Source organism: Oncorhynchus gorbuscha, linkage group LG13 (genome assembly GCF_021184085.1).
Source record: "Oncorhynchus gorbuscha isolate QuinsamMale2020 ecotype Even-year linkage group LG13, OgorEven_v1.0, whole genome shotgun sequence".
NCBI classification, from domain to species: Eukaryota; Metazoa; Chordata; class Actinopteri; order Salmoniformes; family Salmonidae; genus Oncorhynchus; species Oncorhynchus gorbuscha.
The window spans coordinates 76,533,829-76,594,776 of record NC_060185.1 but is presented as its reverse complement, the minus strand read 5'-3'; the positions used below and the strand labels follow the sequence as shown (position 1 = coordinate 76,594,776).

Below are 60,948 nucleotides of genomic sequence, written 5' to 3'. Positions count from 1 at the left end.
AAGTTTACATACACTTAGGTTGGAGTCATTAAAACTCGTTTTTCAACCATTACACAAATTTCTTGTTAACAAACTATAGTTTGGCAAGTCGGTTAGGACATCTACTTTGTGTGTGACACAAGTAATTTTTCCAACAATTGTTTACACACAGATTATTTCACTTATAATTCACGGTATCACAATTCAAATGTGTCAGATTTTTACATACACTAAATTTACTGTGCCTTCAAACAGCTTGGAAACTTCCATAAAAATGTCATGGTTTTAGAGGCTTCTGATGCTTCTGAGGCTAAATGACATCATTTGAGTCAATTGGAGGTGTACCTGTGGATGTATTTCAAGGACAACCTTCAAACTCACTGCTTCTTTGCTTGACATCATGGGAAAATCCAAAGAAATCAGCCAAGACCTCAGAAGAAAAATAATATACCTCCACAAGTCTGGTACGTCCTTGGGAGCAATTTCCAAATCCCTGAAGGTACCACGTTCATATGTACAAGCAACAGTATGCAAGTATAAAAACCATGGGACCACACATCCGTCATACCGCTCAGGAAGGAGACGCGTTCTGTCTCCTAGAGATGAATGTACTTTTGTGCGAAAAGTGCAAATCAATCGCAGAACAACAGCAACGGACCTTATTAAGATGCTGGAGGAAACAGGTACAAAAGTATCTATATCCACAGTAAAACGAGTCCTATATCGACATAACCTGAAAGGCCGCTCAGCAAGGAAGAAGCCACCGCTCCAAAACCGCCATAAAAAAGCTAGACTACGGTTTGCATCTGCACATGGGGACAAACATTGTACTTTTTGGAGAATTGTCCTCTGGTCTGATGAAACAAAAATAGAACTCTTTGGCCATAATGACCATTGTTATATTTGGAGGAAAAAGGGGGATGCTTGTGTAACTGTATAGACTTTACATCCGTCCCCTCGCCCCGACCTGGGTGCGAACCAGGGACGTTCTGCACACGTCAACAGTCACCCTCGAAGCATCGTTACCCATCGCTCCACAAAAGCCGCGGCTCTTGCAGAGCAAGGGGAACCACTACTTCAAGGTTTCAAAGCGAGTGACGTCACCGATTGAAACACTATTAGAGCACACCACCACTTACTAGCTAGCCATTTCACATCGGTTAGCCGAAGAACACCATCCCAACCGTGAAGCACGGGAATGGCAGCACCATGTTGTGTGGGTGCTTTGCTGCAGGAGGGACTGGTGCACGTCACAAAATAGATGACATCATGAGACAGGAAAAGTATGTGGATATATTGAAGCAACATCTCAAGACATCAGTGAGGAAGTTAAAGCTTGGTCGTAAATGGACAATGACCCCAAGCATACTTACAAAGTTGTGGCAAAATGGCTTAAGGACGACAAAGTCAAGGTATTGGAGTGGCCATCACAAAGCCCTGACCTCAATCCTATAGAAAATTTGTGAGCAGAACTGAAAAAAGTGTGCGCAAGCAAGGAGGCCTACAACTTGACTCAGTTACATCAGCTCTGTCAGGAGGAATAGGCCAAAATTCACCCAATTTATTGTGGGAAGCTTGCGGGAGGCGACCCAAAACATTTGACCCAAGTTAAACAATTTAAAGGCAATGCTACCAAATACTAATTGAGTGTCTGTAAACTTTTGACCCACTGGGAATGTGATGAAAGAAATAAAAGCTGAAATAAGTAATTCTCTCTATTATTATTCTGACATTTCACATTCTTAAAATAAAGTGGTGATCCTAACTGACCTATGACAGTGAATTTTTTATCAGATTAAATGTCAGGAATTGTGAAAAACTGAGTTTAAATGTAGTTGGCTAAGGTGTATGTAAACTTCCGACTTCAACTGTTGGTCCAATCTTTTGGATATAGACTCAATGCCTTGACGGAAGGTGTGTGTTTTTTTGTTTATGTCTCTGGAAGGTTATTTGTGCAAATACTGTATGGGGTACATGTGAACAGTAGAGGTCTACTGCAGACAACTCATTAAAGGAGACACATTGGGCCTAGGAAATGCCAACTTTATGAAGCTCAATGTGTTGGCCTAATGTCAGCATGCATGGAATGTAAGGACAGTTGAACTGAAACATGGTTCTCATGGACTAGGCCTCAGGGAAAGATATTTCTTGGATGCTCACATAAGAATCTTGAGATCTTTGTGGGCTATACTCGGCCTTGTCTCAGGATGGTAAGTTGGTGGTTGAAGATTTCCCTCTAGTGGTGTGGGGGCTGTGCTTTGGCAAAGTGGGTGGGGTTATATCCTTCCTGTTTGGCCCTGTCCGGGGGTGTCCTCGGATGGGGCCACAGTGTCTCCTGACCCCTCCTGTCTCAGCCTCCAGTATTTATGCTGCAGTAGTTTATGTGTCGGGGGGCTAGGGTCAGTTTGTTTATCTGGAGTACTTCTCCTGTCCTATTCGGTGTCCTGTGTAAATCTAAGTGTGCGTTCTCTAATTCTCTCCTTCTCTCTTTCTTTCTCTCTCTCGGAGGACCTGAGCCCTAGAACCATGCCCCAGGACTACCTGACATGATGACTCCTTGCTGTCCCCAGTCCACCTGGCCATGCTGCTGCTCCAGTTTCAACTGGCCTGGGCCCTAGGACCATGTCCCAGGACTACCTGACATGAGGACTCCTTGCTGTCCCCAGTCCACCTGGCCATGCTCCTGCTCCAGTTTCAACTGTTCTGCCTTACTATTATTCAACCATGCTGGTCATTTATGAACATTTGAACATCTTGGCCACGTTCTGTTATAATCTCCACCTGGCACAGCCAGAAGAGGACTGGCCACCCCACATATGCTCTCTCTAATTCTCTCTTTCTTTCTCTCTCTCGGAGGACCTGAGCCCTAGGACCGTGCCCCAGGACTACCTGACATGATGGCTCCTTGCTGTCCCCAGTCCATCTGACTGTGCTGCTGCTCCAGTTTCAACTGTTCTGCCTTATTATTATTTGACCATGCTGGTCATTTATGAACATTTGAACATCTTGGTCATGTTCTGTTATAATCTCTACCCGGCACAGCCAGAAGAGGACTGGCCACCCCACATAGCCCGGTTCCTCTCTAGGTTTCTTCCTAGGTTTTGGCCTTTCTAGGGAGTTTTTCCTAGCCACCGTGCTTTTACACCTGCATTGTTTGCTGTTTGGGGTTTTAGGCTGGGTTTCTGTACAGCACTTTGAGATATCAGCTGATGTACGAAGGGCTATATAAATAAATTTGATTTGATTTGATATGACTTCAAGATACAGTACGGAAGAGCAGTGCAGGATGACTCTGGCTGGCTACAAAAGCCTTTAATCCAGACTTTAATTAGAATTGACCAAAACCTAGAAACTAGTCTGACCATTGCAATTTCAACTATTTTGAAAATAAGCATAGCCCTGTATAGTATTAGGACATTGGGACTTATTTGGACTTGAAAGCAACCCTTGAGACTGCACGAAATTAGTTTTGCTTTTGTATCAGGTTATCATTATTGATTTAGGCTATAGCATATTGGGATCATTCAATTCAAGGCAACAACGTAACTAACTTGTAAGTCAGTATGACTTTGCAGAAAGTGACAGATGTGGGCGTGTAGTTGGGAGTTTAGAAAGGGACAACCCCCCATTCCATTTTCAAACGTGTTCATTTCACTGGTCACTGTCAGAGCCACTGCACCACTTGCATCACAAAAGTAAGTACCTAGCTTTAGACCACAATTGCAAAATATAGTTCCGTTATAATAAATAAAGCGATGTGCAATAGATGGCTAGGACTTTAGGATTTATACTGCGCACAGTCAGATGTTTGTCCTATAGTCGGTCGTGCACGCGGGCGAGCTTTTGCCTTTGAATTAGGTTAACTTTAACTAGCCTACCTTGCCATTAAATTAAATTAATTTTGCAACTAAAACTGATCCTCGACGGTATACGAAAAATAAGACCAATAGCTAGCTAGTTGGAAGTTATGTTCTTGTCTAAACCTGGGTTATGTAGCTAGTTCGCTAACTGAACAACAGATTGTCCTCCCACCCAGTTATGCATGGGGATTCAAGTTTTAAGTTCGAGCATATCTATGCTTGAGTTGGTTGAAGTGCTGTCAGACTGACTATGTGAATTTGAGCTTCCTGGCTAGCTAAACTAGGGGTGTATTCATTAGTATGATTCCGTTGCAAACGTAACGTTTTGCAACGAAAATGAGTTGATATTGGCCAAACTCTGGTATATCCCTCCCCGTTTAGTGACATTTACTCTGGTTGCTTCCGTTTGTTTCCCAGAGTAAACGTTTTGCAACGGAATCTGACGAATGAATACACCCCTGACATAACCCGGATGCTTGATATGCAAAAATGTCACATACGCCAGATTGACCACACTGCAAGATTGTTTTTGTTAGCAAACAAATCGTTTATTCAAATGGGCGCATGGGATTTTCACATGCAAATAGCACTTACAACTTGGCCTCAAGCAATAAGGCATCTCGGGGGTTTGTGGTATATGGCAAATATACCAGGGCTAATGGCTGTTCTTACGCGCGGCTCAACGCAGAGTGCCTGGATACAGCCCTTAGCCGTGATAAATTGGCAATATACCACAAACCCCTGAGGTGCCTTATTGCTATTATAAACTGGTTACCAAGGGAATTAGAGCAGTAAACATGCATGTTTGGTTATACCCGTGGTATACCATCTGATATTAAAAATAAAAAATAAATGCTTTTGAAAATTCCTGTTCTGAGCATCTGAGATTTACTATGCAATCTGACACACGTCAAATCAGTTTCCTTGATCTTCTGATCTTGTGTGAAGATAATGTTCTATACACTGATGTAGATCCTTCAAACACCCCCAAACAGGGAAACTGATCCCAATCATAGGTGTTATCACGTGCTCTACTAAGGAAGTTATTTATCTTTTAACTTGTCCTTGTGGTAAAAAATTATGTGGGTAAAACAAAGCGCAAATTCAAAGTACGAATCTCAGAGCATCGTAGCACCATTAGGTGCAAAAACTTGACTTACCCAGTTGCGGCCCAATTTTTGGAAGCAAACCACTCTGGTCCCTACGTTCTATTGGTATCAAACATGTCACCCTCTCTAGGAGGATAATTTATTGTTAAAATGAGAGGCTGCCTGGATCTTTAATTTTAAAGACCCTTGCTCCCTTCGGTGTCAATTGAGACTTTGATCTGAAGCCATTCTTGTGATTATTGTGATTTTGCTATTGTAAATGTTTGTAGGCTTATGTAGCCAAATTGTATCTTTGATCATATGCTATCCATTTGTTTTTTTTGTAACAATTTTAATTGTTATTTTATATATGATAATTAACCAATGATATCAGGCTGCACCCGGCCATGGTTACAGACACGTGTGTGTCTTTTGACACTATTTAAATTAGTCACCCCGCAGTGTTTGTCATTATTCCCTGATGAAGACAGCTTGTCTTTCAAAACGTTGCACGTTAGGTTATTACATTTTTGCATCTGACCTCCTAGAGTGTGCGGCTCTCCTTTAAATTTTTAAGTGTTCTACTCCGCTAGCCAGCACCTCGCCTAAATAGGTGTCCAGTTCTTTCGCCTGTATACCATCTAATATACCATGGCTGTTAGTCAATCAGCATTCGGGGCTCGAGCCTCCCAAGTTTATATTATAAATCACAGGTATGACAACATTTATTTTTTGCTCTAGTTCCGTCTTGCCTAAGAACAGCCCTTAGCCGTGGTATATTGGCCATATTGGGCTCCCGAGTGGCGCAGCGGTCTAAGGCACTGCATCTCAGTGAAAGAGGCATCACTACAGTTCCTGCTTCGAATCCAGCCTGTATCGCATCCGGTTGTGATTGGGTGTCCCATAGGGCAGTTGTCTATTGGCCCAGCGTTGTCCGGGTTTGGCTGGGGTAGACAGTCATTGTAAATAAGAATTTGTTCTTAACTGACTTGCCTAGTTAAATTAAGGTCAAATAAAAAATATATAAACCTAAATTCCACACGCCCACGGGCCTTATTGTTTAAATATACTATATTTGTAGTATTTAATACTAAAGTCTCTTTTTTGCTTTTAAAAAGTTTAACAGTACTCTCATTAGTATTTTCTTCCAAAGGCAGCTATTTCATTTAGTTGCAATAGCAATGGGGCACAAAACAGATCTGTTTGTCTGAATCCATGGTATAAAAGTCAGAATAATTTTTGTCTGAAATATTGTCATCAAAGTGTATTTTCTTGTAATGAATTGACACATGTTTTGTATCTCCTCTCTCCAGTGGGTCCCTACACAATCACCTACTTTGGAGTCCGAGGTATGTGGAGCCAGTTAATCCTATTCAACATCACATGACAGAGCCTGGTTATTGTTTTGAAGTAATAATCGTCTACCATTGGAGAGTGCATGGTTGTTTATGCATTTCCTGTTATAATACGCTTTTTATATTGATATAGCTAACTATAACCAAAATTATTCCTGCAATTGTACTGTCTCTTTAAAAAATGGTGTAAGACAAAAGCCTTGCACCTATTACTGCTCACATTCATGAAATGTGAACTTATTTAGTGTCATTAATTACCCAGTAGCCTGCTGCAGCAGCTTGACTCAATACTCAATATTGTGCTTCTATTGGTTTAATAACATAAACTGGAGGTGAAGTCATTCCAGGTCATCTTAACACTGTGTGATCTTTCACACAGATTTTATGACCTCGATTTCACCCACAATGACTGTTCACTTTGCAGCCTCACCCATCCCTTTTGATTGTTATCACAGAAAATACTTGGACTACTCGGTTGGCTCAGCTGGTCCCCATGGTCACAGTTCATACACTTAACAGTCTGTGTTCCTTCTGTGTCTGCTGCTTACATTATTCATGGTGCTTTATCACTGAGAAGGGCTGGCTTTCAGTCAGGAGGAGCATGTGACCCAGGTTAATGTGGGGTGAACAATCATGTCATGGGACTAGGGTTGCACATTTTGGGGAATATTCAGAGGTGGGAATTAACAGGAATCTATGGGAATTAACAGAAATATATGCAAATTAATATTAATACCATTTACATTTTTTGAATTTGATATATTTACCATATCATATGGAGACAGAAACATAAACATTTTATCTTATCATAAGTAGACATAATTGCAAATTATTAAATCCTTCCAATAGAAATAAAATAAAATAAAAACTATCGAGTTTAAAATTGAACTTCAATTTAATGAGTTGACTCTTCACATGGGATAATTTCACTGAGGAACAAAAGGGAATATTGAATGATCCCCAATGATACGTCGCATCACCCAAAAAACATTTTCAACGTGCATCTATAAAATGATAGTCTAGAAACTAAAGCTTTGGTTGTCTTCTTCCTGGACCACCTCAATGTCCACCTCTTGAACATCTGACTGAGGCCTCATCTTCACTGTCACTTTCCAACCTTGTTGAGGATGGCTCGTTATCAGGCTCAAAAAGCCTCATATTTGCCCGGAAGGCCACCAATTTTTCAACCGTTGTATTGGTCAGCCTGTTGGGTGCTTTGGTGTGTGTGTTCCCAAACAAGGACCAGTTGCGCACTGAGGTGGCTGATGTTGGTTGGAGTTGGAGGATGATGTAGGCAACAGGGGAAAGAGCCTCAGATCCACAAAGTCCCTTCCACCAGGTGGCTGATGAGATGTGTTGGCATGACTGCCATATTGCTTCTCCATCCCAAAGCCCTTGCTTGGTAGTGTACTTCGCTAGACTGCCATGACCCTTGCCCTCATCCATGCCAAGGTGGCAAGACACGGTAGTGATGACACTATAGGCCTTGTTGATCTCTGCACCAGACAGGATGCTCTTGCCAACATACTTGGGGTCTTACCTGTACGCTGCGGCGTATAGTATGGGCTTCAGGCAGAAGTCTTCATGCTTTTTGATGTATTTCAGAAATGTAGTTTCCTCTGCTTGGAGTAACAGTGAATAGCTTTCAGGATGCTTACCACTCTCTCCTAAAATACATAATCCAGGAAGATCCTCTTGATGGGCCTGTCCATATTGACAGACTGTGATATGGCCATTTCTAGGAGAGACTCCTCCCCTCCAGGAGACTATCAGACATGATGACAACACCACCCCAACGGGTGTTGCTGGGCAGCTTCAGTGTGGTGCTCTTGTTCTTCTCATTTTGCCCGGTGAGGTAGATTGCTGCTATAACTTGATGACCCTTCACATACCTAACCATTTCCTTGGTTCTCTTGTAGAATGTATCCATTGTTTTCAGTGTCATGATGTCCTTGAGGAGCAGATTCAATGCATGAGCAGCACAGCCAATGGGTGTGATGTGAGGGTAGGATCCCTCTACATTTTAGACCATGCAGCCTTCATGTGCACAGCATTCTGTCACCAGTGCAAATACCTTCTGTGATCCAAGGTCATTCATGACTGCCTGCAGCTCATCTGCAATGTAGAGACCGGTGTGTCTGTTGTCCCTTGTGCCTGTGCTCTTGTAGAATACTGGTTGAGGGGTGGAGACTATGTAGTTAATTAATTATTCCCTGCCCACGAACGTTTGACCACCCATCAGAGATGATTTCAATACAGTCTGCTTTCTCTATGATTGCTTGACCTTCACTTGAACTCTGAACTCTGCATCCAGCAAATGAGTAGATAAAGCATGTCTAGTTGGAGGGGTGTATGCTGGGCGAAGAACATTTATCTATCTCTTCCAATACACATTGCCTGTGAGCATCAGAGGTGAACCAGTTGCATACACTTCTTGAGCAAGACATTCATCAGCATGTATCTGACTACGTTCCTCCATTGAGTCCAAAAAAACCTTCTGATTCCAGGAGGACCATGAGCTGTTGATATCGATAAGATGTCTGATTCATCATTTTCACCTTGAATAGAAGTAGATGAACTTTTGTCCGAGGTTGCTTGTTATGAGCGCTGAGGGAACTTTATGCACTTGGCCAGATGATTCTGCATCTTTGTTGGAATTCTTCACATATGATTTGGCACAATATTTGCAAATGTACACCGCTTTTCCTTCTACATTAGCTGCAGTAACATGTCTCCTCCACACATCAGATGGGGCCCGTGGCATTTTCCTGTTAAGAAATTACAACAAATACAATTCCATGTACAGATAAATAGTTAATGCAGTTAGATTAAACAACTCCTTTGTAAGATACATGTTTTAAAATTAAACATGTATGGAAACAGTTTCATTAACACTTAGTTAGCAGGCTCAAGCAAGCTAAAACCCACATGGTAGCAAAAACTAACTAACAGAAATTGTTAACAAGTTAGAAATGATGTAAACACACTTTGCCGTAGGCTGCTATTTACAAGTTAAATCATGCATGTCATAAAATATATTCACTCCATCCCGTATTGTAATCAAAACTCACCAGAAAGCATGTGGGTCCTTTGCTCAGACAGCATAGTAGTGTGGGCTCAATGGCATCTCATTAGTGTGCAAGATCTTGAGAATCAGCTGTACATGTGATGGAAGAATGCACTGTGCATGCAGAGGATTGCAATTCCATTGAATTAGGGCTAGTTTAACCAAAATATGCCACAAGACCTAGAATTTCCTTGTGTGTATCCTACAATAAAAGGTTCACTGTTATAAACTAACTTTTTTGATGAATTTAAGCAAAATTCCTGGGCTTAACTCCCCATCTAAAAATTGTATTACATTTATAGGTAAGTTTCCAACCCTTTGTAACCCTACATGGGACTAAAGGTTCATTGACTTGAATCCAATTTTTTTTTTTTTGTACTTGAATAATCAAGAAGGTCATATAAATAATCACAGAGATAAAATAGCCTTTTTATTTCTGGATATAAGCTGCATTTTTATGGACCTACTACTGTACATCAACAAGAAAGCAAACTTTGCACCCCTTCATATTTCACTTCGGCTTACAGTCTTACCTGTTTATTTTTTGTCTGGAATGCATAAAATTACACAACACTAGTGCTATTTATAATGCGTTAGATCTGTGCCAAAGTGTCTAATGATGCCAAAGCGTCTAATGATGCCAGAGTGTCTTATGATTGAGAGCTGCTTTGTTTTTGTTGACCTGTTCTGTCTCGTGTACCACAGGGCGCTGTGGCGCTATGAGGATCATGATGGCCGACCTGGGCCAGGAGTGGAAGGAGGTCCTGATGGACTTTGCTGACTGGACGAAAGGAGATCTGAAAGCCTCCTGTGTGAGTGGGGAATGGATCATTATTTTGTTACCATCTTTCATTTGTCAACCTGTTCAGTTGAGCCAGGGATGATGGTCTGTTAATAACAGCTGGGATTTGTTTATAATGTTTGTTTCAACAATCTCTGTCTGTACATTCCATTATTCATATTGAAGTAAAGAGATTTTACCTCATTAACTCAGTTGATATCAATGTAGAGTTTATTCAGCTACAATATATATGTAAACCCCATGTCCCAATTAGTTGTTACAATCTATAATACATAACACAACTTGTTTTTCTGGTTTTAGGTATTTGGTCAGTTGCCCAAGTTTGAAGATGGAGGATTGGTCCTGTACCAATCCAATGCCATTCTGAGGCACTTGGGCCGCAATCATGGTAATTGATCTCAATTGTAATGTCATATACACAGACATAACAAAACATTAAGAACACCTGCTCTTTCCATGGTATAAGCTTTCACCTGGTCAGCCATGTTTGATATTTACATTGTTTTCCTCACTCCATTTATCCTTTATAATCTCTCAAATGTTAGACTGAAATGTTATTTCTACTTTCACCTAACTCGAACACACACAGATGCCTATGGGAAAGATGGAAAGGAGGCTGCCCGCATTGACATGATGTGTGATGGTGTTGAGGACCTTCGTCTTAAATATGGAAAAATGATTTACCAGGAATACGTAAGTATTCACCAAGGCTGAAATTCTGACGAAGTTCATACAGTTCATACAAAATATTCCTTTACTAATGCAGTGCAGTAAAAAAACATTTGGTTTAAATGTGTGGCACCTGACACCGTGATCGGGAAAATCAAAAACATTTGCTTCAATGTGTGGCACCTGACACCGTGATCGGGAAAATCAAAAAACATTTGGTTCAATGTGTGGCACCTGACACCGTGATCGGGAAAATCAAAAAACATTTGGTTCAATGTGTGGCGCCTGACAACGTGATCGGGAAAATCAAAAAACATTTGGTTCAATGTGTGGCACCTGACACCGTGATCGGGAAAATCAAAAAACATTTGGTTCAATGTGTGGCACCTGACACCGTGATCGGGAAAATCAAAAACATTTGGTTCAATGTGTGGCACCTGACACCGTGATCGGGAAAATCAAAAAAATTTGGTTCAATGTGTGGCGCCTGACAACGTGATCGGGAAAATCAAAAAACCTTTGGTTCAATGTGTGGCGCCTGACAACGTGATCGGGAAAATAAAAAACATTTGGTTCAATGTGTGGCGCCTGACAACGTGATCGGGAAAATAAAAAAACATTTGATTTCTGAAATATACAATACACCTGCAGTGAAGCCGATCAACAACAACATCATACCAGTCATCCAACAGACTCCCATTCAGAGCGACACACAGGGTCAATGCTCTGCTCAAGGGCACATTGACAGCTCTCCCACCAGGCCAAGAAACGTGGACCCGAACCCTCCAAGACCCACAGTTCCCCAATAGCTGTCCCTCAACCATTCGAGACCCTGCCCACTGTCCCACCTCCCCAAGAAGAAAAATAAAAAATACAATTAATTCCACTCCCCACCCCCAAGAACCCCCCAATTCACCAACAACTAAGAGAATGAACTAAAGAGAAAAAGGAAATGACAGAAGAAAACAGCAAACAACAATGCAAAATAAAATAAAAACTAAAACAACTAAACTAAAATCATAACAGCAATGCCAACTGTAATAGTGCCAGACATGCACACAAACATATAGATGTATGTGTGTCTTCTAGTATGTATTCTTTTGAATGAGAGTCTGTATATGCATGTGTACAAACACCTGCACGGCATCAGCCTCAGGCAAACCGACATTAGTTGTAAAAACACTGCCCCTCAGTGTCATTCAAACACACTTTTATTATTATTTTGACGATTTAAAAAAACGTATCTTTGACCATCATGCTATCTACCGCACAGCAATTCCACTTGTCTCCAATTCCACATCCCAACCCTCAGCTTCCCTCAGCCCATCCCTTCTATCTCTGCTGGCCACCCACTTCGGCTTTCTACCCGACACATCTTTCAACTGTGCTGTGATGTTTAACGTACCATCTCAATCTATCTAATCAAATAAAATCCAGAGATTGCAAGTTCAAGATAAATATTTTTACTAAGAGTATTAATATATACGTAATTGACTGACCCGGTCTCTCCAGATCTCCTAACAGTACTATTTCTAGGGTCATGTTTAGCTCAATGCTATGCATTTTCAGCCATTCCTGAACCTAAAATCAGAAACGGGCTACCCGAGGGCAATACCAAAATAAATGGTTTATTGATTCTGTATCTTCACAACAAAATCTGCAGCGTCGATGATTTTATGCCCCAAATATTCAACATTTTGTTGGTTGTCAAGAATTCTATATAATAATTTTAGCTGAAAAGCACAAAGTCTTGAATCTTAAGTTTGAAATATTTAAACTTGGATACTTTCCTATTTATGCTATTTTTTTATTCCTGCGCAAGTGTTGATCCTTTATATTGGACAGAGACCAGTTCCCTACCTCCTCCCGCTGCTACCTGCCTCCTCCATTTTTGGGGTAATGCTGTAATCAATTGGTTGTATTCTTGGATTGAGTAGACCTTCCCGTACAATTCTGATAACTCCATGAATGACAACTCTACCATTCCAATTTACAATATAATTTAAGAACAAAATACAATTTTCAAACATCTTTCCCATAAATACAGATATTTTATCAACCAGCACATTTGAGTTCAGCCATAATATTTGTTGTAACATTTGTAACATTTGTTCTATCTTTTCAGGGGGATGAAATTGAAATTGTAGCCAGCTCTGCAATGCTTGTTTGAAAAGGAGAGAGACTCTAAAAAATAAAATCAAAATTAATTAATCGTAAATGAGACATGGCAATCTGCAAAAAGGCCATTTTTAAACAAAGGATGAGTTTTTCTTTAATCTACTTGAGAACCATTTAACTTTTGAATAAGTTTTGAATAAGCGTTTTATTGCTTTTATATTTAATCATCTCAACCCACCCTATTCATAATATGGATGGGCACGTTTTATTTTGTCTGATTTAGCGTCCCAAATGAAGCTAAATATTTTTGCTCATATGATTTGAAAAATGAATCATCAGGAGTAGGCAGCGCCATAAGTAAGTGAGACAGGGAACATTTTAATTTACCTGCCATTTGAGAAATTTTTCGGACCCATATGCATTGGCTGCATAATCCAGTAGGGCATCCACCCATGGTGCTCAGAATGACAGGAATCACATTTAAATTATGGTAATGCATCTTAACAGAACATGCAACTCATGTAATGAAGCAGCAATGTCATTTTCAAACATTTGCCAAAATGCAATTTGGGGAAAAACACCATTCTAAACAGTGCACCTGGGAAACACCATTCTAAACAGTGCACCTGATAGCGGTTCCATATGTGACAGAGATGAAAATCTGTTATCTAAAGATACAACAACTAGGATGGGTTGCTAATATGAATATGATTGTGCATTTGGCTGCGTTTAGGGTTTAAACTTAAAAAAAAAAAAAAATGTTATCATTTTTTTGGCCCATTCCTCCTGACAGAGCTGGTGTAACTGAGGCAGGTTTGTAGGCCTCCTTGCTCGTACATGCTTTTTCTGTAATGCCCACACATTTTCTATAGGATTGATGTCAGGGCTTTGTGATGGCCTCTCCAATACCTTAACTTTGTTATCCTTAAGCCATTTTGCCACAACATTGGAAGTATGCTTGGGATCATTGTCCATTTGGAATAGTCATTTTCGACCAAGTTTTAACTTCCTGACTGATGTCTTGAGATGTTGCTTCAATATATCCACGTAATTTCCCTCCCTCATGATGCCATCTATTTTGTGCACCAGTGCCTCCTGTAACAAAGCACCCCCACAACATGGTGCTGCCACCCCTGTGCGTCACGGTTGGGCTGATGTTCTTCAGCTTGCAAGCCTCCCCCTTTTCCCTCCAAATATAACAATGGTCATTATGGCCAAACAGTTCCATTTTTGTTTCATCAGACCACAGGATATTTCTCCAAAAAGTACGATCTTTGTCCCCATGTGCAGTTGCAAACCGTAATCTGGCTTTTTTATGGCGGTTTTGGAGCAGTGGCTTCTTCCTTGCTGAGCGGCCTTTCAGGTTATGTCGATATAGGACTCGTTTTACTGTGGATATATATACTTTTGTACCTGCTTCCTCCAGCATCTTCACAAGGTCCTTCGCTGTTGTTCTGGGATTGATTTGCACTTTTCACACCAAAGTACGTTCATCTCTAGGAGACAGAAGGCGTCTCCTTCCTGAGTGGTATGAAGGCTGTGTGGTCTCATGGTGTTTATATTGCGTACTATTATATGTACATATGAACGTGGCACCTTCAGGCGTTTGGAAATTGCTCGCAAGGATGAACCAGACTTGTGGAGGTCTACAATTTATATTCTGAGGTATAGGCTGATTTCTTTTGATTTTCCCATGATGTCAACCAAAGAGGCACTGAGTTTGAAGGTTGGCCTTGAAATGCATCCACAGGTACACCTACAATTGACTCAAATGATGTCAATTAGCCTATCAGAAGCTTCTAAAGCCATGACATAATTTTTATGGAATTTTCCAAGCTGTTTAAAGGCACAGTCAATTTTGTATGTCTGACCTACTGTAATTGTGATACAGTGAAATAATCTGTCTGGAACCAATTGTTGGAAAAATTACTTGTCATGCACAAAGTAGATGTCCTAACTTACTTGCCAAAACTATAGTTTGTTGACAAGAAATTTCAAGCTCTCCCTGTAGATTTTGCGGTGACGTATTGTCCCCATGAGTGACAGAACACTGAGCCAATCCCGGCACAACTAGATAACATTACCAACCCATACGCTCCGTATTTTCTGCTGGCCACCCCACCGCAGAAAGCACTGAGCTAGTCTGAAACACATGCATTTTGAAACTGCCTTACTCAACGAAGCAAAAAAAGAGACTGTGTTTTGTATGCGGTTTTATTACTCAATTATTATTGTTTTTACCTTGTTTGCAAACTGATATGTGACATGTATTAATGCCAAAATAACATGCAAATAAATAGCTAAACAGATGGGTCTGAAAACAGTCTCTGCCCTACCTGGTCTGAGTGATGGGTTACCACTGAATAAGATCCATGATGACTAACAAATACACACAGGCCAATTTTTTTAATTCCCCCAAAGGTATGCAAATGAATCTATAGACCGATAAGCATTGTGTTGAAATGTATTTCCATCGACTGGTATTTCCATCAATAAATAAAAAGCGTTATTTTGCAACGTATTTTTCTCCCAGTCATTTTGGCAGGCAACAGTTGTATTTATTGGCTTTTCATTTGCAAGCTAACGGAAACTCTTGTAGCTTCATGTGTAAACATTTATGAAGTGTCATTATTAAACACTTTCTCTTTTTCGTAGGATACTGGTAAAGACCAATACATCAAAGACCTTCCTAACCACCTCGACAAGTTTGAAGCTGTGATGGCCAAAAACAAGACTGGTTTTCTCGTTGGTGACAAGGTAACCAATCCTGCAATGCACAAACAAAAAGAGGGCTATTTAATTATGGAGTAAGTTAATGAATACATTTTGGTAAATGGTTTGGTTCTCTTGTAATCTCAGTACTGTCTGTTACCTATCACAGAACTAGAATGAGTAGAACATGCATCGCCATTCAAGTTATATGCCATCATGAGAGAGTCTATTTCTCTGTTCCCTATCCTACATAGCCTTCGTTTGCTGACTACAGTCTGTTTGAAGTGCTGCTCAACCACCTGGTGCTCTGCTCCAGTTGCCTGGATACCTCCCCCTCCCTGAAGAGCTTTGTCGAGAAGATGTCAGCCCGTCCCAAAATCAAGGCCTTCCTGGGCTCTGACGCCTACAAGAAACTGCCCATTAATGGCAATGGCAAACAGTGATATTCCTGAACAAAGAAGGCTAGATTCCATCCATTTACCTTCGCTGTAACCTGAACGGTTTTGGATAATAGCAATTTTTTACAAGTCCGTCTTACACATTATCCCACAATAAACGTGTTAACTATATGTACAATTGTTAGCTACTGAGTTTGATTCATTGTAGTTTTCATATGTAAAAATAATAATAATAAAAAAAATATTTGAGAGAAGTATCCAGGTCTTGTTGAAAAAAGCACTTTTGAACATTACTGAAATTATTTGTATACACCACTTTTATTCTCTGCAATTCTGTGAATATTATGATAACCAGCCATGTAGCAAAATGGTACATACAGTATGAGGATTCCTGGTCAGTTGCACAAATGACTGCATTCAACCGAAATGTGTCTTCCGCATTTAACCCAACCCCACAGAATCAGCGAGGTGCCTTAAGCAACGTCATGGCCGAGTAGTTGTTGGGGTAGAACGGCTGATTATACCTAAATCCGCTTCTGATTTGTGTTAGTCTATAAATAAATCTCTTTGCCAAAATTCGGCATCTCTCCAATGTCTTATTCGACTAGTATTTTTGAAAGTGTAAGGGTAATAATTCAGCCATAGTTGTTCTGAAATGTTTGTTTACCAAGAGGAAGGTGTTCTGTCGGGAAATTTTCGGCACAACACCGGCTCTGGTATTTGAAATGGCAACCTTTCAGTTACTGGCCCAACTCTCTGAGCCACTAGGCTACAGTACATGTCGCCCCGTTCCTGTGCCGGGGGAATTATCTCCTCTGGGAAAATCCTGTCTTCGGTTACATTCAGTAGATAAGGAGTACTCCTCTCCTTGGTTACATTCAGTAGGAGGAAATTCATGACTATGGGTGATTTTCCACTATCTAGACTGTTCTCCCAGAAGTAGTAAGAAGAATCAACATAAGGTGAATTAATAGACATGTGCAAGCAGAATAAAGGCTGAGCTCAGGAGAATAAACAGAGCTGGGTCAACATGTAAAAGCAGAATGTAAGCAGAAAATGTATGCCTGTGCTGTTATAGGCCTGAGGGAAGTCATTACCTGGTCCCGTGACTAGCATTGAGACATGCAATTGCATTATGTATGTATGCCTGTGCTGTTGTAGGCCTGAGGGAAGTCATTGCCTGGTCCTGTGACTGCCTTTAGGGCATGTAGTTGTATTGTATGTCTGTGCCATTATAGGCTTGGGGAGACCCATCGTGTGGTCCTATGAGATTCATTGGACAGACACCTGCATTATGTGTGTGTCTTATTTTTTTGTATCATTGCCATGGTTATGCCACCAACCGAATCTGTAAACAAGCAAGAATTGAGACTGAAAGATAATTGTGGCGAGAGGCCAAGGGGTGTTAATCATCTACATAGAGGGGAGTGACCATGTGTGTTATCTGAAAGTGGAAACTTATAAAGCCTGAGGTCTGTGACGAGAAGGCAGTTCTTCCATGAAATTGCTCGGCTTTGTTACTTTTTGTAATAAGGTCTATTTGAATTCACATGCTCCGGTATCTGAGAAATGTTGGATTCAATATTTCCACGACAATGGTCAGTAAGAGGCACTCCTCTTGATGGGCTTTGGGCAGTTATGGATAAATGGATGGGTGGCAGTGATGGGATAATTTCTTGCTAAAAGGTGTCATCATTTTGATGAAAAGTCTAAACAATGTCCAATCTCACTTGTCTTTTCAGATCCAAAACAATGGTTGCATTCCCGTGCTCAGATGTTGCGTGCATCAACCAACGGTTGCGTGCCATGTCATTGACTGACAGATTTCTATAACAAATTGTGGTTATCCAGGCATTGTAAGAAATGGCATGTGTCAGCTTCGCCTGGGCAGAGGAATGCGTCCACTTTGTCCAGTCCACATTAATCCAGTGCAGGGAATCAAATACATTTAGTGCCCAATGTATACTGAACAAAAATATAAACATAACATGCAACAATTAAAGATGTTGCTTAGTTACAGTTCATAAGGAAATCAGTCAATTTAAATTCATTAGGCCCTATTCTATGGATTTCACATGACTGTGCAGGGGCGCAGCCATGGGTGGGCATAGGTCGACCAATTTGGGAGCCAGGCAAAGCCAATCTGAATAGAGTTTTTCCGCACAAAAGGGTTTTATTACAGATATAAATACTCCTCAGTTTCATCAGGTGGCTGGTCTCAGACGATCCCGCAGGTGAAGAAGCAGGATGTGGAGGTTCTGGGCTGGCGTGGTTACATAATGCTATATTCTCTAAAACAATGTTGGAGGCAGCTTATGGTGGATAAATTAACATTCAATTATCTGGCAACAGCTCTGGTGGACAGTCCTGCAGTCAGCATGCCAATTGCACGCTCCCTCAACTTGAGACATTTGTGACATTGTTCACATTTTATTGTCCCGAGCACAAGGTGCATATGTTTAATGATGATGCTGTTTAATCAGCTTATTGATATGCCACGCCAGTCAGGTGAATGAATTCTCTTGGCAGAGGAGAAATACCCACGAACAGGGATGTAGACAAATTGAGCACAAATTTGGAGCACAAAATTTCGGGGATCTTGTATTTCAGCTCATGAAACGTTGGACGAAAACTTTACGTTGCATTTATGTGTTCAGTATAACAAGGGCCATGTTCGAAATGATCAAAATCGTAATGTATCATGGGTCAATTGTGACTGACTGACTGGTCTAAAAATAATGAGTCGTTTATGATGCAATGTTCTTTGTTGATCAGTCAGTCCACAGTCGCCTGCAATGTCGGATCAAGACCTGTCTTTGGTAAACCTGTGTGAGTATGCCACATTCAAAACAACTGGGAACTCCGACTTCAGTGCGTTCGAGACAATAGGGATCTGAAAAAAGCGAGCTCCAGACTGAGAAAAATCTGTTCGAACGGCCATCCAACTCGGAATTCCATGTCGGGAACTCGGGCCTCTTCCTAGAGCTCTGACTTTCTGATCTGAAGATCACTGACGTCCACAGGAGGTTTGTGGCACCCTAATGTGGAATTGTATCAAACACATAGTTTCCAGGTGTTTGATGTTATTTAATTTGCTCCATTACAACCATTATTATCAGCCCTTCTCCGCTCAGCCGCCTCCTTTGCTGACGTCATGATTTGACCTCGTTTTCTTCCGATTTCCCATGCCGCGTTTAAAGCGACTGGGAACTCGTAAATCTCCGACCTTAGTGCGTTCAAATCAACTCGGAATTCCGGCTCCGGCCTTTTTCTAAATCTCCGACTTTCGGACCTGAAGATCACTGACGACATTTTCCCCAGTTTTGAACGCGGTAGCAGTTGTATTGAAAGTACCAATACTTACAAAACAAACCATTTTGAAAACCATTTATTTGATAATGAGCTAACTTATAGCGGACAAACACTCAACGTTTTAAAGCTTTTCTCATTGATATTGCTTCCTCTCATTATTTTTCTTATTAATATTAATCAACTATTGCTATCGACCCCTACGCGGATCATACATGCTCCAGTACACTGTACCTTGTAAAACGGTTATCCGAGTTGCACAAAACAGGAAATTACATAAATGAGTGCAACACAGAGGTCCGACGTTGCAAATAAGGCAGCACTTGTTCAGCCTGCAACCGAAAGACCAGCTTATGACAGAATGTCAGGCATTGAAGAAACTTCACATGTATCCTCAGAATTGCAGGATGAGAGGAGGAGCGAGGAAGGGGTCGAAGAGGAGCCCGAAATTGACTATGAAAACCCGTTCCGGTATATGTTTTACAGGTAAGCTAATTAGCTAGTTAGGCTAAGTAGCTAGCTAACGGTAGCTAGAAAGTGATTGCATGTGGTTAGTGATGCCAAATTTAGCCATGCATTCATCATAAGTTGGAGCTGCATAAAGACTGGTTCACATTGCTATCAGAGTGTAACGTTAATTAGCTAGTCAGAGATTGTTCTATGTGGAGCAATTTGGCTATTTTTCCCAACTCCCTGAGTCGGTTTGAATTTGCTGGCTAGCTACGTTAGCTTGCTCGCCGTGAAAGGGAGATCCGATTGATCTGTAATTGACAGTACTCTTACAATTATAGCTAGGTATTAGTGTTTTTATATTTTGCATTGATTTAAAAGGGATACCTGAGAATTTGTCGTAGCCTCATTGGCGGAGAGAACAGTTGCCCCATTCACTAATGTCCCTCTAGCTTTACCCTCTCTCTCTCCCTCCCGCCTCTGCTCATATAAAAGAGACAGAAAAGAATGGGCTGATTTAGAACCTGTTCCACAAGATGATGGTCCCAATCCTGTTGTGAAGATTGCCTACTCTGACAAGTGTAAGATATTAAACTTGGCATATAATTTAGAACCATACATCCATATTGTTGTATGCATATAATCTCATGCATTTAGCCTACCAAATGACTCTGAAGTCCCTTTGAGTAGTTACGATTCATGTCAAAATGATTTCACTTTGCATCAGAAGCTTTTCATTTCACACGTACCCCATGCAACCAAACATGTCACTTTTGTCTCCAATAGTCACAGACGTGTATGACTATTTCCGAGCGTTATTGAAGAATGACGAAAAAAGCGACAGGGCATTCACGCTGACGGCTGAAGCTATTGAACTGAATGCTGCAAATTACACTGTATGGTAAGCCAATGTTATTATGATTTATGAACACAACAACAGTAGAATATCAATAGTTTTACTTGGTATAACCCTCTCTTCGAAAATGACAAGTGCAAGACCCTAAAGAAAGAGTGTACTTTTTCTCTTTCTGTGTGTCTGTGTGTGTGAAGGCACTACCGGCGAGTGTTACTGCAGGCCCTGGAGAAGGACCTGAGAGAGGAGATGAGGTACATTACGGCCATCATTGAGGACCAGCCCAAAAACTACCAAGTCTGGTGAGCTCTTCATATCTAAATTTGTGTCTCTATCCCAGTATCACGATCTAACAATACTAAATTTTACATGGCAAAAAGCAAACACGAGCAGACTAACACTATAATCCTTTAAGAACCTACTTTATGTCAAATATTGTGTGCTGTACTTTGGAAAATTAACACGTGACTGGATGACATCATCAAGCTGTTTGTCTCCAACATTTGCTTTTGAGCATATATACATTTTCCTTCTCAACAAGTTGAACAATAAACTTGTTCTTCTGTTACACAAAGACTTGTGTAGAACCATGGAATGTGTGTCAACAACCGTCTTCTCCTTATCCTAGGCACCATAGACGTATGGTGGTGGAGTGGCTGAACGACCCCTCGGAAGAACTGGAGTTCATTGCAGAGATCCTAAGTCAGGATGCTAAGAACTACCACGCCTGGCAGCACAGACAGTGGGTCCTCAAGGTAGGAGCCTCAACAACCAGGTTGTGTTTCTAACTCATGGTGAATTGTTAGCTGTGTGCTAGTAGCGGCCACCGAGGGGTGCAAGTGACATCTCTTGCCCTGAGACATAGATTTACTGTTGTTCCGGACCAAGTGACATCTCTTGCCCTGAGACATAGATTTACTGTTGTTCCGGACCAAGTGACATCTCTTGCCCTGAGAAATAGATTTACTGTTGTTCCGGACCAAGTGACATCTCTTGCCCTGAGACATAGATTTACTGTTCCGGACCAAGTGACATCTCTTGCCCTGAGACATAGATTTACTGTTGTTCCGGACCAAGTGACATCTCCTGCCCTGAGACATAGATTTACTGTTGTTCCGGACCAAGTGACATCTCTTGCCCTGAGACATGGATTTACTGTTGTCCCGGACCAAGTGACATCTCTTGCCCTGAGACATGGATTTACTGTTGTCCCGGACCAAGTGACATCTCTTGCCCTGAGACATAGATTTACTGTTGTTCCGGACCAAGTGACATCTCTTGCCCTGAGACATGGATTTACTGTTGTCCCGGACCAAGTGACATCTCTTGCCCTGAGACATAGATTTACTGTTGTCCCGGACCAAGTGACATCTCTTGCCCTGAGACATAGATTTACTGTTGTTCCGGACCAAGTGACATCACTTGCCCTGAGAAATAGAATTACTGTTGTCCTGGACCAAGTGACATCTCCTCACCCTCACCTTGGCTTTTATGGGTCAGTGGTATTGATGGTGCTTATTGAGTAGGAAGTGTTCCTGTGCAGTGTGTCTCTGGATAAGCCCTGTTTGGGACAGGGACTAGAACTACTCTGTTACACATTCACAATCACCACATATCTTCTTATGAAATGGAGGGTATATGGCTGCCTATGGAGAATGCAAATATTCTATTGCTATCAGAAAGGGTCAAATGGCAATATGTTGCTAGTAGAAAGGGTAAAATCTATTGCTATCAGAAAGGGTCAAATGACAATATGTTGCTAGTAGAAAGGGTAAAATCTATTGCTATCAGAAAGGGTCAAATGACAATATGTTGCTAGTAAAAAGGGTCAAATCTATTGCTATCAGAACGGGTCAAATAACAATGTATAGCCATCAGAAATGGTCAAATAACAATCTATTGCTAGTAGAACGGGTGGTGCCAAAGATTTCCTCTCTGTCTCTGATTGGAATGATAAGCTGACACTTCTGCTAGACGAGCAAAGCGATGAACCCAGTTTTGGTTGTCCCTTTCATTCTCTCACTCCACTTATTACAGTAGTGTTGCATGATTTGCGGTCAAACTGCAAAAGTATTGTGAATGTAGCCTACCTAAGACTCAATGGCCCAATTTTGAAAATGTTATCAGCTCCAGATTTGTGTTAATGAAACCAAATGGCCTTGATTTGCATAATTTATTTTCACATGTCTATGCAAATGAAGTGACATTTGCATTCTGCCTCTGAACAGACCTCCTGTGGCTCTCTGAAATGGGCTGCATTGATCATGACTATGCAGTTTTGTTGTCCTTGTTATGTGTGATTGAATCACTGTATAGTCTTGGAAAGTATCTAGTAGCGGATGGATCAGATGTGTCTCTAGGATATCAGCATGAAGGGAGATTTCTGAACCAGAAAATCCTTCATCTGCAGTGCATATTAATCACTAATCAGTGGTCACATGCCATTGGAATACTGTATAGCAATGACAATGGTGTGTTTGTCTCTGTCATTACTAAATATGTGTATGGAGTGTGTCTGGTCTAAATACTGTAAGTGTGTCGACTAAAGTGTATGGCGAGTCAGTACTAAATAGGTGTGTATTGTTCTCCAGGAGTACAAGCTGTGGGACAGTGAGCTGGAGTATGTGGAGCAGTTGTTGGAGGAGGATGTGAGGAACAACTCTGCATGGAACCAGAGGCACTACGTCATCTCCCACACAACAGGCTACTCAGACCCATCCATACTCAACAGAGAAGTACAGTATGTACCTGCTCTCCCTACATACCATATCTCATGTCGGCCCCACACCTTACTGCTCTTGAGTAGAAACTGAAAATGGGAATGAAACAACCTCCTACCCACCAGACACTTCATCCTCCTAGCCCCTACCCACCAGACACTTCATCCTCCTAGCCCCTACCCACCAGACACTTCATCCTCCTAGCCCCTACCCACCAGACACTTCATCCTCCTAGCCCCTACCCACCAGACACTTCATAAACTCAGCAAAAAAAGGAATGTCCTCTCACTGTCAACTGCGTTTATTTTCAGCAACTTAACACGTGTAAATATTTGTATGAGCATAACATGATTCAATAACTGAGACGTAAACTGAACAAGTTCCACAGACATGTGACTAACAGATATGGAATAATGTGTCCCTGAACAAAGGGGGGTCAAAATCAAAAGTAACAGTCAGTATTGGGTGTGGCCACCAGCCACTTTAAGTGCTGCAATGCATCTCCTCCTCATAAACTGAACCAGATTTGCCAGTTCTTGCTGTGAGATGTTACCCCACTCTTCCACCAAGGCACCTGCAAGTTCCCAGACATTTCTGGGGGGGAATGGCCCGAGCCCTCACCCTCCGATCCAAAAGTTCCCAGGCGTGCTCAATGGGATTGAGATCCGGGCTCTTTGCTGGCCATGGCAGACCACTGGCATTCCTGTCGTGCAGAAAATCACGCACAGAACGAGTAGTATGGCAGGTGGCATTGTCATGCTGGAGGGTCATTTCAGGATGAGCCTGCAGGAAAGGTACCAGATGTCTTCCCTGTAACGCACAGCGTTGAGATTGTCTGCAATGACGACAAGCTCAGTCCGGTGATGCTGTGACACACCGCCCCAGACCATGATGAACCCTCCACCTCCAAATCGATCCTGCTCCAGAGTACAGGCCTCGGCATAATACTCATTCCTTCAATGATAAACACGAATCCGACCATCACCCCTGGTGAGACAAATCCGTGACTTGTCAGTGAAGAGCACTTCTTGCCAGTCCTGTCTGGTCCAGTGACTGTGGGTTTGTGCCCATAGGTGACATTATTGCCGGTGATGTAAGGCTGGGCCTCACCAGACAACAGGCCTACAAGTCCTCAGTCCAGTCTCTCTCAGCCTATTGCAGACAGTTTGAGCACTGATGGAGGGATTGTGCATTCGTGGTGCAACTTGGGCAGTTGTTGTTGCCATCCTGTACCTGTCCCGCAGGTGTGATGTACCGATCCTGTGCAGGTGTTACACGTGGTCTGCCACTGCGAGGATGATCCGCTGTCTGTCCTGTCTCCCTGTAGCGCCGTCTTGGGCGTCTCACAGTACGGACATTGCAATTTATTTCCCTGGCCACATCTGCAGTCCTCATGCTTCCTTGCAGCATGCCTAAGGCACGTTCACGCAGATGAGCAGGGACACTGGGCATCTTTCTTCTGGTGTTTTTCAGAGTCAGTAGAAAGGCCTCTTTAGTGTCCTAAGTTTTCATTACTGTGACCTTAATTGTCTACCGTCTGTAAGTTGTTAGTGTCATAAGGACCGTTCCACAGGTGCATGTTCATTAATTGTTTATGGTTCATTGAACAAGCATGGGAAACAGTGTTTAAACCCTTTACTATGAAGATCTGTAAAGTTTTTGGGGATTTTTACAAATTCTTCAAAAGACAGGGTCCTGAAAAAAGGACATTTTCTTTTTTTGCTGAGTTCATATCTGAAAAAGTGATCCGTATGCATAATAGTAGCTCCACCTTGCCCTCTGATAGGCTAGATGGGTCTTCCAGCATTACACCTATCAAATTGTTTTGGATCTCCTTGGGTACGTATCTCTTTTTAAAATAGGGGTAGGGCTCTTTTCTGGACTGAACAGAGATTTCCAGTGTGCTACATCAGACACATCTGATAAATGTGTTTTCCTTTGTCTTTTTTAAGGTACAGTCTCAAACAGATCAAGAAGGCTCCCCACAATGAAAGTGTGTGGAACTATTTGAAAGGGTAGGTGTCATACAGGATTCATTCAGTAGGGAATTAAATAATACGTAAAGGGATACATAGGGATTTAGGACATTTGTATGTCTCTGCATCAAGTATGGAGGTAGTTTTGTGAGCCAATGCTAACTAGTGTTAGCACAATGACGAAGTCTATGGCATCTACTAGCATGCTAGCAGTTACCATGGACTTCCAGTCACTGCGCTAACGCTACTTAGCAACTTCCTTCAAACTGCACACATGGACATAAATGGTACCCAGGAGTTCATCTACACTTTGAAGTACTGTAGATAAAGTGCCTCATTGCCAAAATTCTTAAGTATTCATATTTAAACTCCAATGCAGCTGTTTTTTATCTCAATATCAAATCATTTCTGGGTAACGATTAAGTACCTTACTGTGATTGTTTTTCCATTAAAATGGTCAAGTAGAAACAAATATATTCTTATCAAAGAGTAATTTTTCAAGCAAATATTTTGGTAGGACTGGTCTGAGTGGAGAGGGGAAAACTGAAAACGAGCTGTTATTGGCAGAGCGGTTTGGAACTCTTTCTTATTGGTCTATTAATTCATTTACCGCCTGGTGATGTAACTAGGCAGGACAAAACTTCATCCCACCAAAACAGGCTGACATTTCAGGCAGTCTTTTTAAACCACTCTTACACTAACAAGGACATTATCATAATTTTCACAATTTCACAGTATTATTTCAACCTCATAGTGTGGAAATATGTATAAAACTCTGTTAAATGAATTTTTTTACGGCACTGGGTCTTTAATTTGTGAGTCGACAACATAATGGCTAATAATAATAATGAACTTATCTTGCAGTTTCTATCCTCCACCAGCAGATGTCAGAAATCACAATGTTTAGTGTAGGAGCTCTGAATTGGGATACTGCTTCTGTAGAGTTGCCTGAAGCTTTTCACACCCCTCTCCTCCTCCTTTTCCCCTAGGATTCTGCAGGACCGGGGCCTGTCATCCCACCCGGGTCTCCTGGAGCAGATCCTGGCGCTCAAGGAGACCCACTGCTCGCCCTACCTGCTGGGCTTCCTGGTGGACATCTATGAGGACTCCCTGGAGAACACCTCAGGAGACCAGGTGGAGGTCCTTAGCAAGGCCCTGGAGGTGAGCAGCACTGGGACCTATCGGACTTAAAGGGATAGTTCAGCCCAAATGTATGGGAAATGTATGTATGGGAAAATAGGCATAATCTAATTTCAAATTTGGGATTACTTTATAGTAGTGATATGCATATAAAATAAAATACAATTGTATTCGCCAAATACAACCGTTAAATGCTTATGTACAAGCCCCTAACCACCAATGCAGTTAAGACAAATAAGAGTTAAGAAAAGATAAACTAAATAAACTAAAGTTTAAAAAAAAAATATATATATATATATATATATATATATATATATAATTAAAAATTAATTACACAAAATAATAATGAGGCTATATATACAGGGGGTACCGAGTCAATGTGCGGGGGTACAGGTACAGTTGAAGTCAGAAGTTTACATGCATAGGTTGGAGTCATTAAAACTAGGTTTTTAACCACTCCACAAATTTCTTGTTAACAAACTATAGTTTTGGCAAGTCGGTTAGGACATCTACTTTGTGCATGATAAAAGTAATTTTTCCAACAATTGTTTACGGACAGATTATTTCACTTATAATTCACTGTATCACAATTCCAGTGGGTCAGAAGTTTACATACACTAAATTGACTGCCTTTAAACAGCTTGGAAAATTACAGAAAATGTCATGGCTTTAGAAGATTTTCTGATAGGCTAATTGACATAATTTGAGTCAATTGGAGGTGTACCTGTGGATGTATTTCAAGGCCTACCTTCAAACTCGGTGCTTCTTTGCTTGACATCATGGGAAAATCAAAATAAATCAGCAAAACCACCAGAAAAAAGCCAGACTACGGTTTGCAATTGCACATGGGGACAAAGATCATACTTTTTGGAGAAATGTCCTCTGGTCTGATGAACCAAAATAGAACTGTTTGGCCATAATGACCATTGTTATATTTGGAGGGAAAAGGGGGAGGCTTGCAAGCCGAAGAACACCATCCCAACCGTGAAGTGCGGGGGTGGCAGCATCATGTTGTGGGAGTGCTTTGCTGCAGGATGGACTGGTGCACTTCACAAAGTAGTTGGCATCATGAGGCAGGGAAATTATGTGGATATATTGAAGAAACATCAAGACATCAGGAAGTTAAAGCTTGGTCGCAAATGGGTCTTCCAAATGGACAATGACCCCAAACATACTTCCAAATTTGTGGCAAAATGTCTTAAGGACAACAAAGTCAAGGTATTGGAATGGCCATCACAAAGCCCTGACCTCCAACATATAGAAAATTCGTGGGCAGAACAGAAAAAGCGAGGAGCCCTGCAAACCTGACTCAGTTACACCAGCTCTGTCAGGAGGAATGGGCCAAAATTCACCCAATTTATTATGGAAGGCTATTTGAAACATTTGACCCAAGTTAAACAATTTAAATGCAATGCTACCAAATACTAATTGAATGTTTGTAAACCTCTGACCCACTGGGAATGTGATGAAAGGAATAAAAGCTGAAAAACCATTCTCTCTACTATTATTCTGACATTTCACATTCTTAAAATAAAGTGGTGACTAACTGACCTAAGACAGGGAATTTTTACTAGGATTAAATGTCAGGAATTGTGAAACACCTTATCCAAATACATTTAAACTCAGTTTATGTAAACTTCTGACTTCAACTGTATAAACAACTATAAACTCATTTAGAGACAGATGGTGGCAGAAGTAGGATTTAGTTGTGCCCTCAGATGAAAGGAGTCTTTCGATCACTGTTTCTCAATCCATTTCCTGGAGGACCCGAAAGGAGTGCACATTTTTATTCTAGCCCAGCAGTAGTAGCACACTTGATTCAACTAAACACCAAGCTTTGATTAGTTGAAATGTGCTAGTGCTCTGCCCGAAACGAAATTGTGAAACTGGTGTAGATGCTGAAGAACTTGGCAACAATGTGCAGAGAATGAAAATAGTGTTCTACCATAGCTGGGACGTCTCCTTTCTTAGTACATTTCCAGTATAAAACATTGACTCCGAGTCAATCAGTATATAACAGCCCTCGCACCAACAGTTCAAGGCTGAGGAAAAAGGGTAAATCAGTAGGAATTATTCAACGAGTCCGCGTGTCGGATTTGAAAACTCTTTCGCCTATCGCGGCGGATGTCTTGCGTGCTTTTCCAAGCCTCCAATGTCTACCTGGCAGTTTGAATGACAGCTGGTATGCTGCCTCTGTATTGGGGAACTCTATGCTCGGGTGTGTGTGTCGGAGTTAATTAGGTTTCTTGGGAGTTTTTTTCTTTTTTCTGCTGTTTTCAATAGGCATTGGCTCATTCAGAAAGTCACTGCAGGAGCTCTTATACTTATTTTAGTTCAGTCTACTCGGAAATGCATGCATCAGGATGGGATTGCTTTCAGTTGGTTGTTGAGAATATGATTTGAATTTTTCCTCTATTTACTTTTAAAAAATGTCTGTTTCTCGAAGCTAGTGCCACCTCGACGTCAATGTACAGGTAACTGCTAAAATAATGGAACCGCTTGAGTAAATGAGGGATACAAAGTATATTGAAAGCAGGTGCCTCCACACAGATGTGGTTTCTTAAGCATCCCATCATGACCTTAAGCATGTATTATTATTATTATGTATAAAAATGCTGGGCAGACCATTATTTTTGACATGGAGGATGACAGTGCTCCCATCCACAGGGCACGAGTGGTCACCTGAATGGTTTGATGAGCATGAGAATGAATTGCCATAGCCATCTCAGGCATCAGATCTCAACCCAATTGAAAACTTATGGAAAATGTGTCTGAGACCATTTGTCACCACCACCAACAAAACACCAAATTATGGAATTTCTCGTGGAAGAATGGTGTTGCATCCCTCCAGATTCCCAGACACTTGTAGAATCTATGCCACGGTGCATTGAAGCTGTTCTGGATTGTGGGGGCCCAGCACCCTATTACATTTACATTTACATTTAAGTCATTTAGCAGACGCTCTTATCCAGAGCGACTTACAAATTAAGAGACGTTATGTTGGTGTTTCGTTAGTTTTGGCAGTTACCTGTATGTTGAGTAGCCATTAGCCAACTAATTCACTACCAGTACTCCTGCCGTGGCTGTGTTAGCTGTGGTAATGGATATAATATAAATAATGACCAGATAATTTGATTTGCACATAATCAAACAAGCAAGTTTTTTTTAAATTGTTTTTATAGGGGGTAGATCAGCTTTAATGTTGCAGATACTGTAGATTGATAGAAGCTACAATGTAATTGTCTGCATTTAAATTCCCCCTTTTCTTTTTCTTTTTTGTAGATCCATAGTGCATTCGGAACGTGTTCAGACCCCTTGACTTTTTCCACATTTTGATACGTTACAGCCTTAATCTAAAATGGATTAAATAGTTTTTTTCCTCATCAATCTGCACACAATACCACATAATGACAAAGCAAGAACTGGTTTATTTTATTTGTATTTTTATCAGTTACGTAAGTATTCAGACCCTTTACTTAGTACTTTGTTGAAGCACCTTTGGCAGCAATTACAGCCTTGAGTCTTCTTGGGTATGACGTTACAAGCTTGGCACACCTGTATTTGGGGAGTTTCTCTCATTCTTTTCTGCAGAGCCTCTCAAGCTCTGACAGGTTGGATGGGAGCGTTGCTGCACAGCTATTTTCAGGTCCCTCCAGAGATGTTCAATCTGGTTCAAGTACGGGCTCAGGCTGGGCAACTCAAGGACATTCAGAGACTTTTCCCGAAGCCATGCCTGCATTGTCTTGGCTGTGTGCTTAGGGTCGTTGCCCTGTGGGAACGTGAACCTTCGCCCCAGTGCTCCTGAGTGCTCTGGAGCAGGTTTTCATCAAGGATCTCTGTACTTTGCTCCATTCATCTTTGCCTCGATCCTGCCTCGTCTCCCAGTCCCTGCTGCTGAAAAACATCCCCACAGCACCATGCTGCCACCACCATGCTTCACCGTAGAGATGGTGCTAGGTTTCCTCCAGACTTGACACTTGGCATTCAGGCGAAAGAGTTCCATCTTTGTTGTTTCATCACACCAGAGAATCTTGTTTGTCATGGTCTGAGACTTCTTTAGGTGCCTTTTGGCAATCTCAAAGTGTGCTGTCTTTTACTGAGGAGTGGTTTGTCTGCCCACTCTACAATAAAGGCCTGATTGGTGGAGTGCTGCAGAGATTGTTGTCCTTCTGGAAGGTTCCCCCATCTCCATAGGACTTGCAGACCGCTTAATTTTTAATACATTTGCAAAGATTTAATAAACCTGTTTTTGCTTTGTCATCATGGGGTTTTGTGTTTAGATGGATGAGGGGGGGAAATCTATTCAATACATTTTAGAAGTCTAATGTAACAAAATGTGGAAAGTCAAAGGGTCTGAATAATTCCCAAATGCACTGTATAACATTCAATATTTTTTTTTAATTAAAAAATGCTAGATGTTTTTTGAATCCGGCATTGTTTTGTGTATCAGTTTATAAACCATGGAATCGGTATATCGTAAATCGTTTCACAGCTATTTTGCAATCTACATGGCACAGCTGTCAATTTTTTGGGTCCTTTAAATGAAACTGATATACTTTTTAAAATTTATGACAAATTTCTTTAACCAATTTTGGTCTTTAATGCAGGGCAGACAGACAAGATCCTTACTTTTCCCCTCTTCCACTTGCCTCTTCCATTTTTGCGGTATTGCGGCAATTATTGAAATTTTGGGTAGAGCAGACATTTTCATATGTTTCCATTAGCTGCATAAGTGACAACTCCACCAGTCCTATTTATGACAATTTAAAAGGATTATACTCGTACTAGTTTTTATTCCGAAAATGCTTTTTTAATCAATTAGTATATTTTGTGTTAACTAATATTAGTATTTTTTTGTTTTGTCTTTTCTGGTGGATTAAACTGAAATTGCAACGAACTGTGTGTGTGTGTGTGTGTGTGTGTGTATGTATATTTATTTCTGAGTTGATTTTCATTTTCAAGTGAGTGAGGTTGTAATCAGAATGAATTTCTGCCTTCTGAATTCATATTCATTATATAAATATGCTCCTTTGCATTTTGTCTTGCTTGCCGTTCCAAATAATATGGTTTCTTTGCTAGGTGTAGTTGCTAGGTGTAAATTGATAGGTGTCGGCAAGGCCATAAGCAAATAGGTAAACTGGGACATGACTAGAGTTAATCAAGGGGATTTTTCTACAAATAGACAGGTATTATTTTCCTTTTCATGGTATCAATATTTAATTGTTTTGCTAACTTTTTATTCAAATGTATTTTAGTGAGGATGTGTTTCTTTCAGCATATGAATACAGAGTATGTCCACATCAGTCAGATTATTTTATTGTTACTAGAAAGGAAATATTACATGTTTTTTTTCCCGATGCAATACGTATGTAATGTAGTACATGTATCATAATTTGGTTGTAATCCAGAGGTTAGTAAAAAGTATCTAGATCATCTGAGGCTGTGGAGGGATCCAAATTGTGGATTTAAAAGACCATGAATCAGTGTACAATGACACCTGTTTTTCACAGGGATGCAACATGGTCAGTGACCTTTTGGCAAAATTGGCCGTTTTGAATCCAAAATATGTGACCTACATGAATCGTGTAGATCCGATGGAAAAAAGATTGGGGGGGGGGGGCTTTGGATCACTACAGTCTGTGCGCGTTTGGAGCAATACTGTCTGTGTCCAAGGCTCAGCCATTCGTTCACATAGCAATAGAATGCAGCACGCGATTGAAGAGATTTGTTAGTTACAGATTCAGCGAGGGCTCTGGAAAGAGCAGTAGGGTGCAACTGCAGTTTGTTAGTTACAGATTCAGCGAGGGCTCTGGAAAGGGCAGTAGGGTGCAACGGCAGTTTGTTAGTTACAGATTCAGCGAGGGCTCTGGAAAGAGCAGTAGGGTGCAACGGCACTTTGTTAGTTACAGATTCAGCGAGGGCTCTGGAAAGAGCAGTAGGGTGCAACGGCAGTTTGTTAGTTACAGATTCAGCGAGGGCTCTGGAAAGAGCAGTAGGGTGCAACGGCAGTTTGTTAGTTACAGATTCAGCGAGGGCTCTGGAAAGAGCAGTAGGGTGCAACGGCAGTTTGTTAGTTACAGATTCAGCGAGGGCTCTGGAAAGAGCAGTAGGGTGCAACTGCAGTTTGTTAGTTACAGATTCAGCGAGGGCTCTGGAAAGAGCAGTAGGGTGCAACGGCAGTTTGTTAGTTACAGATTCAGCGAGGGCTCTGGAAAGAGCAGTAGGGTGCAACGGCAGTTTGTTAGTTACAGATTCAGCGAGGGCTCTGGAAAGAGCAGTAGGGTGCAACGGCAGTTTGTTAGTTACAGATTCAGCGAGGGCTCTGGAAAGAGCAGTAGGGTGCAACTGCAGTTTGTTAGTTACAGATTCAGCGAGGGCTCTGGAAAGAGCAGTAGGGTGCAACGGCAGTTTGTTAGTTACAGATTCAGCGAGGGCTCTGGAAAGAGCAGTAGGGTGCAACTGCAGTTTGTTAGTTACAGATTCAGCGAGGGCTCTGGAAAGAGCAGTAGGGTGCAACGGCAGTTTGTTAGTAGTAGCTGGATCTAATTCTCCATTAGCTAGCCAGATAAATGTTGAGCAAAATTAGCCAATTTAGCTGATCAAATTATTGAGTTTGTGTGAAAATGAGCTGGCTAATGAAGTCAGACCGCTAGCTTGCGAACGTTAGAACATCGGATGAGCTAAAGTTTGTAACCTAACCAATTCGCTATAGTATTAACTGGTATACGGTTCTTGCCGTTTCTCAAGTTTTAACGCGTTAGTTGTTTAATGGACCCTAGCAATCTGTGTGAAATGTGAACTAGCTAAGGAATTATATCTGTGAACAAATATTTTCCCTGTACAGTATGTGGTTAATTTTCAGAATGAGAGAATTAGGTGAAAATGAGGCGTTGCTTGTTAAACAAGTGGATTCAGGGATCAAGTGTAGCTGGAGCTGGGCCTGACTTATGCTGTAGGCCAATAGAGGTGAAAGAAACAAAGGCCACACACTTTACCTCTTTCAATAAAGTTCATTAAAAAGGGGTATGACAGGTGTACTCTCTGCCTGAAAGAGATCAATTATGCCAATTGAACCGATGTCCACAGGCAAAAAGTGAACAATGTAGCCCAAAGATATTGTTTTTGTTGTGTTGCATTTGACAGTAACACTTTTGTGTGAGGGGTAATTATTAAATGTTTTACTCGGTGAACGTTATTTTTGCACACATGTAGCCTTGTGCACTAGATCGATGTCTACTATAGTGACCACTATAATAGCAAAAATAGAATACTTGTTTGTTTCGTTCTATTTCTACTTTAAAATGTTTGTTTTTTTCCCCAAGTGCAATATGTAGGTGTGTGTGTGGTCACAAGCATTCTATTATAAAGGCTGTCATGGCTAACTGCAATATTAGTATTGTTTTTTTTCCCCCCCTCAAGACTTGTGTCATTTGCAGTAAAGTCTAGGCAATGAATAACATTGGATTGCTTTCCTTACATTTTACTTTTTTTTTTTAGCTTTGAGTTAGGTTCACATTAACTTTATTTTACACACAGACTGATCATGTAGATCATATTCTTTGTTGTTTTTAATTAGTTAACCAGCGCCCCCCCCCCCCCCTAGCAGGGATTTGTTTCGCATGTTTCGGTGAGAGAAAAAGAATGTCACCAGTTTGCATCACTGTTTTAAGCCCTGGATTTCTAACCTCTTGATATTATTGTTGGATCTGATTTTAATAGCTAACATTTCGATGGCCATAATAAATAGATATGCCGATAGTAGACAGTTTAATACTTTCTGAGAAGCAGCTACTATTTAATATTTTACACCTGGGGTTACTATACATAACTTTAACCCATTGTATTAAAAATATATATATATTCCAGGTATTTATAAATAAATTTCAGTTGTACTTTATCAAAAAGATTTAACAAGCAAATATTAGCAATTCAACGCAAAGTTCAAAACACATGGGTTGCAAGAGTGCAACCCCCCCCAGAGAATTGGCGTTATTGAGCAACAAAGTGAACATTCTGGTTACACTTGACACAGCATTATCTTACCACATCAGTTCTTTCTGCTGTGTTGTGTAAATGGATATCTTGTCCACTCTGTCAGTCTCTCGTGTTTTGCTCCTTCAACCCTTTAATCCTGCTATAACTCTAACCCTCTCCATCTCTCTCCATCCCCCTCCCTCTCCTGTTCTCCCACAAGCTCTGTGAGCTCCTGGCCCAGGAGAAGGACACCATCCGGAGGGAGTACTGGAGCTACGTAGGCCGCTCCCTGCAGACAAAATACTGCTCTGGTGACCCTTCTACCACCAGCAGCGCCCCAGAAACTGACCGAGGATCTGCCTCAGTCTCCATTCACCAGGAGACCACCTGCAATAGCTAAAAGAAGACATAGAACCCAATGGGAGTCGAGGGAGCAACCGCTTTTATTCAATCTGCGTTTGTTTGGCGATAGCGGCAATAGCGCAGCATTACCACATTGGTTAAATAAAATACAAAGAGAAATAACAACAAATACTATAAGCTTACTGTAAAAGTGAACTCACTGCAGATAAGTATTATGACTTAGGATAGAAGATATGAATGCCTGCTGTCATTGTCATGTATTAAGGTTTATAGCCATAGGTGAGCTAGTTTGGATGTTGATGACTTGAGTGTGTGCTAACCAAGAGTCTTATTGCTGTGAATGTTGGCTTTCAGATCATACTGTATCTAGAGTAATTATGCTTGTTTTGGATTTCTTCTGCTGCGCAGTACACAGGGATATTTGTATGTGACACTGTAGCTAAGATGTTGCTTCTTGCCTAAAAGCCCTTAAAACATCTCTGTGTAGATAGATATGTATTGCTGTCGTTGCCAAAACACTATAACCAAACTCTGCATTGCTGTAGGCTACAGAGTCTTTTGTACGCTATAACTAATTATATGGTTATTCTAAACTGGAAGTTCAGCTCTTGTCTGTTTTCTCTCGATTACATTCCTCTCATTCTAACATGTACCCACCTTTCACCCCCCCGAGCCATTTTTGCTGGCACTACTGGGCATAATGGGCCTGTGTGTTTGAGTTCATACAGTAATTGTCTCATCTGGATTCGGTCCCACTAACGAGCGAGCGAAATGAATATAACACACCTGCTCATTGAACAAGCATTTCACCCTATTAGCAGTTAGCTGCTGAGCTAAACTACATTTACCAGGGATTTCTGGCAGGTCATGTGGAAATTATACTTAGAAAGCACGACCCAATCGCAATGGCTTTCCCCTTATGTTGAAACTAGAAAATCTTGACTAATTTATATCTGAGGTTGTGAGGGGAAAAGGCATATCTTAAATCACGGGACTAAAAGAGTAATTACAATGAAAAGGAGCAGCATGAAAGTCCCATACTAGGAATGAAACCATAACGATGTGTGCAACATTAACTTTCCAGTATACCTGCATTGCAAATTAGTATGCATTTTAATGCAGACATTTCTCAAGACTGAATGAAACAAGCTGTTTTTTAGTCAGGATCATGTATGACAAGTCTTCCAGAACAATACATTATATTCATAATAATTCATTACACCAGTTGGCTTCAAAATACAACCCACATCAGTTGTCAATTCTCTGTAATTCCTCCCAGTAACATCAGTATTTAAGGGCATTAATACATTGGGCAGAATGTAATCAGACCTCATAGATGCTGGACTGTCCAGAGAGAGGCCAGCCAGACGGCCTAGAGTCCGTTAGCACACACCACGCTCATTAGCAGCATTATAGGCCTAGCGTCAGTCAGCACACTGCCACGCTCATGAGCAGGATTATAGGCCTAGTGTGTGTTAGCACAAACCGTGCTCATTAGAGGGATTATAGGACTAGCGTCCGTGAGCACACGCCACGCTCATTAGCAGGATTATAGGCTATGTGTGATTACTGCACCAATCGCTCCCACGAGCGCCCTGATTGCATCATCATAATCACAATGTAATGGCTGCCTGCCAGGGGGCATTGGTAGGCTGGGCACGCAGGCGGGGGGGAAGTGGAAATTAAATCTGTGTGTGTGTTTAAGGGCCCGATTCCGACCAAAGTTAAGCGAGCGTATATTGAATATAATTCCCTTTTCTCTCTGCGTATTTTGACATTTAAACATGAGAATAGCATGCTATTTGTTCGGGTGGACTCCTAAGAAATGAAGGTGCGGCAGAGATGTCTACAGATAAGACGTGTCCTTTTTATAACTTTTTTTTTTTTTACCCCTTTTTCTCCCCAATTTTGCGATATCCAATCGGTAGTTACAGTCTTGTCCAATCGCTGCAACTCCCTTACCGCCTCGGGAGAGGCGAAGGTTGAGAGTCATGTGTCCTCTGAAACACGACCCTGCCAAGCCGCACTGCTTCTTGACACACTGCTCGCTTAACCCATAAACCAGCTGCACCAATGTGTTGGAGAAAACACCATACAACTGGCGACCAAAGTTAGCTTGCAGGAGATAAGTGGTGTTCTAACCTTGACTTAATTCCCTTATAATTCCACCACCTTTATGTGTGAGGAAACCTGGAATAAGGTCTAGCGAACCTACCAATTCCAAATGGAAAAAGCAAATACTGCATTTTTTTCATATAAAAATAACACCCTTCTCCATGCACTGTAATTTACAACTTGATACGAGATATTAATAATAGCTAGGTAAATTACTAATCTGTTTGGATAAGGGAATTGTAAATATAAGTGACACCAGTTTTGGATCTATTTTACCTTGTAATCACTGGAGACAAATGTGAAACCATTCATATGGCAGTAATATGAAGCATATCAACATTCCACCAGTAAAATTTATGCTGTGCCATTATGCAGAATTTTTATTGTGTAGTCTTTTAACTAACCGTCTGTAGCTCAGACCGTGAAGCAAGGATATGCATATTCTTGATTCCACTTGAAAGGAAACGTTTGTGGAAATATGAAATTAATGTAGGAGAATATAACACATTCAATCTGGTAAAAGATAATACAAAGAAAAAAACATGCGTCTTTGAAATGCAAGACAAAGGTCCAAATGTATTATTCCAGATTCGGCGCAAGTTCGATTTTGACCCCTAGATGACAGCAGTGTATGTGCAAAGTTTTAGACTGATCCAATGAACCGTTGCATTTATGTTCAAAATGTTGTATCAAGTCTGGCCAAATGTGCCTAATTGGTTTATTGATACATTTTCAAGTTCATAACTGTGCACTCGCCTCAAACAATAGCATGATATTATTTCACTGTAATAGCTACTCTAAATTGGACATTGCAGTTAGATTAACAGGAATTTAAGCTTTCTGCCCATATCAGATATGTCTATGTCTTGTTACTTACAACCTCCTACTAATCACATTAGCCTATGTTAGCTCAGCCGTCCCAGGAGGCTGCTGAGCAAACTCATGTTCAACAGTTTTCCGTGTGTATCACATGGACCAGCATCACTGTGGAACGGTTTTGACACCTTGTAGAGTCCATGCCCGACAAATTGAGTCTGTTCTGAGGGGAAAAGCTGGTGCAACTCAATATTAGGAAGGTGTTCCTAATGTTTAGTTCACTCAGAGTATTTAGATAGCTTTCTTTGATCCCTAATATTCTGAACCCATTCTTTCAATATATTCTAGTGAGTCTGTGGACAGAATTCTAACTAGACTGTACAGCATATTTAAAAGGATGGCTTAAAATAAATGTAGTGAAATCCCTATTGAATGAAAACTCCACCAAACTATCTGTTGGCCAATAAGTGGGACGATTTCCAGCGGTTGAATGCAATGTATTCAGAGCGTGTAAAGAAGCCACACCTGCAGAGTGTATTACACGACTGAATAAAGTAAGACTAAATACTGAGAAGTGCGTAGGAAAGACATGTGAAGGAAAGGGGTGGGGGGGACTCACCAGTGGGGAGTAAACATGTCATCAATCAATGCTTCTATCTATCGGTGGGGCCTGTGCCACATGCCTAATGGCTGAACCGGAGGATTGGAGTCAACATACTTAAAAATCCAATTTGTTTTTGCATTTAGTCGGTCGCATGCGGTGAAAGCTATTTTAGAACTGGTCTCTCTTTGTGAATGGAGATGGTTAGGGTTGTGTTTGTGTTAATGTCGGAGAGGACATTTGAACTGAGACACGTGGAATCATCCAAATACCTAAAGCGAACGTTGCCATTGGCTGCACGGAGTGACATTGACATAAATCCCATGCAGCCTTGTTTACAAGTTTGAACACTAGAATGTGAGATGTAATCTACGCCTTGATAAGGCTGATAGAAATCCAAATGATTTCATTTACAGTGCCTTGCGAAAGTATTCGGCCCCCTTGAACTTTGCGACCTTTTGCCACATTTCAGGCTTCAAACATAAAGATATAAAACTGTATTTTTTTGTGAAGAATCAACAAGTGGGACACAATCATGAAGTGGAACGACATTTATTGGATATTTCAAACTTTTTTAACAAATCAAAAACTGAAAAATTGGGCGTGCAAAATTATTCAGACCCCTTAAGTTAATACTTTGTATCGCCACCTTTTGCTGCGATTACAGCTGTAAGTCGCTTGGGGTATGTCTATCAGTTTTGCACATCGAGAGACTGAAATTTTTCCCATTCCTCCTTGCAAAACAGCTCGAGCTCAGTGAGGTTGTATGGAGAGCATTTGTGAACAGCAGTTTTCAGTTCTTTCCACAGATTCTCGATTGGATTCAGGTCTGGACTTTGACTTGGCTATTCTAACACCTGGATATGTTTATTTTTTAACCATTCCATTGTAGATTTTGCTTTATGTTTTGGATCATTGTCTTGTTGGAAGACAAATCTCCGTCCCAGTCTCAGGTCTTTTGCAGACTCCATCAGGTTTTCTTCCAGAATGGTCCTGTATTTGGCTCCATCCATCTTCCCATCAATTTTAACCATCTTCCCTGTCCCTGCTGAAGAAAAGCAGGCCCAAACCAGGATGCTGCCACCACCATGTTTGACAGTGGGGATGGTGTGTTCAGGGTGATGAGCTGTGTTGCTTTTACGCCAAACATAACGTTTTGCATTGTTGCCAAAAAGTTCAATTTTGGTTTTATCTTACCAGAGCACCTTCTTCCACATGTTTGGTGTGTCTCCCAGGTGGCTTGTGGCAAACTTTAAACGGCACTTTTTATGGATATCTTTAAGAAATGGCTTTCTTCTTGCCACTCTTCCATAAAGGCCAGATTTGTGCAATATACGACTGATTGTTGTCCTATGGACAGAGTCTCCCACCTCAGCTGTAGATCTCTGCAGTTCATCCAGAGTGATCATGGGCCTCTTGGCTGCATCTCTGATCAGTCTTCTTCCTTGTATGAGCTGAAAGTTTAGAGGGACGGCCACGTCTTGGTAGATTTGCAGTGGTCTGATACTCCTTCCATTTCAATATTATCGCTTGCACAGTGCTACTTGGGATGTTTAAAGCTTGGGAAATCTTTTTGTATCCAAATCCGGCTTTAAACTTCTTCACAACAGTATCTCGGACCTGCCTGGTGTGTTCCTTGTTCTTCATGATGCTCTCTGCGCTTTTAACGGACCTCTGAGACTATCACAGTGCAGGTGCATTTATACGGAGACGTGATTACACACAGGTGGATTGTATTTATCATCATTAGTCATTTAGGTCAACATTGGATCATTCAGAGATCCTCACTGAACTTCTGGAGAGAGTTTGCTGCACTGAAAGTAAAGGGACTGAATAATTTTGCACGCCCAATTTTTCAGTTTTTGATTTGTTAAAAAAGTTTGAAATATCCAATAAATGTTGTTCCACTTCATGATTGTGTCCCACTTGTTGTTGATTCTTCACAAAAAAAATACAGTTTTATATCCTTGTTTGAAGCCTGAAATGTGGCAAAAGGTCGCAAAGTTCAAGGGGGCCGAATACTTTCGCAAGGCACTGTATATATTTTCAATTTGAGCATCATTATTTCTATATAGCCTATACCAGGTGTACTGAACTACTATTTGAGAAAGTCCAATGACACAAATTTCCTAGGTGGCAAAGGTCCAGATGGATATCGTCCTTGATAGGCGCTGTGGCACAGTGTAGTAACAAACATAGTCGTCTACGATTTAGGAAATATGTTGTTATATAAAATGTACATTAAATACATTAAATGAGACTAAGAACTTTGTAATGAATTAATGTCTTTCGAATGTAAACATGTGCAACATTGCTGAAGAACAAAAGTGGTTGCATAATTGTCTATGCAAAAAGTGCACTATGAACCAATATAGATTTTTTTTTTAATATAGTGCTTGTTTTCTGGAGAACAAAGGAGAGTTGAACAAAAATAATAATCTGAATGCACAGAAGGGCCATGCAATATTAATGTATAAGTCACTCTGGGTCTTGCTCTGCATTAATGAGAGAAATTACACTTTCTGTCTCCTGCCAATGATTTGAACTTTGGCACAAACAGTGTGAGAGAAACTCTGAGACACTGGTGCAGATGTTCATTGGTGAGCCTGGTGTGGTATTTGTTTTTAATGAAGTTAATTGTGGAGAAGGCTGATTCACAGCTGTATGTGGAGCCAAACATGACAAACATTATCTTTCCCCAGAAAGTGACAGGGTCACAATCACCAGCCTGCTCCTTCAAAGTCACATTTTCTTGCAGCTCAATCAAATCCATTTGCTGTGGTGCAACATCTACCCATCTGAAGATCTGTTTAGCATCTTCTGACAACTTTGTCACATTTGTGACTGAGAATGGGTTCTGAATGGGCAACAGCAGTTGTCTTCCAACACGAAGTCATCAAAGCGTGCCTTGAAGTTATCTATCAACCTCTGGATGAAATCTATACGGTTGGGAACATCTTTGTCTCTCTGCCTTTGCACCAGAAGATTGGGGAAGTGGACAATTTCTCCCAGGAGATCATTCTTGAAAAGCTCCAATTTCTTCTGGAAAGTCCGGTCTGCTGTTATCATATTACACACTGTGTTGTCCTGTCCCTGCAGCTTATCATTCAGTTGATTAAGGTGTTCTCTCCACTGGCTTCCAGTTGAAGCTCGCATCCGCTACAAGACCATGGTGCTTGCCTACGGAGCTGTGAGGGGAACGGCACCTCAGTACCTCCAGGCTCTGATCAGGCCCTACACCCAAACAAGGGCACTGCGTTCATCCACCTCTGGCCTGCTCGCCTCCCTACCACTGAGGAAGTACAGCTCCCGCTCAGTCCAGTCAAAACTGTTCGCTGCTCTGGCCCCCCAATGGTGGAACAAACTCCCTCACGACGCCAGGACAGCGGAGTCAATCACCACCTTCCGGAGACACCTGAAACCCCACCTCTTTAAGGAATACCTAGGATAGGATAAGTAATCCCTCTCACCACCCCCCCCCCCTTTAAGATTTAGATGCACTATTGTAAAGTGACTGTTCCACTGGATGTCATAAGGTGAATGCACCAATTTGTAAGTCGCTCTGGATAAGAGCGTCTGCTAAATGACTTAAATGTAATGTAATGTAAATGATGTAATGTCTGCCAAAAATGCAACTGTTCCCATCTTCTCATTTTCCAAAAACTCTGAAAACTGAGTTGCCTTGTCACTCTTTTTTTGCTTTGATAAGAAAGATTTGATTTCCTCCTGAATGGCCCAAAAGCTTTCCAAAACCCTGCTTTTGCTGAGCCATCTGGCATTGTTGTGCAGTAGTAAGTCATCAAAACTGGCATTGGCCTCTGTCAGAATCCCTCGTAGCAGGCTATGTTGTAGGGACGATGTTGCTCTCAAAAAGTTGATCAGTTTCCTCATTGTTGTCATGACCTCAGAATACTCTTTTCCCAGACTGGTACACAGGACAGATCGATGGATGATGCAGTGATATGATGTCAGGTCAGGGTGGTCCTCTTTCAAAACGTATAACCAGTCCCCTCCCTCGTCCTATCATGGCTGGAGCTCCATCTGTGCTGATGGAGACCATTGACTTTAGATCTATCCCCCTTCTTGTCAGCATCCCTTTGATGGCCTCATGGATATCCTCTGTGTGTGTGTGTGTGTGTGTGTGTGTGTGTGTGTGTGTGTGTGTGTGTGTGTGTGTGTGTGTGTGTGTGTGTGTGTGTGTGTGTGTGTGTGTGTGTGTGTGTGTGTGTGTGTGTGTGTGTGTGTGTGTGTGTGTGTGTGCTTCTAGATGTGTTAAGCCCAACAGCTCCTCAAATAATTCCTTATTTGTTTCGTTTTAAAATCTGACAAACACCAGAAGCTGGGCATTATCAGTGTTAACTGTTGATTCATCCACCGCTAATGAAATGCATGGTGCATTCTGAATGACCTCATCAAGTTGTGAAGTTAAATCTTCAGCTAATATTTCAGTTCTCCTCATTGCTGTGAATCTGACAGTGGGTTCTGTTTGATCTTTTCTCTGAGCTCATCTTTTGTTTACCTTTCAGGAAGGTGTCAGCAACACACATGCATCCTTTTACCATCTCACCATCTGAAAAAGTTTTTTTGTGTGTTTTCCCAAAAACCCAACCTATCCTCAGGGAACACTCCATTGCACGTTGTTGGGCTGTGAGGGAATTGACAAGGACTTTGGTGGACCTCTCATATTGGGATTTGAGTTGGTTAATCTTGTTTGTTCTCACCTCTGTGTTCAAAAGATACATCTGATCGAATTTACTATACCTGGTGTCCAGTGGAAATTTTAGCATGTCAATCTTGGTGGGGCAAATGTCGGATGCATGCAGGCAAAGCCACATCACAACACTAAATACATGAATTGCACTATAACGGTGACAAACGGTCCCAACAGCAGTCCCAACACCTTACCACCTGGCTAGGCATTTAAATGCCTTGCACAAGTATTCCTCCCCCTTGGCATTTTTCCTATTTTGTTGCATTACAACCTGTAATTTAAATTGATTTTCATTTGTATTTCATGTAATGGACATACACAAAATAGTCCAACTTGGCGAAGTGAAATTTAAAAAAAGAACTTGTTTCAAAGAATTCAACAACAACAAAAAAACAACGTAAAAGTGGTGCATGCATATGTATTCACCTGCTTTGCTATGAAGCCCCTAAATAAGATCTGGTGCAACCAATTACCTTCAGAAGTCACATAATTAGTTAAATATAGTCCACTTGTGAGAAATATATGTGTTACATGATCTGTCACATGATCAGAGTATAAATACACCTTTTCTGAAAGGCCCCAGAGTCTGCAACACCACTAAGCAAGAGGCACCACCAAGCAAGCGGCACCACAAAGACCAAGGAGCTCTCCAAACAGGTCAGGGACAAAGTTGTGGAGAAGTTCAGATCAGGGTTGGGTTATAAAAATACCAGAAACGTTGAACATCCCACGGTGCACCATTAAATTCATTATTAAAAAATGGAAAGAATATGGCACCACAACAAACCTGCCAAGAGAGGGCCGCCCACCATAACTCACGGACCAGGCAAGGAGGGCATTAATCAGAGAGGCAAAAAAGAGACTAAAGTTAACCCTGTAGGAGCTGCAAAGCTCCTCAGTGGAGATTGGAGTATTTGTCCATAGGACCACTTTAAGCTGTACACTCCACAGAGCTGGGCTTTACAGAAGAGTGGCCAGAAAAAAGCCTATGCTTAAAGTGTTTGCCAAAAGGCATGTGGGAGACCCCAAATATATGGAAGAAGGTACTCTGGTCAGATGAGACTAAAATTTAGCTTTTTGGCCATCAAGGAATATTCTATGTCTGGCGCAAACTCAACACCTCTTATCACCCTGAGAACACCATCATGCAGTGGGGATGTTTTCCATCAGCTGGGACTGTGAAACTGGTCAGAATTTAAGGAATGATGGATGGTGCGAAATACAGGGAAATTCTTGAGGGAAACCTTTTTGTCTGCCAGAGATTTGAGACTGGGACGGAGGTTCACCTTCCAGCAGGACAATGACCATAAGCATAGTGCTAAAGCAACATTGAGGGGTTTCATGGGTAAACATTTAAATGTCTTGGAATGACCTAGTCAAAGCCCAGAAAGCCCAGACCTCAATGCAATTGATAACCTGTGGTATGACTTAAAGATTGCTGTACACCAGCGGAACCCATCCAACTTGAAAGAGCTGGAGCAGTTTTGTCTTGAAGAATGGGCAAAAATCCCAGTGGCTAGATGTGCCAAGCTTATAGACATACCCCAAGAGACTTGCAGCTGTAATTGCTGCAGAAGGTGGCTCTACAAAGTATTGCCTTTGGGGGAGTGAATAGTTATGCACGCTCAAGTTTTCAGTTTTTTTGTCTTATTTCTTGCTTCTTTCACAAGAAAAAATATTTTGCATCTTCAAAGTGGTAGGCATGTTGTGTAAATGAAATAATACAACCCCCCCAAAAATCTATTTTAATTCCAAGTCGTAAGGCAACAAAATAGGAAAAATGACAAGGGGGTGAATAGTTTCGCGACCCACTGTACACCTGGCTATCAGCGGAGCCTTGTCTGGCAGCGAAAGAGTTCATTCAGCTTCATTTTCTGCCTTTTAAAAAACATATCTGATATGGCTGATTTGCTTAAACAAATGTGGTTTCTACTGTCAATTGAGACGTACAAACTATGGCATAAGGGGATGACAAGCAGATAAGAGGCAATGCGTAATTTTGATTCAAACATTAATGAGCGAGCTAGGACAGACGCAGTCAATATAACTATTTGTTCAACACTTTTGAAATGTACAGTGACAGAATTTAGAACATGGGCCATTCTTACAGTGTTCTCCCTGTACACCAAGTCAGGGTGGCAGGGTAGCCTAGTGGTTGGAGCACTGGACTAGTAACCAGAAGGTTGCAAGTTCAAACCCCTGAGCTGACAAGGTACACATCTGTCGTTCTGCCCCTGAACAGGCAGTTAACCCACTGTTCTTAGGCTGTCATTGAAAATAAGATTTCTTTCTTAACTGACTTGCCTGGTTAAATAAAAGTCAAATAAATACAATTTTAAAAAATGTAGGAGGGATATAAGCAGACAATGAAAGCTCTTAAAATATTTGACGATTAAATTTCTCAAAAACAGGTTTTAGGCTGCATGTGCACCACCAAGTCAGAACAGTATGTGAAATTAAGAGGTGAATATAGTCCAAATTATTAGGGTGAGGCGCATTGGCTGATAACAGCTTACTACACAACATACACTTAGTATTACTTTGTTAGCTACAGTATGCATATCTCCCTGGCATATTACATAATTTATGCAGCAGCATAGAAGACGTTTTTGGACTCACCTTGTTGTGCTGTGGTCACTTGAACAGGAAGGTAGCGCGTCGGTAGTTCGTGGGCAAATTTTCTCATCAAACTTTGTCAACAAAGTTTGGTATTCTCTGGATTTATGGTGCTTTCAAGACAACTGGGAACTCCAAGAGAAAAAAAAGGTAGAATCCGAATGATGTCAGTGATCTGTTGTAGCTCTGGAAAGAGGCCTGAGTACCCGATTTACAATTCCGAGTTGGATGAATGTTCAAAACGTATTTTCCCACTCGTATTTTTCACGAGTTCCCAGTTGTCTTGAACTCACAGTTAGCCACTGATTCCTTCCAAACCACTCATTGTTGAATTTGTGATTTCTAACTTGTTGTGTAATGTTTATGTCCAATGTTTATGTCCAATAATTTATCTTAATTATTTATCTTCATATGACAAGGATTAAAAAGGATTTGCCAGTAGATTGTCAACATGACACGATGATGACTGCTAGCTAAGATTGTGAAAGTATGATGTTGACATGATCAGTCCAATCAAAGCTACTGTAGATATAACATGATTTGACTTCATTTAATCTGTGGCCAATAACCTTGAGCCTTCTTGGATAGGCACTTCTAATGTACCTCTATGGCAGCACCCAAGGGGCCAGATTTTTTAAAGTCTTCCCTTAGACTTGGAGGTGACATAGTTTCCCCATGAGTGACAGAAAACTGAGCCAATCACAACGCAATGCTCCATATTTTCTGCTGGCTTGCCCCACCACCACAAAAAGTGCAGTGCTAGGCTGAAACACCTGCATTTTGGAGAACCCTTACTCAAGAAAACAAAAAAGAGATCATGTTTGTATGTGGCTTTATTATCTCAATTATATACATTTTTTTTTTACATTGTTTGCAAACTGATATATATGACTCGTATTAACGCCAAAATAACATGCAAAACAGGCAAGGCCCCCCAAAATGTATATTATTTTTGCTAAAAATGTGGGGCTGCCCTGAATGACGGTTCACCACTGCTGGTGTCATAATGGCTCTTAACATTGGCACTTTTCAAGAGAGCTACAGACTCGCTGCATATCAGGCACATTGGTTTTGTGTTAGTTGCAGGAAGAATGAATAAATACTGTTCCGTCCACTCGTCTTTGAATATACGGTTTTCATTGTCAACTTTTTAAAAAAATTTAACAAGCCATATTAACAAAGATACTGGTAACTAAGCTCCTTCTATCTATGATATTAACAGTTGAACCGCGGTCCAATCTGCCTGCTTGTCCCAAGGTCCCGCAGAGGATATTTGGATTGATGTGATTGGGTAAATCGCGGCCTCTTGTATTTGCATATAATCACGCAATTGGATTAGACAGGGCACGAGTAGAGTGGGCGTTGCTTCCTGAGAGAGTGAGAAAGAGAGGTTGCTGAATTAGAGTCCGTTGTGCCCGGTAGATTTTTTTTTAAAGCTGTCAAAAAAATAATTTAACTTATATATAACAAAATGTGATGTTGTCTGGACCCAGACCTCAATCCACCAATTGAGTTTAGCTGGCCTACACTTTCTCTTTCTTAACTTCTAATATGCGTGCGATGGGTGTGGCTTCATGACAATGATAAAGAGCAGCTGTTCACCGATTTGACAACTCCAAAGTAGTTACACCTCCAAAACATCTGCTAGGCGGGTATAGGCTATCCCCGGTTAACGCTTGATCTGATTGACTCTTGGCCTCAGTTTTAGATATCGAAAAGCTTTATATAAAAACGAAGGGCTCTATTCAATCTGTAAAGCTAAAGCATTACAGTTTCTGCGATAGAATGTAAAAATTTATGCAGCGGTTTACGCTAAAGCGGGAACATTGCCTTTACATTTCAATCATGCTGTAAAGATCGACTTCCGCCATGCTCCCTAAGGGCTCGTTTCAATCCGTAGTGCTGAAGGCCTGCGATATACTTCAAGCCTTTTCAGTATTTCTGTAGCCATCAATTGAGCAATTGCGGTGGTTAGAACACCAGCGTCAAATTGACATTGAAAATAATGCGGATGATTAATTAAAAAGTATACTGTTATTAAAGTATAGGATTGTTTTTATTAGACAGTGTTGCTGCTTTTGGATACCTGAGTTTTACAACTCATAATTTATCAGCAAGCTCAGTCCTGTGACTCGGTGATCTTCATAAGTTATTGAGGGAAATGCCAGGCACATGAAAAGAAATGGAGTAGAAAGGCATTAGAGGAGGTGTGTGGGAAAATACTGTCAGATATTTCCTTCCCCTACAGCTATCCAGAACTAATCAGAGGCTATGCTGAGCCCCTGTCAGGAACAGAGGTTGGTTTCACACCTACGCACCCACACATATTTGCAAGGTTGTGTGATATGATAAGATGGTTGTATACTGTACAGATAAAGGAAGCAGTGACTCTGGACTCCAACCAACCACACCGTCCACTATGACCCCATCCACCATCACCCAATCAGTTAGCAGCAGCAATGGGCCCAGTTCCATTTCACACAAAAAGGTTACACTATCCTTTGACAATAGCTAGATTTCCATCCAATTGGTGACAGATTTTCATGCAAATATTCAAAAATCCGCATTAAGAAAATATGCACATTTTCCCACCAGAGGTGTGTTTCCACCAAACAGACTTGTTGCGGATAAAAATCAGTGCATGATGACAACTTTCGCATAAGATTTCCTGTACGAATAAACATCTAAAGTTCTATGAGTTTTCATCGCATTTTCAATACTACCGATAGTTTTGTCACAAACACTGTTGCGTTAAATGGCAAATGTGCCTACTCTGGTCTTGGCACGTGCTCTCTAGCGAACAGCTCGCAGACACATGCCACCAGATTAAGAACCTCAATATTTATTGGAAAGGAGCATCAAGATCATTGTGCACTTTCACCACCCTGTAAAGTCCATCATTGTTTATGTCATCTGTAGCCTAATAAACTGCATGGTTTCCCGAGTAGTAGTGGGAGGACTGCACACCTTAACATCGCGTGAATCCAAGTTTACTTCGACATGATGGTTATATCAATATTTATGCATGAAGGCATTTCCAACACCACTTCTCACATATTTAATTTTACCAACGCAAAAAGATCCCACCATGTCGAACAAACAAATTATTTATAACATTTAACCAAAAGTTCCAGTTTCCAAAACAGCTGTCCTGTTTTTTTAATATGGTATGACTTTACTCACATTCACACTGTGGATGAAAATGTGTTGAGAGACACATTGTCTTTCTGTGATTCCTCCCCTCAGACCCTCTTCTCCGATGCGTTTTAGGAAGGAGGAGAGGACATAAGATGCAAGGAATGGAGGAAAGATGAATTAAGAAAGAAACAACATGTCCAATATTGGAAAGCAAAGTTCAAACAAAGGCTTTTAGTATGTGACAGCTACCTGTTAGCAGTGGGCTTGGTTTGTTGTAAAGTTTGTTGGTTTTTGACCTAATTACCACCTACTGCAATTAATTCCTACTGAGATGAATCAAGACGTTCCCATTTACATTTGCATTCCAATTTTCACAGGTACGATATTTGCCTGATTCCTTTGGATAGTCCAACATAATGAATCTTTGGAACATACAATCCCAAAAATATAACATTTAATGTTGTGCCAAGTCCCAACATCCATGACTTTGCTTTATAACCTACTGTACATTTCAATTTTATGTTGCATTTCCATCACATCCACTGAGTTCCATCCCATTTACATTGCATTTTTTCCTCGTTTAGGGAAGAAGTAACATCCATACACAAAACCTATTGTCCTTTGAAACTGCGGTTCCAACTGCAGTCAACATTTGTTGTGCCAATTCCCAGTGGGCAGTGGCCAACGTTCAATGATTGCAGCATACTGCAGATAACTGCACTCTGACAAAAGTATGTTTTAGCAAGGAGTGAGAGCGACCAATAAATGGTTTTAGAGGCATACACAGGCAAAATTGTTTTGAAACTGCGGTTCATTATTGATATTGGAAAGCAAAGTTCAAACAAAGGCTTTAGTATGTGACAGCTACCTGTTAGCAGTGGGCTTGGAATGAGTTTAAAGTTTGTTGGTTTTTGAAAACCCTCCTCCCTCACCTTGTCTACTGAGATGAATAAACCTTACATTTACTGCAATTAATTCCTACTGAGATGAATCAAGACGTTCCCATTTACATTTGCATTCCTTTTCACAGGTACGATATTTGCCTGATTCCTTCTGATGGTCCAACATAAATCTTTGGAACATACAATCCCAAAAATATAACATTTATTGTTGTGCCAAGTCCCAACATCCATGACTTTGCTTATATAACCTACTGTACATTTCCATTGATGTCCACAGTTCCTTGTTCGCATTCACCATCAAGCCATCAAGCTCTACATTGCATTTTTTCCTCGTTTAGGGAAGAACTTGAAGTAGGGAGAGAGAGGCATACACAAAAAATATTGTCCTTTTGAAACTGCGGTTAAAGTGCAGCAACTGCAGTCAACTGTGTTATTTTGGACGCAATGATTGCAGCATACTGCAGATATACTGCACTCTGACAAAAGTATGTTTTAGCAAGGAGTGAGAGCGACCAATAATATGGTTGCTTAGCGACACCAGGTAAAACTTGGTTCACTCACCCTTCATTATTGCTGTATGAGTGAAAAGAGGAATGAGTTTGGAGGTGAGAAACGGAAAACCCCTCCTCCCTCACCTTGTCACAGCGCAGGTAAACCTTCATTTTATGGCCCGGCTGGGGACGAGAATACTGATGAAAGAGGCTGCCTCGCCTAAATGTCTCAAGTAGGCCTGTGTCTGTCTGGATTCGTCTGGCACTTCTTTTTTGAAGCGTGAGAGCATCTAGATGTTCAATATACTGTATGTGTTTACATGGCAATATACTTCATTTTGGCCTTTTCTTTAAATCTGTTGTGATTCCATTGTCTGAGTAGTTTATCAAGAAAGCTGTCAAACTCCATCCAATGTGAGACCTGTAGTGAGTCATTTGGCCTTTGGCTTTGTTCGTGGCAGTGTCTAAGGGACTGGACTTCTAGGGTCGCATACATCGCATCGAATTTGGTTCTCCCATTCCTCTACCGATCGTTCAGCGCGCTGTTGACGCCTAACTGCAGATATTTTCGCGCGATTCTACATGTAAAATCGTTTTGAACTCGCTATTCTTGTGTTCGAGCCCTACACCAGCTGCTTTGCGACATAGCAACCTCAGCAACGACGGGATCGATGTAAAAACATGAAGGCAGAAAACAGCAATCTCATCATCTGTCATCTGTCCTCATTTTGCCTTTTTTTTTACCTGGCAAGCATGAACAAACAAGTTGGCGACACAGTCTTAACAGGACACATGTACAAACGTCTCACACCAACACAGTCTAACTGGACACATGCACAGACGTCTCACACCAACACAGTCTAACTGGACACATGCACAGACGTCTCACACCAACACAGTCTAACTGGACACATGCACAGACGTCTCACACCAACACAGTCTAGCTGGACACATGCACAGACGTCTCACACCAACACAGTCTAACTGGACACATGCACAGACGTCTCACACCAACACAGTCTAACTGGACACATGCACAGACGTCTCACACCAACACAGTCTAACTGGACACATGTACAGACGTCTCACACCAACACAGTCTAACTGGACACATGCACAGACGTCTCACACCAACACAGTCTAACTGGACACATGTACAGACGTCTCACACCAACAGTCACCCACAAGTAAAATAAAAAATTAAAAAATACATAAGCATATGTTGCTCATGCATATGTATGCTGGATGACATGCAGACACACAAGTAAGCATGTGTCTAATATCAAAAATAGCTAAAAGAGAGCAGTGTGTACGGATTAATAACCTTATGGTATGATTAATTGATCCCCTTTGGTAACACATTTTATGCCTCCTGGTTTGTAATGCATAATAAATACATAGGCATTTAAACATATAGTGAGCTTTCATTTAATGCTTAATGGGCAATTCTACCACTGGTCAACCTCCTTTTCATTATCTCCAGTACAATAACAGTGTCTACATATGTGAAAACGATGCATTTCTACGTTTTGTATGATTTTTAAATATTTTTTTTACAAAGTTCTACCTGATGACGTCATCAACAGTTAAATCAAATAGTAAAAACAGTGACCCAGAGATTTGCTGGGAGTGCTAGAAACTCGTTGCAGGTTTTGAAAACCACAGTTTTTCATAGGGTTCTATTCAATATATATAGCGGAAATTCAGGGTTACAGCATGATTGTAATTTAAAGGCAATGTCCCTGCCTTAGTGGAGACTGCATTCACGGTAAACGCTGTATAGGCTATGTCAGCTCAATCGGAAATGACCTTAACATTTCTATCACAGAATCTGTAATGCTTCAGTTTTACAGATTGAATAGAGCCTTTACTTTTAATCCTACCCTGTGATGCCGCAGAGAAGCACATTTAGGGACCTTTCTTCTTATCTTTTTAACCACAGATCATAGAAACCCGATGTTTCCACATATGTAGACACTGGTATGGTGCTGGAGATGATGAATGAGGTTGAAAAGTGGCATAATTTCCCTTTTACATGTTGGCTTATGTCATGTTGTATAATGCATATAGCCATATTTCTAGTCAGTCAATTTTATGAACACTTATGTTTTATATTGCATATGTCCATGAGTGTAATCCTTTAAGAATGCATATTTAGACATTTATAAAGGGTGTTAAAATGCAATAGTTATGAATGCTTATAACAAGTCTTATACTTGCACTATGTGGTAATATTATACACTACAAGTGCAACCGTAATGTATTATAAACAGGTAGCTTTTTAGAAACGGCTATTATTATGCCTTCTTCAAATATCAGTTTATGAAAGATGTTTGGTTTAAAACCGCTGATTTATTATTTTGCTTGTCTAGTTGCAGTTTCACTTTCTCTTGAGTTAGTACCTTCACATGCAGTAATACAATAACGCCATTGATCTATTTGGAGCGCGGAGGCCAAAACGATATGACCTGAGCTGTCCATGGTGATGAAACACACACACACACACACACACACACACACACACACACACACACACACACACACACACACACACACACACACACACACACACACACACACACACACACACACACACACACACACACACACACACACACACGCACACGCACACGCACACACACAGAGTTTGGACCAGTGTTCAGGGGTATTCTCTGTAAGATAGCAATCAGACATCGGGATCAGAAGTTAATTGCAGTGATTACTTGCTTAGCGGGATAATGGAGGATTTCACTGGAGGGGTTCATTAGTGTCTTGGATGTCTATGGATTATGTGAAAGGAAACACTTGGAATTGTCCAAATGAATCTGTGGATTTTGGAAAATACATCGTCTACCTCCACAGGGTTTTAGTTCCAGTGGATAGATAAGTTGTGGGTGCTCTCTAGTGTGAATTCTAGATAGAGTCAGGGTTACAGGTGCATAAAAGGTTCTCTCCTACATCCGTTTTAGTCATCTGCCAGTCAGACTGTTGACAATCGCCTTCGTCTGCAAGGAGATCTATTACACAGAACATAATATCAGTCTCTAAAACCCTATTTTATTAAATAGCTAGGCGATTAATTTCATTATCAAGTTCCACAGCTGGATATTTAAACAGCATATTGAAGGCCTAAAACATAGAATATAAAATGTCGACATGATGCATTGATAAAAAGTGTTCTTATGTTCAAAGAATGGATCCAAGGTTAGCCGTACAATGGCTGGATTTAATTATTCTCCCCACCAAGTTGCAGCTATGTTCAGAGCACCCTAAAGTTGCTCAAAACAATTTATCACCATATGGCCCTGGGTGTTTGCTTACAAATGGGAACTAATATGGCACTAATTCCTGTCACTAACAAAAACTAATTCCGTCATCTCAGTGTCAGTCCAGAAATGTATTATGATTGGATACCTGCGCCTCCCCGAACGAAAGACAGGTAGGCTAATCAAATGATGTGGACAGTAATGCTTTAAATCACATACATGAAAATTACTTTTCCAACTTTACCAACTAGGCCTACATCCTCGTTAAACTCTGTATGTCCTCACTACCAGTCCCCTCTCGGTTGAGGCTGAGGTTAACGCAATTTCTGCACAACGCATAGCGCGTGCAATACTGAACATCGACAACCAGGCGTTTATCTTCCTAAAGCCTTGATGCCCCCGCCAACTCCTTCTCCCCTTCGTTTTGCCGAGGTTTCAGCACAATGGACAGCGCACGTAATACTGGTTAGGGACAACGCTTGTTAAAATGGACACATACTAAAAAGCATGGGGCTATTTGTTTTCTTTTAAAAGCAAAACCACATACCAAATATTCACGATTCAGTTTGTACATGAGTGATGGGCCAAAAGGTGTAACAGGCTAGAGAGTGGCAGCCAGTATGGCCATTTGCTAGGAGCTGCAAGCCGTCTGGATTCTGAACAATTTAATAGCCGCCTTCTCTACTCCCTCCTCCCGGAAAGAGTTGTTCTGCGTTCCCAGCGGCACTCCACTGCCGCATGCCGTTTAGCACTCACCGTATGATCGCAATCACGCGGGTTTGAGCTAATGGTCCTACCTTAACAATTTGCACTCGCGTTTGGAGATGTGGCTGCTTGCATAACAGTGTGGATGGGGGGCGAGCAGGGTCATGAGGGTGATCATTACCTTTGAGTTGGATTTTGGGGGTCGCTACCGTAGAAGGAACGCGCTCTTCCTATCAATAATTCATCCATCCCTGAAGCAGCGGGAAAGGGGGGGAGAGCACACAGCTCCGGAGATACAGGTTTTGAACTGCAGTCACCGGCGTATTATGTCACAATCTGACAGTGCTTCGAGACGGGCTGACGAGGAGGACAAAGGAGGATGAAGGAGGGAGAGGGACCGGGAGAGGCAGAGGAGGAATATAATGAAGTTGAGTGGGAAAGGACTGTGTACCATCGTCTCCAGCGCCCTCCTCTTCGTCTGCGCGGTGAGCGAAGTTGTTGTCGGATTCAAATGCATCTCACTGGGCACCAAAGTAAAAGTGCATTTTCACCTGTCGACCGCGGCCGGGGCTTTCTACTCGGGGATACTGGTCGGACTCGGGCAGGCGCTGCTGGGCTTTGCGCTGCTTTGTTGCAAAGGGACGCCCGGGTGTCGGAATTTCTTTCTCCTGGGTATCCTGGTGTTTTTGTTGGGAGTTCTCACCGCCTTCTCCGGAGCCGTGGTGGACGGGGACACGGTGTCTCTGGTGGAGCGCAAATATTCCCATTATTGCCTAGACATAGACTCAGTGGAATTAACCGCCATCTGCAACCAACTGAAGGAATATCAGAGAAGTCTAGTCATCTCAACCATTCTTAGCACTTTGGAATGCCTTCTCGGGCTTATGAACTTGGTGATCATCAAAAGGTACAAAACAGCGCAGTTTTACAGACGGAGGCAATCACAGCGGCAAAGCGTGGGGACTATTATTTTCAGTGAGGAGCAGGACTTTACCGTGTCCGAATTCCAACCGGTTTCCTACATTAACTTGGGGGTATTTCAAGTGTTCGACGAAGCAGGTGTTGAAGTACAATGCGGGGGCCACCCGTCTATCGATCTCCCGGGTTACTCACCCACGGATCCCGAGCTCAACCATTCCTACCCCTTTTCTTACCCGCTCCCGAACGAGTTACCGCCCGCGTACGAAGACATTTTCCCTGGAGACGAAAGTAACAAATAGCAGCTCACTCTGAACAAACAAAAAAGTTGGAACACGGGCTCTAAATTCTGCAGTGACAATCACTGTCTTTCTCCCTTCGGTCTATTCAGTGCTGGGACAAACAATCACGGAGAGATTCTTACCTAAACAGTTTTTTTCCATTACCTTCATGCTTATTTTTCTCAGCAAAGGTAGCCCCCTGGTCCACTTTATGTGCATCTACCATTAAGTTGCCAATTAACTAGTCTATTGCCATCCATCGATATAGTCGAAATTCCATGGTATTAAATACCAGACCCATAGACCATAAGATGCTACCATACCAGTCCAAATTTCAAAGCAGCAGTTGTTTTGAGTTCAGATTGGATACATATCAAATGCCCATATAGTTTGCTGTTGTTATTGTTTTCTTTAACATATGAATAAAAGTGTATTTACTCTCACCTGATGTTAGAAGTTCTATTCAAAAACCAACCTGCATTTTACCTGCCTAATACTCCAACATCCACAATGGGCTTGTAATGTGTCTTGTACACCCAACAGGTGTAGCCCATTAAATTAGCCTAGGGCTTGATTAACAAGACCACAGAAAGGCCCACATCATTGTGAATCGGAAATGCATTTCCGTAGCCACATAAATGCAATACAGTAGTAATGAAAAAGGTAGATGTATTCCCCTTCCACATTTCTGCACATTTTGCGGAGCCAATTGCTCTTGTTCTCACTGCAGTAGAACCTAATGGGTAGCCTGCATTTGTTTCACATGCTTAACTAAATAGGCAATAAACCATTGAGTATTATGTCTGCATCCCAAATAGCACACTATTCCCATAGTGCTCTGGTCAAAAGTAATGTACTGTAAAGGCAATTGGATACCATGTGGGATGCATCCATATTCACTAGTGAGTCACCAGAGCACCACACCTCCCATTCACCTCCAAAGTGGCAGATAACAACTGTCATTGATGCCTTCTTCGCTGAATTTCACCCACTGTTGAGTGGATGTGATGCTCTCTCTCTCAGCTGATAAGATAACTCAAGTTGGGTGTGAAATCACTTCCTCAGCCGTTGCTAGGAACTTGGATATGACCTGTTTCTTGCGTGCGACTAGAGAGTATGATTGGATATAAATGGGGTTAGATACTCACGTGATATTGGAGTACAGGAGTTCAACATATTTAGAAAGACATGTATCGTACTGTATGGGACAGTGAAACTGTAGGGCTGTATGCCTCTGAACTGTAGTGAATCACCTGATATAAACACTGTATGCTCATTTCAAAGCAAACTGTGACGATTGTTCAGTTCAAACTGCTGTCTTCACATGGTCATAGTGTTGTCATTTGTAAAAGGGATACAATATATTGTGAGTTGAGATAAACAATTAGTTTGTTTGCTTCAGGGGGAGACATACAAAACTGCAGGGCCTGCTAGTTGTTGCAGTTCATTATAGTCTATCTGATATCTCAATGAGAAAGTGATTTCTGGAATTGCTTAGGGACCACGGATATTCTGATGTTGTTAGTTCTCAGTTTTACCTTGGATATTTTACAGAACAGTTTGCATAATAGGATACCTGTATGATTATGCTTGCATATAATTATTCCCTGAGATATACCATAAAACTCTTTATTTTACAGTGGTACTAATGGAATTCTCTCATTACCAAGCACAACATATGTAGAATATGTACTTGCAGTTACAGTATATAGTGCTCAGCGATGATATATCAGTATCCAACCTGGCATGTATTGCTGCAAAGCTGCAAGTCGTTAGGAAAATATTTGACATAATCTGGGTCATATGTTACATTAACACTATGATGTCAGGCATGTTAAGAATGTTACATTGATGGCATCTTTGCATCCTGTCTTTCTGAATGGTCTGTTGTACATCAAAACACTTAAAGCTGACTGAAGTTATCCTTGATTTATAAAATCACTGCAGGTTTCATTTGCTTAATGTAATGTATTGCAAAGCAATCTTCTTTCTTCCTTCCTGCTCGCCTCATCCAATTAATGATCATTCAAATGACCAGGGAAAGAACATACAGGGCTGTTTATTAATTGATTTTCAGAGGGCACATGCCCTAAGGCTGTTAATTAGGCTAATTAATAATATCTCCAAGTTGTACATTCTAACTACATCGCTTATTTGTCAGACAGATAAATGGGGTAAGGGTTATGATTTACATGTATATGGACATGCATTGACTAATGTGACTTTCCTGTGATGTGTGATGTAATCAGGTACAGTAGGGTTCTTTGAAAGCAGTGTAACTTTAATACGGGAGGGCAATTTAGGCTCACGGATTCACAGGCAGTTTAACTAAACTGATTTACATCATTTGGGCTTTTATGTTATTACCTCTAATGCACTTTAGTTTCCTTAATGAAGTTTTCTAAGAGTGCCAGCCAGGAGATAATGGTGGATGGTGCGTATTCTTTCTGACTCTCCAATAGATATTCATATGGAACTGTAGTACTATCACAGTGGGTTATAGTATCCATGTTAAGTCAAGGTACTGCAGTACTATCACAGTGGGTTATAGTATCCATGTTAAGTCAAGATACTGCAGTACTATCACAGTGGGTTATAGTATCCATGTTAAGTCAAGGTACTGCAGTACTATCACAGTGGGTTATAGTATCCATGTTAAGTCAAGGTACTATAGTACTATCACAGTGGGTTATAGTATCCATGTTAAGTCAAGGTACTGTAGTACTATCACAGTGGGTTATAGTATCCATGTTAAGTCAAGGTACTGTAGTACTATCACAGTGGGTTATAGTATCCATGTTAAGTCAAGGTACTGTAGTACTATCACAGTGGGTTATAGTATCCATGTTAAGTCAAGGTACTGTAGTACTATCACAGTGGGTTATAGTATCCATGTTAAGTCAAGGTACTGTAGTACTATCACAGTGGGTTATAGTATCCATGTTAAGTCAAGGTACTGCAGTACTAGTACTATCACAGTGGGTTATAGTATCCATGTTAAGTCAATGGTACTGTAGTACTATCACAGTGGGTTATAGTATCCATGTTAAGTCAAGGTACTGTAGTACTATCACAGTGGGTTATAGTATCCATGTTAAGTCAAGGTACTGTAGTACTATCACAGTGGGTTATAGTATCCATGTTAAGTCAAGGTACTGTAGTACTATCACAGTGGGTTATAGTATCCATGTTAAGTCAAGGTACTGTAGTACTATCACAGTGGGTTATAGTATCCATGTTAAGTCAAGGTACTGTAGTACTATCACAGTGGGTTATAGTATCCATGTTAAGTCAAGGTACTGTAGTACTATCACAGTGGGTTATAGTATCCATGTTAAGTCAAGGTACTGTAGTACTATCACAGTGGGTTATAGTATCCATGTTAAGTCAAGGTACTGTAGTACTATCACAGTGGGTTATAGTATCCATGTTAAGTCAAGGTACTGTAGTACTATCACAGTGGGTTATAGTATCAGTGGGTTATAGTATCATGTTAAGTCAAGGTACTGTAGTACTATCACAGTGGGTTATAGTATCCATGTTAAGTCAAGGTACTGTAGTACTATCACAGTGGGTTATAGTATCCATGTTAAGTCAAGGTACTGTAGTACTATCACAGTGGGTTATAGTATCCATGTTAAGTCAAGGTACTGTAGTACTATCACAGTGGGTTATAGTATCCATGTTAAGTCAAGGTACTGTAGTACTATCACAGTGGGTTATAGTATCCATGTTAAGTCAAGGTACTGTAGTACTATCACAGTGGGTTATAGTATCCATGTTAAGTCAAGGTACTGTAGTACTATCACAGTGGGTTATAGTATCCATGTTAAGTCAAGGTACTGTAGTACTATCACAGTGGGTTATAGTATCCATGTTAAGTCAAGGTACTGTAGTACTATCACAGTGGGTTATAGTATCCATGTTAAGTCAAGGTACTGTAGTACTATCACAGTGGGTTATAGTATCCATGTTAAGTCAAGGTACTGTTATAGTATCCATGTTAAGTCAATGTACTGTAGTACTATCACAGTGGGTTGGGAGAGGATGGTATAGCTATAATTATGTTGTAGGTAGGCAATCTTACTCTGCAATGTTCCAGCCAAGCAGTAACACATCTAATTAAACTAATCAGCTAACCACAAACTTCTATGCATACTTTAGAGTTGTTGAATCATATGTAGCCTAGCCCTTGGCTGGAAGAAAAGCCTGCACCCCCACTGCCCATCCCTTTCTAGAGAATACTGGGCACCTTCTAATGTGGAGAGGAAACCTTGGCATCAGAGCCCCTCCATCTTGGACGGTGTTACTTGTAGCTCTCGGTATTGTAATGCAAAGTAGATGTCTGAGGCCAGTGTTTTTTCTGCAGTGTTTCTGTTTGTTTCTCTGTCAGCACTGGCCTCCAGCCAAGGTCCTGACACCCGCACTGTGGTTACTGCACTCAGTCAATTGACAGGGAGGAGGAGGAATGGTGGAAGGGAGGGAGGGTGGGTGGGATGGCGGGGTGAAAAAGAGGCCTACTTCATCTTTCTGCTTAGCAAAAAAGAGCTGGCAAAGTGAAAATCCCAGCCCTGGTGGGAGCATAACAAGCATCCTGGCTAGTGGCTAACATCATATTTTATCATCTGAAGACTGGATTTTTCTTGCACTATTTTTCTCTCCATTTTGTCTCTCTTCAAAAGTTGTTTGATATAGCTACACTCTGGTGTTTGTGTGTCAGCACAACAGCAGCCCCACAACTTAAATTGAGGGATTAGACTGGAGAACTGTAACCACTCTTAAATTCATAGGCACATTTCATGATATCAACATCTGCAAATATCCCAGACTGCACCTTTTAAGACAATTTCTTTCAGATGGAACCTTTAAACCCAATGAGACACGTTGCATGAAAGCATCCCATTAATTTGACTCCTATCCAGTGTTTAATAAAACCTTGTTTATTCAGTTTGTCTTTATTGCTTGGCCTTTCTGGGCAATTCCACTGAAATCAAGAAGATTTCCTGCACTGGCTCTCACCTACTACCAGGTGGATCATTTACATTAGAGGACTGTGATTCCCTATATAGTACACTACTATTGACCAAGTTATTATTGTCTTGTTTTTTAATTCTGTGCTTGAAAGGCTCTTGAACCATTTGTAATGAAAGACAACAGCTGGTCTTTGGGGAGAACTTTCAGCTGTCTTTCTACTGCCTGGTACAAGGCTCTTATGGGGCCTGATTCCGACTTAGGAAATGTATGCCTTTCCTACGAACGCCTTTCCTACGCACTTCTCAGTGTTTGTATTCAGACTTACCTTATGAAGGTGCACAACAGACTTTGCAGGCGTGGTGGTTCCCTTGCGCGCAATGAATACATTTAATTCAACCGCTGAAAACCCTCCAACTTGCTTGCCAACATAATTTCTTGTGGAGTTTTCATTTCAGTATCTAAAGCCATCTCTTTTATCTGAAGCCACCCCTTTAAATTTGGTGTACCTTTAATTAGAATTTTCTCCACAGACTCAAATATATGGAGAGAATGGCTCAGAATATTAGGGATCAATGAAAGGA

General features: G+C 41.2%; 3 protein-coding genes across 7 annotated transcripts; all 3 read left to right on the top strand.

Moving 5' to 3' along the window:
* The first annotated feature begins 3,562 nt into the window (after positions 1-3,562).
* On the top strand, positions 3,563-16,305 carry LOC123993532 (glutathione S-transferase P-like). The gene is made up of 7 exons (XM_046295786.1): positions 3,563-3,674; positions 6,241-6,276; positions 10,055-10,161; positions 10,452-10,539; positions 10,741-10,844; positions 15,594-15,695; positions 15,905-16,305. Coding segments are annotated over exons 1-7 (627 nt in total). The 5' UTR covers positions 3,563-3,673; the 3' UTR covers positions 16,094-16,305.
* Positions 16,306-18,846: 2,541 nt separating this feature from the next.
* Positions 18,847-35,432, top strand: LOC123993531 (protein farnesyltransferase/geranylgeranyltransferase type-1 subunit alpha-like). 5 transcript variants are annotated; one of them, XM_046295785.1, is made up of 10 exons: positions 18,847-18,877; positions 19,756-19,843; positions 20,303-20,388; positions 20,594-20,708; positions 20,858-20,962; positions 21,289-21,415; positions 23,252-23,400; positions 25,333-25,395; positions 26,346-26,517; positions 34,691-35,432. In XM_046295785.1, exons 2-10 carry the CDS (start codon positions 19,833-19,835, stop codon positions 34,868-34,870), a joined length of 1,008 nt encoding a protein of 335 aa, XP_046151741.1. In that variant the 5' UTR covers positions 18,847-18,877; positions 19,756-19,832; the 3' UTR covers positions 34,871-35,432. The 5 variants fall into 5 exon arrangements, with proteins under 5 accessions (XP_046151741.1, XP_046151740.1, XP_046151739.1 ...); XM_046295784.1 differs by having other exon boundaries at positions 18,847-19,074; XM_046295783.1 differs by lacking the exon at positions 18,847-18,877 and adding an exon at positions 18,899-19,074 and having other exon boundaries at positions 20,260-20,388.
* An 18,779-nt stretch (positions 35,433-54,211) lies between these two features.
* On the top strand, positions 54,212-55,782 carry LOC123994256 (transmembrane protein 271-like). The gene has a single exon (XM_046296796.1). It carries the CDS (start codon positions 54,617-54,619, stop codon positions 55,412-55,414), a length of 798 nt encoding a protein of 265 aa, XP_046152752.1. The 5' UTR covers positions 54,212-54,616; the 3' UTR covers positions 55,415-55,782.
* Positions 55,783-60,948: the final 5,166 nt, after the last annotated feature.

Bases quoted from the DNA above. Each gene is read 5' to 3' on its own strand.
- LOC123993532 (XM_046295786.1), top strand. The intron at 10,162-10,451 runs GTGAGTGGGGAA...TTCTGGTTTTAG, and splicing joins GAGATCTGAAAGCCTCCTGT to GTATTTGGTCAGTTGCCCAA. The intron at 10,845-15,593 runs GTAAGTATTCAC...TCTTTTTCGTAG, and splicing joins AAATGATTTACCAGGAATAC to GATACTGGTAAAGACCAATA.
- LOC123993531 (XM_046295781.1), top strand. From the start codon at position 19,638: ATGAGTGCAACACAGAGGTCCGACGTTGCAAATAAGGCAGCACTTGTT. The intron at 19,844-20,302 runs GTAAGCTAATTA...CTCATATAAAAG, and splicing joins TTCCGGTATATGTTTTACAG to AGACAGAAAAGAATGGGCTG. The intron at 26,518-34,690 runs GTGAGCAGCACT...TTCTCCCACAAG, and splicing joins TCCTTAGCAAGGCCCTGGAG to CTCTGTGAGCTCCTGGCCCA.
- LOC123994256 (XM_046296796.1), top strand. From the start codon at position 54,617: ATGAAGTTGAGTGGGAAAGGACTGTGTACCATCGTCTCCAGCGCCCTC.